The 72,089-nt window shown below is 41.6% G+C and overlaps 1 protein-coding gene across 1 annotated transcript; it reads right to left on the minus strand.

Moving 5' to 3' along the window:
- Nucleotides 1-12,333: 12,333 nt before the first annotated feature.
- LOC147619440 (uncharacterized) lies at nt 12,334-53,819 on the minus strand. Its single transcript, XM_086773528.1, has 3 exons — nt 53,585-53,819; nt 27,122-27,970; nt 12,334-13,245 (listed from the first exon to the last, which is right to left on the minus strand). Exons 1-3 carry the CDS (start codon nt 53,806-53,808, stop codon nt 13,143-13,145), a joined length of 1,176 nt encoding a protein of 391 aa, XP_086629654.1. The 5' UTR covers nt 53,809-53,819; the 3' UTR covers nt 12,334-13,142.
- Nucleotides 53,820-72,089: the final 18,270 nt, after the last annotated feature.

The raw sequence follows: 72,089 nt of genomic DNA on the forward strand, positions 1-72,089 counted from the left end.
AACAAGTGCAAGCATATCCATATTGATTGATGAGAGGCCACCTAGAGATCGCACAAGTAATATTGGTGTTGAATTCTATACATTATTAGTATTGAATCCACTGAATAGACTTATGTCACTCTCATGGTTTTTAATTTTATAGTGTTATTTGACTTTGGAAGAATAAAAATGGTGCTTGGAAATCCTATTGAGATGGCAAGGGCATTTAGAAATAATACAGTCCTTGACGAAATTGGGCGCCTTCGTGATGCACTGCAAGCTATGTGTGCCACAAATGACACATTCACAATTCAAGGCATTCCTTCTAACATAGGGTGGCATGCTATTATAACAAGGTTGCGCAGGTGGACCTATTTTTGGGTTAAGTGAAAATGAAGTCCCAGCATAGAATAACATAGCAGGTGAGCCTTGATGTTAGAGAATTCGTGAATTGCCTATTGAATCTCAATATGAAACAACACTTTTAAGTTAGTGTTCCCTCTCCCTCATCGTTTCTTTAGGTCTTTTTTATGCATTTCTTATTGCCATGTTTGTGAGGTAGATGGGGAGGACGAGCATCATATCTTCAACCTAGCTAGTATTGTTATTTACGATGATAATGGCACCTTGGTTGTCATTATAACAATGGTGCAAGTTGCAAATCTAGTGGCAAAAGCACAAGTACATGGCTACATAATGGGCAATCTCTTGAATGTTTGGCACAGGACCGAAGTAGGGCGAGTGTATGGAACTTTGGTGAGCTCAACTCTTGCAAAATTTTTGGTGTGCTTTAAGCATCTGCATTTGGTTTCCTATTTATTGACACTTGTGACCTACTTTAAAGGTCTATACTCTCATTTGTGCAACCTTCACAAACGTAGTGGAAAGTATTCATCCTCCACCACCCATGATTGATTTTTTTTTTGTTGATAATAGTGTTCAAGCTAGTTGGGTAAGGTCAAGAGATGGACACCCTTGGCGAGGTATGAATTAGCATGTTATACTTAATTTATGTTAGGAAAGGGCGACGACTGTAAAAGCCTGCATGGAATTTACGTGCAGAGGGACGTGGAGTGTAAATACCTGGAGCTTTCATCGTCGTAAAGTCATGCTCAAAAGAGGGAAATGTAGTTATTGAACTATATTTAGGAGCAGGAGATTTTGCTCTAGTGGCCTGTTATGAGGGCAGACATGTTATATGTGTAGAGCCTGATGAGGCTATTGTAAATGCCATTTTATATACATTGGCTTCTTAAAGATCACAATAAATTTATTTGCATATCTTGTGTTCCTTTTGATCTCATGTATTTGAAAAATATAAGGTGGATGAAATGTTCCATAGCATTGAGACATGTTCATTGCTATTTGAAAACATAGAGAGAGAGAGAGAGAGAGAGAGAGAGAGAGAGAGAGAGAGAGAGAGAGAGAGAGAGAGAGAGAGAGAGAATGAGAAGGGGATAAATAGAGTTGAAGGGGAGGGAGGGTATGGAGAGAGGGAGAGGAAGAGGGATAGATAGTAAAGGGAGAGCGTATGGTGGTAATGAGAGGGAGAAGGATATATAGAGGTGGAGAGAGTATACATGAGAGTGCATGTAGAAGGAGGTCGAGAGAGAGTGTGTGGAGAGGGAGAGGGAGAGGGAGAGGGAGAGAGTGTAAAGAGAGAGGAATAGGGAAGATAGAGGCATGAAAGTAGGCGAGAGAGGCATTATAGAGGAGAAGAGATATTAGAGTAGGGCAACAGAGAAATGAGCTTACGATAGGTGGAGAGAGGTGGAGAAAGAGAGAGGGAGAAGGATAGACAGAGGTGGAGATAGCATGCATGAGGGTGTGGATTGAAAGAGGTAGAGAGAGTTAGAGAGAGAGAGAGAGAGGGAGAGAGAGAGAGAGAGAGAGAGAGAGAGAGAGAGAGAGAGAGAGAGAGAGAGAGTAGTAGAGGGAGAGAGAGTGTTGAGAGAGAGAGAGTAGAGGGAGAGAGAGTGTTGAGGGAGAGGGTGAGGATGAGGGAGAGGGAGAGGGAGAGAGAGGGATAGAGACAAAGAGGGAGAGGGAGAGGGAGAAGGAGTTGGTTGTAGTGGGTTGTAAATGGGATTGAAAGAGGTAGAGAGAGTAGAGGGAGAGGGAGATGGAGAAGGAGTTGGTTGTATATGTGGATGATCTTCTAGAGTGTTTGGTAATAATGCATTTTAGTTTGAGATGGTTAAGAGGAAGGTATCCAATGAGTTTGAGATGAAATATTTGGATGAGTTAAAATATATGGGGTAATATATGTGGATGATCTTATAATCACCACTAATAATGAATTTGATGTTGAGATGGTTAAGGTTGTCTAAGGAGTTTGAGATGAAAGTTTTGGGAGAGTTGAATTTTTTCTTGGGAACCACAGGTAGTAAACACAAAGCGTGGCATATGTTTGAATCAAAGACAATATATATTAGACATATTAGAGCAGTTTGGAATGTTAGATAGTAAACACCTATATAAGCTAATCAGACAAAGATACATTCTTTGAAGATGTTTCTTTGAACAAGGCTCTTAGGGCAAGTTGGTTTATTTGATCGTCTCACTAGACTAGATTTTTACTTTCTCTTTGTACTTGTAGAGAGCCCCATCTATCTCCTTTGAGCTTGGTAATCTCCCTCATACTCTACAACCTTGTGTTCCATCTCTCTTCTTTAAGCTTACTAATCTCCCTCACACTCTACACCCTTGTATTCTTATCTTTGAGCATTGTGTGTGTGAGTTCGGGCTCCACACTCTACTCTTATGTTCTTATCCTTGAGAATTGTGTGTGTGTGTCTCCAGATCCACAGTCTATGTAATCCACCAACAGTGGTATTAGAGCAAAGATTTTCCATAGGTTCCTTTCTATTTTTCTCTACACTGCATTCAAGCTTTCCATAGCTTGTGTTCAAGCTTTCCACAGCTTGTTCTACTTGTTTTTTATTAGGTGGTTCTGCAGTTCTTTATCACTCCAAGTTGAGGTGTTTCTTGAAGATTTCTTTCTTTGAGAACAATAAAGGAAGATTCCTCCTCTTGAATCGACTCTTCTACTTCAAGTAACTGCTCTATTGTAGTTATTTCTAATTAGTGATTTAGCACCCCATAAGTGATTTAGCTACAATAGTAGTAGGCTTCATTTTTACAGGCCAATTGTTTTTTTCATAGTCAAATCATTTCAACAGCACAACTTTTGGCAAAACGATTTGACCCCACTTTTCCACCGCTTCACCAATAGGGCGAAAAGTAGAATTTCTTGTTTTTGTGATCGTTTTCATCTAAGATCGTATTCATCTACAATCACCCGATTCTGTGATTGTTTTTAGGTTTATAATTAACCGATTCCACTTTTTGCCAACTTGTCTTTTCAGTGATTTCAGTTTGATTGCTCGATTTCACTTTTCAATGATTCCAAAAGTCTGACCATCAACGATCCAACTCAAGCAATCCTACTTCAGTGATCCTACCTCCAACTCAAGCAATCCTACTTTAGTGGATGACGATTCACCTTCCCCAAGGGATTCCACTTTTTGGACCGATCCTACTATGATGATGACTACTTTTCATACCAATCCAACCTTAGTGATCCAACTTTAGCGACTCCACTTTTTATGATTGACCAATTTTAGTTTTAGGATCGTCCGATTCTACTTTCTTAGATCAACCGATTCTACTTTTTGGAATTGATTGATTCTAGTTTATGTGATCGCCTAACTCTACTTTCTTGAATCATTTGATTCTACTTTCAGGGATCGTTTCTACTCGACAATTCTATATTTTGTGATCAGCCGATTCCACTTCCTTGCGCTTGATTCTACCTTCAAGGATCATTCTACTACTAATTTCCAGTAGTTTGTAGATTTTTCAATAGCATCTGCTAACTTTAGTTTAAGCTTTCTTTTAGCATCTTTCCTTCTCAAATTCAACAGTATTTAAGTATAGCCAACAACAACTCTGCAAATTATTTGTTTGGTATTTTTTCCAAAGAGGATGAATTAGATGGATTAAAATACTCCCTATGGAGTTTTATGGCAGAAATATCCTTATTACAAAGGGCTTAAAGGGGTCTTGTGAGTGGTGATGAGCCTCGCCCTGGTGCAATTACTCCTGTTACACTGTGCAATTACTCCTGTTACACTCCTCAAAAGGGTCAAGGCTAATATACCATATATGAAGTTCAACAAATTACTGCTCATAAAAAAAGATGGGATTTGCATGATGCTCAATTTTTGGCATTGATTGCCTTGTCAATTAAGAGGTCTATTATTCTACACATTCGTTGTTGTAAAATATTTAAGCTTGCTTGGGGACACTCTAGAAACTTTATATCAAGCTAAAAATGTCGCTCGAGTTAATTTTCTCAAACCGTAACTTGATATTAAAAAATTGCAGGAGAAGGGATTTATGAATGAACACTTAACAAAGTTACAGGACTTAAGAGAGCAACTTTTCAACATTGATGAGATCATTTTTTATAAGGAAATTGTTAATATCACCCTGAACACTTTGCATGAATCTTATTTGGGTTTTAATAGTTCTCTCTAGCTTTCTTTGAGAGGCAATGTCACCCCTATCAAGAGCTTGTTAGCTTATTGTTTGTAAGAGGAACACTCCATATAGAATGCCTCCAAAAGTTCTAGCAATGATCAAGCTCTAGTATTGCAAGAAGCCCGGCCATGCAAAGCTTAAGCATAAAGTTGATGGTAGTATTGATCACTCACTACAAGAAGGCAAGGCTTCTTTGTAAAGGGTTATGCTCAACGAGAGGACATATATTATTAGATCTTTGCACCCATGTCTTGTATGACCATGATCAGGTGTATTATTGCATTGGCAATGCATCACGTTTGGAATGTACACATCATTTGGATATTAAGATTGCCTTCTTGAATGGTGATTTACATGAGGAGGTATATGTAAGCCTCGTGGTTTTGTTGAGAAGGGATAGGAGTCTAAAGTAAGCATATTAAGAAAGTATTTATATGGCCTTAAGCATGCTCCGAGAGCACGATATGAGGAGATAAATGCATACTTGGTTGTAAATGGCTTTTGCAACAGTCCAACTGAGAGTAACCTCCTATAAGAGGAGTAGAGGTTACTTTTTTGGTCATCATTTTTTATACGTTGACGTGTTGCTCTCATAAGCTCTAATGAGGAGAAGATTTCAGCCTTCAAGGTTGAATTACATGTATCATTTAAGATGACAGATTTGGACTTGTTGCATTATTATTTGGGCATACAACTATGAAGCGTGATGATAGTATTGTGATGTTACAATTAAAGTATATATAGAGGCTGCTTACACAGTTTAGTCTTGAAGATTGTAAGCATGTTACTATACTAGTACAAGCGTGTGATGGTATTGTGATGTTACAGTTAAAGTATATACAGAGAGTGCATTAGCCGTTTGCAAGGAACCCAGTGTTTCATGCTTGCACAGAACACATTGAGGTGCATTATCATTATGTCACGGAGAGGCTCATTAGCAAGAGATATTAGCTTGGATTCTGTCTCTACATATGACAATGTGGTAGATATGTTCACAAAGGCTCTCCCACGAGAGAAGTTTGAAGCTTTTTATAAATCTTTGGACTTACTGCCATTCGGGGATTGATCAACCACATGATCCATGTATATGTTCACATCATCACTACAGATTTGTAGTCATTTATATGATAGTGATGTGTGGACATAGGCTAATAATGGGTCAGGATACCTTTTTACTCTTTAGGAGTTTTTTTTCCCCCGAGCATATGTATACACTCTTATCATGTCACTTCACTTCACTTGTAATTCACTCATTCTCATCAATCTACATTAAATATTATGCTTCCATCTATCTCTCCTTGCTTGTTGTATCCATGCGTGTATTGCTACCTTGAAGTCCACTTTAATAGTTTTTGGTTAAATTAAGTTGAAAATAATGACATTGGAGTGCTGCTAAGCAACCTTATCATGTCAAAAAATCCTAAAACCATTGAGAACAATCCTAAAAAATAAAAAATCAGCAAAAAAATCACGTTTTTTGCTCTCGAATTTTTGGATCATGGACCAGGATCTCAATCATCCTGATTGAGATCATCGCATTCACATCTAGATCATTGTGACCAGTGTCTAAAAGTGATTGATGAGGGACTCTCTATGGTAAATGATCATTTGCCATACACTTGATCGTTTTAATAATGGGGGGGTTGTCAAGGTACCAATCAAATATTCTCTTGTAAAAGGGTATAAAGTTGAGTAAAGACCCTTGCAATACCTAAAAAGTACATATAAATTGGTGCCAGCTACCACCATTAATGCATTGTTTAATCGTCGATCCTGTTTCGGATGGCCGACCCGACTCGCATTCAATCCTGATCAGCCAAAGTCTGGATCACTGATCATGCTCTTCAATCATCCAAGAAATCATATCGTTTAGTGTTTGGATCACAAATCATTACCTTTTTTGGATCATGCCATTCCCATTTTATATCGTGGACATTCCTTGATCGTCCCTCCAGATCGTTTATGATCCAGATTGTAGCCAAATTCAAATCATCGATCCTATCTCCAAATCGTTTTACGATCCATATTATAGCCAAATTTAGATCATCGATCCTATCCTTGGATCATCAAGATATTCAAATTACTGAATTTCTAAATTGTAGGTTGTTTAGATCATAACCTATTCGGATTGTTCAAGATCTAGATTGCCCATCTATAATCTAAATTTATGATATGAATCGATTCCAGAGAATGAAAAAAAACAAGAAAAGAACACTAAAAAACCCTCTCGGCTCGTAGCATGTCGGCCACCCCCCTTTAAACCACTATGGAGATCCAAAAGCTCACTGGCGAAGATGAAGACCACCCCCTCGACCTCAACCTCAACAACCCTTCAAGGAGGTTACCAAGAAGGAGTGGGTACCCAAGAGTACATTGGCTAGCCAGGAGAAGTGTGACACCCATGTGAAGACCTAGCAACAGCCAATCGTGAATGGAGATCTACGCTAAGTGGTGGGCACCCTATCGACTTTTACCCAAACCCCAAGCCTCACTAGATCCTTGTGAAAGCTGCTAGAAGCCTAGGGCTTCTATGAAGGAAACCCATCAGTCTAGGTCCCAAAAACCTCGTCATCCACACAATTTTGGAAGCTAAAAATATCCAAGCACTGGCTTCAGTATCCAGCACCACCTTAACACTTCGTTGCATCTTGATAAAACTCTTCAAAATACCTAGAAGAGCCCATGGACTTAGAGGAATAGAAGACAACACCTTGTCCATGTGTAGTGGCCTTAACTATCCTTATTCCCATCAAAGAAGAGCAACCCATAGTGCCAAACCCAAAGGAAAACTACGCACATTCTATGGCAATGCCTTGTGTGATGAGTAGCAACCCTAGGGCTCAAAAAGATCATCATGACCCCATAATACCTATGTGCATCGCACTACCACACTAACTCATAAGTTGGAAGTAAAAAGACACACCTCAATCAAGTGTTCCAGTAAAGCCGGCCCCGTGGTGGCATGAAGGCTTTCATTGTGTGGATGGGTAAGTGACTCTCCACCTTTGCTCAGTGAGACCACATGGTAAATTGAGACATTAAAACCTTGTTGTATATATGTAACATAGGACTCCCTATTAATTGTACATACACACATACCCTAGGGAATGATACAAAACATGAAACCCAAAACAAACATAAAAAACGACCAAAATTTCACATCGCCACCAATGTCATCAGGTAGGCTCACGTCACGATGACATCATTACATAGGCTCTTGTTGCCACATCATCACTCGCAAAAAAAACCTTGGGAAAAAAAAATTGGCTCACAGCATCTCGTAGGCTCATGATGCCACATCCTTACTAAAAAAAAGCTTTCTCAAAAAATATATAATACCATGCTCTGCATCTCCCTCCATCCATGCTACTCTTGAAGCAAGGTAGAGATGCCCAAAAGGTCACAAGAAAGCCACATGCCAAAGGTTGGAATTGTTCGGCACTCCAAATTTCACCCCCAAGCCGAGGAAGCTTGGTAATGCTTCCCTTAGTTCTGCTGACATTGCCATGCTTCAAGTAAGTGGACGGAATGGCCGCACCAACATTTCAAGAAGAAGCACTCGGATCCCTTTGGCCATGTCCGGCAAGCCACCCATAGTTTGTAGTTTACCCATGTACATACCTACTAGATTGGGTGTCCTAAATTCTTCCATTCTCATTATCATGGATAACCTAATCTCATTCCCATCCACCGTATCGACCAACCTGGTTACACATCAACCACCGATTCCCTATCTCAAACCATATATAAGAGTCGAAGAAAGCAAACAAAAAAGTGTCAAAGAAAGGAGTGTGTTGGAGTTACTAGAAGAAGCTTCTATGCGAGTCTACACGGGCCCAAATTTTGCCCAATGCGTATGCACGCCACTTGTAATATATACATGGGCTATGCATGTGACACAGGCATTGTTTATACACAAAGTTGCAGGTGAGCCTCATTGATAATCCTTCAGGTGATAGGGGGACCATGGTGGGTGCAAGCCTAGCCCATGGCATGACCCGTCGGCCGCCTGGACCTTTCTACAATTAACAGGAAGCTTCACTAGCTAGGTCTTTGACTACACCACCCCTTAATCCACATGCTTAACAATCCCAAATCCCTCAAGAAACAAAGGCTGCCTAGCTTCCTTGGAGCTGTGGGCACCACCATGCATAAATCTGCTCTGCCATGCCTCAAACACTCTATTGATCTTGACTCCCTAAGAAAAACACTACCAAGTAAATGTCAAAGATAGCAGGAAAAAGAGTCGAAGAAAGAAGTTGTGTTGTTAGAGAAGTCCTATTGAAGTAGTGCACCCACACAAGCACACCTTCGACCCATTTCCCATGCATGTCACCTGTATATTTCACTATGTGGGCATCATAATTTTTTCACATCTCACATCGCACATGGCACATGGCACACATAGGCACATGTGTGTGCAACTAACCTCGTCCTCGCCAACCCTCTAGGTACCATCTTTGGGATAGGGGACCATGGCTCCCCATGGTACAACCCATCACTTGGAGAACCCCCAACCTTGTAAGTATCTCTAATGAGCCCTCATGCATATATCCTCTACTTCGACTCCAATTCAACACCTACAAAACCTCACTGTATTGGTCAACGTTTATAGGTTTCTTGAGATTGATTGATCATCATGTAGTATTTGATATAGTATTTGCATTGAATCCATGATAATGCTCCTTCTAATGACTCTCACCTACACCCAAAAACTTGTGTGAATAAATTCTCTAGTCACATAAATGTGCTAGAGAGAGTGCATTCTCTTTAGAATTATAAAATTCAAGAATATGTAGCAAAGGTTGAGTTGCTTGTGACATTGCTCAAAGATTATAAATTTCTTGAGAGTGAATAGTGGTTATGTTACTTGAGATTGGTAAATGGTGATGGCTTGTTCAATGATTGTTGATGCTTGCACATTATGGTTTGGATTTGGCTTCATAATAGAGTTCCTAGAAGATTGCATGCCAAACTTGCTGGTTAAAAAATAACAATTTGGTCTCACAAATGTGGTGGGGACTTGAATCATTTCTAGATCAAGAATTTATAAACTCCAAGAGTGGATTCTTCCCTTTTGCAACAAAGGTTAAAGGCTATTCCCTTAAGTGCATTGTTGTGCTTCAGTTTGCCTCAATGATCATCAACAGGACTTAAGTGTCTTAGACCTTGATGTATGAGTCCTAATGATCAAGTATGACTTATAAATACACATAAAAAAGGTACAAAAATACATTTAAATAAATGGAATTCGTACACTCTATTGAGAATGGAAAGAATTTTGGCTTTGGACAAAAAAATTCATGAGCCATTTTAAAAGCGATCCAAGCACCATCACTAATGCTATAATAGTCATGTAACTTGATAACAGTGTAGGAGGGAAGAATGGGTAGATGGTTAAAGAGCACCTCAAAGTGTATCATCTATGGAACATTCCTCACCACCTCCAATAATCTCACCACCACCATGAATGTTCAATAATCATTCATCACACTTTCATAGTTTCATATATACTTTTAACCACATAAAGCACCTTTTGGCTAGCCAGTTTGTGACTCTACCGAGTCTAGTGTAGCTTGTGGTGCTAATACAACTCCATTCTTGATCTACACTTCTAACATGAGCAACTCTCTTTCAAGAAAATTCACTAATCTTGGATCTTTAGCTCTGACTAACTAGCCCACTACCATATGCAAGACTCAAAGCTTCTATTCTACTTGAGATCTATGAACTCTAAGATCAATTGTGGGGCATCACTCACCTTTGACCTTGGTTGATGTTTGTTTAAATAGACATTGCAAGCCTTGCTAGAAAATATTAAAATTTGGCTTTGCATTCTTTAGCTTCATTATTAGCACACTTGCTAGGTGCTTTGACAAGTATTCCTACATGAAGCATCTTTGAAAATGTGCATCCTGAATAGTAAACATGCAAGCTCATGGCTTATACCTAGTTCTCTTTTGTCAACACTCAACTTTATCATGTCATAGGCAGCATGTCTTCATAAATTTACATGAACATCTTTGCAATTTTTGCTACCTCAATAGACATTGATTACAACCAATAATCTTATGGTGTCCATACGAGTTGCTTGTCAAGCACATCCTCCCTTTTTGTAGATGCTATACATATAACATATACATACATCTCTCTCTCTCTCTCTCTATATATATATATATGTGTATGTGTGTGTGTATAATTCCACAAAAAAAAAAAGTGTGTGTGTGTGTGTGCATACATACATACATACATATATATATATATATATACATATATATATATATATATATATATATATATATATATATATATATATATTGAAGGCTAGTCATGGTGACATTAATTCAACATTTTGTGTAAAATTTAAGACTCTAGCCTAGGGCCCAATTTGTGTGGTAGAGATGGCTACTTTACCAAAGCATTAGATTTAGCTAAGTGACATCTACCTATCTAAGGAGAAAGTTTTTTGTGATACTATAAAAGAATGCATTTCTTTTGTGCATGTAGGAAATTTGGTTGATCTCTATTATGTTTGTGAATATGCTCTTACCAGCTTGACTTGGGTTCATCAAGCCTTGTGTGTTGGATTGAATCATCATTGCTTTGTGTTTACACCAAGTGTTGCTTTGTTCTTTTTGAGTTTTGGTTCATGATTTGGTTTTAAAATGAATCAAACTCATTTGAAAGAGCCCTTTCTTACCTCTTACATAGACAAGTATGAAATATTAGTACAATTGTTTAGCTAGTGAAGCATTTCCCATGCCTTGACACCAGTCTATGTCGGTTTTAGTTGAAACAAGAAACTACACGAGACTTACTTCTATTGTATTTTGAGTTCTAAGGAAAACAAGAAACTACAGGAGACTTAAATCTCATTTTTCTTGCTACTTTGAAACAAAAAGTTATCACCAATACAGCATGTTTCCAATTCCTGGAATTCAATCATACACCCCTTGCAAATCTTGCTATGAACTTCACCTTGTTCTAGGGAGATATAGGAAGATAGCATGCACACTAAGGAAGAGGTGCATGGAGCCACAGCTATGAACTTCGTGCTGTTCTAGGGAGGCAACACGAGAGGAGATACACATGCATCTTGAAGAGATGCATGTACTATTTTTGGGCATATAAAAATTGGCTCCTTAACTGTAAACTAGGGCTGAGGATATATCTACGTGAGGGCTCTTTTAAAAAAAAAGATATCATTACATGTGCACACAACAACATTAGATAAGTTGGTAGTGCATTCTGATGGAAACAGGGAGGCTGTGGGTTCCAAGTTTAGAGTTAGCTTGAGATAAGCGAGTGTGTGCGGATGAACAAAGATGTGCTCATTTTTGCACATCAGGTGCACTCACCAGAAACGTTCGGAGGAGATGGCCCAGGGTCCACCACCATATACAACAAGCTAACCCTGCGTAGATCTATCCTTGCCCGTAAACTAGTTTGCAACTACACTCATGGCTTTGAGAGGAGAGAAGAAAAATGAAACCCTGATATCCTGTCTCCCTATGGTGCAAAAAGCCCTGGTACACAACGAAGGTATCGTTGAATAGGTGTATTCCATAAAGAAAGATGCACAGAAATGGGTGTAAGACCTCATCCTTTTAACCAATGAACATCCACATGACCTCTTGTATCCAATCATCTAATCCTTTTAACCAATGAACATCCACATGACCTCTTGTATCCAATCATCTACATGTGCTAAGGTCCTAAACTTTCGATAACCCAAAACCAATTCAGAGTTTTAAAGATGTTGCCCAAGAATTGTGTGCAATTTTTATGTTGGACATATCAAAGTGAGGGCTTAAAAGTCAGTCACAGCCTATAATTGTTCATGCTGACACCATTCAACTTGAATCTAACCAGACAAACAAGACCCCTTAAGCTTCAAGTTGGGCTCATAGTCACCTCAATAGATTAAGTTTCTATACACTCAAAATTTTCTGCCCAAAAAATTAACTTAAGACTTACATACAAAACATTGAAAAGCCTATGTTGGCCTTTGCTAGAAGGGGCTTGCAACTCGCCCATGTATGGATTCCACTGCAGGCCTATTATGCCACTACTTGTTAAAAGCCTTGGGGAAAGGTTTTAACTAAAATATCAAAATCTGTACGTTGGTTCAAGCCTGCACCACGCTCGGAATGATGCTTGAAGCACCTACCAAAAACCTTCCATAAGGATTGTTAAATAATTTGTTGCTATAAGAGATAGGCTAAGCTAGCAAACTGCAGCTTGCTATAAGGTGAAAGATCAGAACCAAGGAGCCAACCTAGTTCTAATGCTACCTGGAACAACAGGCAGGAGAGGATAAGAGTATCCAATCTCTGAGGCTAAGTTGCATTCATCCCACTAAACAGAACACAAATGAGATGATTTTGATTGTATACCATATAGGAAAGGATACCTACCTATATATAGGCCTTGGGCCTCATCCTCTCAACTACAGCATCTATATGACCTCCTATATCCTATCATCTAGAGTATTGCTATGTGCTAAGCAAGACCACTTCTGCACAAATCCCACAATCCCCTTCCTCCTTTTGTAGAAACTACAAGCTTTGTCCCAGACGCAATGTAAGGCTCTTTGCTATCCTTCTTGATCTTCCATGTCATGAAAGAAGAGATAATTCCTTTCTCTTTAGCAGTGCTTTTCTTTTCTGTATTTCTTCATCCTTCTGTATCTCCGACTTCACAAATGGAGTGTCGACCCACCTGGAAAATTGTTACTTGCTTGTGAAAAGGAAGCTTAGGAGGAAATGGAAAAATAAACAGAAACTTGTAACCTAGATAAAAACTCTAAGCTTCCTAGACCCAGAAATACCACAAAGCAAAATGATATTTGACAAGACCATAGATCAGAGCAGATCAGCTGAAATAAAAAGAGGAAACAGGAAGTGAAAATCATTAAGTCATTATGCACCAAAAAGGAGCTAAGAAAGTGCCTTTACATAAGTATATGGAAGAGATAAAGCCCTAATGAGGAGTCTGAGGAATCTTGTTGATCCTAGTAAAAGGCCTCTTAGCAAAAGTGCAGTGGTCTTCAATTCAGTGCATTAAAATCTTGATTGTTCTCTAACTTTTCGCCCCAAGCACCTACATTGATATCACACCAAGGCTTCGTAACTTTCAGGATGATTTTTTTGATCTCCTAAGTTGTGTTTGTTGTGCTTGGATTGCACTACAAGTTACAACATGGCATACAATGACCAAGACGTTCAAACTCTTCATCCTGAGGAGGACAAACCCAGAACCTTGGAGGCAATGGAGTGATCGCTAAAGTTCTCTCAATAACAATACCAATCCCAGTACCTTCAACCCAGACCCCATTCTTCTCAGACAGCACCTTCAAGACAAATCCCATCCTTGTCTGAGCAGAAGCATCCCAATTTGGGGTTGTGGGAAGCCCAAGACTGCTTTACTTGATATGAGAATGAGAAGTACAAGGCTGAAATCTTCAAACTACTGCTACCTCTCCATGATCTTATGCATTTCTTACCAAACCCAGAGCCTATGCATTATTTGTCACCCTAGGGCTGCATTTTCACTTGCCAGGAGCTGGTGGTCGTTGTGATGGAGAATATGAGGAGTGCAGGGGCTTTATATAGCCTTTCCACCCTGGTTAGACCAGGCCAACTGCTGATAAGCATGGTAAAGGGATTTGATTCCCCCTTTTGTACCTCTTTGAGGTACCTTAGGCCCAAAGCTTGCCCACCCATATTGGGTCAGTTTTAGGCTGCTTCAGCTTGACCACCCTGCCCTCGTCAGTGTATGAGGTCAGTTGTTCTTTGTGCAGTCCTGGGCCTATTCATTCTCATAGGCATGTGCCTCCATGCATCTATAGCCCCTCGTAACCATGCACCTACATCTACCTTGTGTGTTAATCTACACTCACTCTCATCGGCCACATCCTTTCTGTGAGGTCTGCTGAGCCGTAAAGCTGTCCTATAGTACCTTATATATGTCCTCAATTTGCCATGACACATACATCTTAGGATGGATGCATGTGATGTCCCTTTCTCCCGTTTCCAGGAAAGTTATTTGGTACACATGGTGTGTAGAGTCTAGACCAAGAAGTGTGAAGGCATCCTTGTCCTTGTGTGAGATCGGGCTTGGCCTGAGAGATCCACACAAGGCGAGGACTTGGGCGGTGTTCTGGATTGGAGATCAATGTAGCGGCACACATAGATGCAACAAGCAACAAGAGATAGATGGAAGCACAACACTCAAAGTAGACTGATGCAAATGAGTGAAGTACAAGTGAAGTGACATGATAAGGTCACTTAACACTCATAAGAGTGCGTACATACGCTTGGGGAAAAAAAACTCCTAAAGAGGCAAAAAAGTACCCTGGCCCATTATTAGCCTACGTCCACACATCACTACTATATAAATGGCTACAAATCCCCCCTCTAGTGATGATGTGAACATGTACAGGGATCATATGGCTAATCAATCCCCAAATGGTAATAAGCCCAAAGCTTTGCAAAAAGTGATGGGGAGAAACCTGTCAATTAGGGTTTGGTTAGAGTTCATTCATGGGAGACATATACAGAGAAGCAAGGGAGAGAGAGAGAGAGAGAGTTGTGGGGATAAGTCAACTCATGAAAGCATGAGAGTGTGACTCCCCTATCACACATGTATATTGCACTAGTACACATAGTGCACTTAGTACATTAAAAGTACTAAGTGTACTATGTACTATAACTTATGGGCTTGTACACACTATAAGGGTGGGCATAACGCCTTTACCCCAACAACCTCCCACTTAAAGGCAAAGTGCCCTTAAGTAAAGGAAAAGAAAAAATCAGCATGTACATGATAATATACAAGGCCATATCAAGGCTGAAAATGGCCTCATCCAATGCCCATCAAGTGTCTGCAATGAGCAAACCGCTCCGGAGGCAAACTCTTCGTCAACAGATCAGCCGGGTTGTCATCCGTGTGAATCTTAACAAGCTGAATTTGCTTGTTCTCTATCACCTCTCTGATGAAGTGATACTTCACATCCACATGCTTCGTCTTTGCATGAAAGACAGGGTTCTTTGCCAACTGGATGGCACTCTGACTGTCACAATGCAACAATGGAATATCCCCTGTATAACCCAAATCAACCACTAACCGAGATAGCCATAATGCCTCCTTGCAAGCCTCTGTGGCTGCAATATACTCGGCCTCTGTAGTAGATAAGGCTGTGCACTTCTGCATCCTGGATATCCATGACACAGCACCTCCTGTGAATGTAAAGACATAACCGGTAGTAGACTTCCGGTTATCTGGATGACCGGCATAATCCGAATCCGTGTAACCATGCACTAATGCATCCTGTTTGCCAAAGCAAATGCACAAATCCTGTGTGCCCTTCAGGTATCTCATGACACCTTTCACTGCTTCCCAATGCTTCTTGCCAGGGTTGGCCATGTATCTAGAAACCACTCCCACTGCAAATGCAATGTCCGGCCTAGTAGCAACCATGGCATACATGAGACTGCCACAAGCTGAAGCATACGGAATCTTGGCCATATCAGCCCTGTCTCTATCTGACTGTGGGCTGTCCATAGCACTGAGTTTCACATATGGAGGCAAAGGAGTACTAGCTTTCTTCCCCCCGTCCATATTGAACCTCTGCAAGACTTTGCCAATGTATTCCTTCTGAGACAAATACAACACATGCTGATTTCTGTCCCGAAGTATCCGCATACCCAAGATGTGATTAGCATCACCCAAATCCTTCATATCAAAGGTTTCATGCAGCCTCTTCTTCAAAGCATCCATCTCTTTACGAGATTTCCCGGCAATCAACATATCATCAACATACAAAATGAGAATCAATAGACTGCCATCCAAAGCTTTCTTGGTGTACAAGCAGTGATCTATGTCACTTCTCCTGAATTTCTGTGATTTCATGAATGTATCAAATTTATGATACCATTCTCTTGGTGCCTGTTTGAGCCCATAAAGACTCTTTTTCAGCTTGCATACAAGCTTCTCCTTTCCACTCACTGCATAACCCTCTGGCTGCTGCATATATATCTCCTCATGGAGATCACCGTGAAGAAAAGCAGTCTTCACATCCATCTGAATCAAGTCCAGATCATCATGTGCAACCAAAGCCAACACAGCTCTAAGTGTGGTCATTTTGACCACTGGAGAGAAGATCTCATCAAAGTCCACACCATATTCCTGCTTGAAGCCCTTAGCCACTAACCTGGCTTTGTATCTTGGCTTAGCATCTGATGCAACTTTGAGCCTGTATACCCACTTGCATGGCAAAACCTTCTTGCCTGCAGGCAAAGACACCAATTTCCATGTTCCATTTTTATGCAGAGAATCCATCTCTGACTTCATGGCACGCTCCCATAGAGCTTTGTCTGCCCTCTGTAAAGCCTCTTTGTAACATGAGGGCTCCCCACAGTCAGTGAGCATCAAGTAGTCAACCCCTGGAACAAACCTGTCAGGGGCTCTGGAGGGTCTAGTGGACCTCCGTACCCAATGACCATCATTTGCAGGTTGCTGTCCAGCCTGCATATCACCCATTGGTGGCTCCTGTTCCATGCCATAAGGCTGAAAAATCATGCCCGGTATATCCTCTAACTGTGGTATATCCATAGGGATATCTTCTGCCATCTCTGGCTGTCCATTTGGACCATTTTCAGCACCATTTAAGGGCTGGTTTTCCTGCTGTAATGGCTGATTTACAGCCCTTTGTTGTTGTCCATGATGTCCATCATCATCAAAGATGACTCTGCCAGGCTCCTGTTGCCTTGCAGGCTCCTTATACATGCATGTTTCATCAAAAATGACATCATTGCTGCGTATGATCTTTCTATTCATGGGATCCCAAAGTCTATACCCCATTTCACCTCTGTCACCATATCCTAGGAATATGCATTTATGAGACTTAGGATCAAGTTTGGTGCGCATTTCCCTGCGTATGTGCACGTACGCAACGCAACCAAACACTCTCAAGTGCTTGTATGACGGAGGCTTCCCTGTCCATACTTCTTCTGGCACTTTCCCACCAAGCCTCGTGTTAGGTGACCTGTTTATAAGGTGAACGGCTGTCATAACAGCTTCAGCCCAAAAACCATGAGGTAATGCAGCATGTGACAACATAGAACGGACCTTCTCCTGTATGGTCCTGTTCATCCTCTCTGCTGTCCCGTTTTGTGGAGGATCATAAGGAGTAGAGAGCTCCCTCTTGATGCCTTTAGCATCACAAAAGTCCTGGAACTGTTTGGACGTATACTCTCCACCATTGTCGGAACGCAAAGCCTTCAGTGTTTTGCCAGTTTGATTCTCAACAAGAGCAACAAACTTCTCAAACACTGAGAATGTATCACTCTTCAAGCGAAGAGGATAGACCCACACCTTGCGTGTGGCATCATCAATAAAAGACACAAAATATTTTGCCCCTCCCAAAGAAAGCTGAGGCATCTCACATACATCTGTATGCACAAGCTCTAACTGAGCATCTTTCTGTCCAAGAGCTTTCTTGTGGGGGCACTGTAGTTGCCTACCATATATACAATGCTCACAAAACTGAAAACTTGAAAACTTTAGAGAAGGCAAGTAACCCAAACGAGACAATTGCTCCATTCCTTTGACACTCATGTGTCCCAACCGGCTATGCCACATAGAAATTTCCGGCAGCTCGGTTGCATTTACATTAGCATGGTGACAAACACCTGCATGCATGAAATAAAGAGTGTCCACCTTAGAGCCTCTGGCAACAACCAGTGAGCCCTTACTAATCTTCCACTTTCCACTACCAAATGTGGTAACATAATCAGCATCATCAAGCTGTCCAGTAGAAAGCAGATTCTTCTTGATCTCAGGCACATGCCTGACATCATGGAGCATAAGCTGTGAGCCATCTGAAAACACAAGTCTCACATCACCTCTGCCAAGTATCTTGCATGCATGGTTATCACCCAAATAAACCACTCCTTCATTGCCAGCAGTGTACCTGACAAACAAGTCTCTGCAACCTGTGACATGAAAGGAGGCACCTGAATCAATGATCCATGAGTGCATACCATGACCACCTGTAAGAAGTGAATGGGCATCAAGTGAAGAAGTAAATAGGACCTCATCCTCACTGCCACCTGCATGTGACACATTGATTTCTTCGATCTTGACTCCACTTTTGCCCTTTGGCTTTACATCTTTGGCTTCGTCTTTCTCTTTGTCTTTGCCTTTTCCCTTTTCTTTCTGATCATTTTTCCATTTGTAGCATTGCTTTTTGATGTGTCCCTTCTTGCCACAATAATGGCATTCCAAATCCTTTTTGGAGCGAGACTTGCTCCTTCCCCTTTCTTGGCTTTTCCCCCTTTGCTGGGATCTCCCACGTGCATTCATTGCATTGGACTTTCCCACAGAGTTGTTTTTCCTGTTCATCTCTTCTTGAAGAAGAGCACCCTCAACATCTGCATATGACAGCATAGCATGCGAATTGCTAGTGGCTGTCCTGAATGTGTCCCAACTCTCTGGCAAAGTGCATAACAAAAAAGTGGCTTTGAACTCATCGTCCATTGCCAACTTTTGATTTATAACCTGGCTGACAATACCATTAAACTCATTGAGATGGGCTGTCATAGAAGCCCCTTCCTTCATCTGAAGGCCTATGAGTTTCTTCAACCAATACACTTTGCTTGAGGCACTTTGTTGGGCATACAAGTCCTGCAATCTCTGCCACATTCCCCAAGCTGTCTTCTCTTCACGAATGCTGAAAAGTAATGAGTCTGACACAGACAACATGATAGTAGATCTTGCCAGCTCATCCATATCTTCCCACTCTTCAGCTGTAAGAGAAGCGGGCATCACACCCCTTTCTTTGATAGGCTTATGTTGCTTTTTCTGAAGCAACACATTGTAGCACTGGGTTTGCCAAATATCATAATTATGCGAGCCTTCAAGCTTCTTGATGTGAAGCAATGAAGAGCTCTCACCTGTGGTTGCCATAGCAAAATGCAACCTGTTATGCCTGACTCCCTGCAAATGTGCAAACACTGCACCCTAAGCACACAAAGTGCTTACAAATGTTCTCCCAAGCTTTATCTCCCACTGCGGAAGCAAGAATGCAACTTTTCTCCCACTTTTTGTGATGAAAACACCAAAATCTGGTTGCTGCAGATTTTGGACAGCACCTTAAATGTCCTCTTTTGCCCTTCCAAAGTACTGTACAGCAGTACTAAGCGCTCTCCAATGATGTACCAAACCTGTACCGGCAATTTCAGCAGCTGAATTTGAACCTTTTGATCACTCAAAACAGTGTACAGCCATGCCCAAACATGCACAAAGCTGTGCCAAATCTGTACCAGCAGGTACAATAGCAATAAATGCTCTCCTGGCTGTCCAAATGAGTGAAAATCAGATTTTTTACAGTCACGAACACTGCATAAAACAGTCCCGAACAGAAATTGGGCAAAAGCCCCTTGACTGCAAGCTGATTTTTGAGGATTCAAGGCATAAAAGTCTCGCCTGCTGCTTTGCCAAGCTCAACAAGCATACAAACTTGAAAAGCCCCTTGATTTAAGATCAATTTCTGATCATACATGGTACATTGACGCACATGAAGGCATCCAGAGTGTTCACGATGCTTCCCCCTGGCCACATATACATCAAATACATGAAAGCCCCTTGATTTACAGGCACATTGAGTGCTTGTAAGGCATCAGCACATTAACCACAGCATCAAATGCGATTGCCTGCATGCAAATCGACCAAATCGGCACGTGAACATTAACCACAGCATCAAATGCGATTGCCTGCATGCAAATCGACCAAATCGGCACAAAAGCCCCTTGATTTGCACTGCAATTTGCTGCAATTTTGCCCAAATGTGCGATTTTTCACATCATACAGCATGTATGAGTGCTTAATTGCACAATTACATCAAAAGCCCCAAATTTCGACATCCAATTTCCTGCAAATTGATCCTGATTTGACCAATTTCCTGCAAATTGATCCTGATTGTGACCAATGTCACCCAATTTTGCCAATTTTGCTCAAAAAATTGAGCAATTGGGCACCTGTACCTGCTCAATTGATTGATTTGACAAGGAAAATCCAAAATTGAAGCAAAATACCTTTGATTTCAATCCAATTTGGAGGCTGAATTTTTGTTGCAGGTGAGAAGGGGGGCACTTTTGCTGCAGATTTGATGGCTGCTCTTTTGGTTTTGCAGGTTGCAGGCAGGCGCACGAAAAGCAACGGGCTGAAGAAGCCACGCTCACCGCACCAGGAGTTTGCTCTCACTGAAGCTGGCGGCTATAGAGGCTGGCTCGTAGGCGTTAGTCTTCGCTCCACGCTGAAGGACCTTCGCCTATCCGCATGCGTGGTGGCCAGCGCTACACGCTCAGTTGCCTTCGCTTGATGGTTCGCAGCCAGTTACGCCTGGTACGCCTGCGTAGCTTAGCTTCGAGCTACAGCAGTACCTCCTGTTTCGGCTCACCTGCCTGCGCTTCACACCTGCCCGTGGTGTCTTTTACACACCCGCTTACGAGCTCGTCGCCTCCAGCTTACTTGTATACGCCGTGTAGTGCTACACACTTTGTGGCTGCTGTAGGCGCCTGGCTACGCCTGAGTATGGAAAAAGGCCTACGACTGTCTAGCAATCGCCTTCTTCTCCACCTGCGCCTGGGAGAGCAGCACTGCTTAAGACAAGTGATGGGGTACGACAGCAGAGAGATTCAAATGGGCACCAGCTCTGATACCAGTTGATGGGGAGAAACCTGTCAATTAGGGTTTGGTTAGAGTTCATTCATGGGAGACATATACAGAGAAGCAAGGGAGAGAGAGAGAGAGAGAGTTGTGGGGATAAGTCAACTCATGAAAGCATGAGAGTGTGACTCCCCTATCACACATGTATATTGCACTAGTACACATAGTGCACTTAGTACATTAAAAGTACTAAGTGTACTATGTACTATAACTTATGGGCTTGTACACACTATAAGGGTGGGCATAACGCCTTTACCCCAACAACAAGCTTTGAACTTCTCTCGTGAGAGAGACTTTGTGAACATATCTACCACATTGTCGTATGTAGAGACATAAGCTAGGCTAATCTCACCTGCAATGAGCCTCTCCCTAACATAATCCTCAATGTACTTTGTACAAGCATGAAACATTGGGTTCCTCACAATGGCTAATGCACTTTGGCTGTTAGCGAAGATGGAGGTGGGGGATTGTTGTCCAACAACAAGGTTTGCCAAAAGGTGTCTCAACTATACACACTTCACAGTTGTTGTAAAAGCTCCCTTGTACTCGGCTTCACAGCTCAAAGTGGCCACTGTTGGCTGCTTCTTGTTGAGCCATGATATATGTGAATCACTAAGGTGAAAGAAAAAGCCACTAGTGGACACTTGCGTGTCATTATATCCAGCCGAATCGGAATCGCTAAAAGCACCTTGGCATAGAATAAGCCAAGAGACTTAGTGCCCTGAAAGTTTCTGAATACTTGCTTGGCAGCCTACCAATGCTAATTTCCAAGATTATGCATAAACCTCCTCAATTGGGAGACCCTAAAGTGAATGTCTAGCCTCGTATTACATAGATAGATGAGGCATCCAATAGCTTGCTGATAAAGTGATGCATCATGTAGCAATAGGTTTACAGTCTTTAAGACCAAACCGTGTAATCAGCCTCTATATGTACATAGACTGCAACATTACAATACTATCATCATGCAACATAAACTGTATGCCCAAATAATAATGCAATGAGTCCAAATCTATCATCTCAAATGACACGTAACTCTGCCTTGAAGGCAACAGCATGTCATCAACATATAAAACGACGACCAAAAAACAATCTTTACTCCTCTTTACATAGAGGGTACTCTCAGTTGGACTGTTGCCCCTTGCCACAAGATTGTCAGCTCAATAGTCAACCAAGAGTAATTCGTTGACGTCGCCATAGCTAACCAAAATCCTTGCACTATTGCATTCTCGCATGAGCGTCTCCCCAGAGGTCCCTAGTCCTGCATACCTCCGCTAGCCCTTTGCAATGGATCCTCATCGTTGTTAGCAACCGCCTCTCACTATCGCCTTGAGGAAGATCTCACGCAGCAGAAGTTCTGCCAGGATCCAGTGCCTAGCACTCTGATACCATGATCGAATCCCACGTGTCACCACCAAACCACAATGATCACAAGAAGGCAGCAATCCCAATCGCTTGTTGCCGCCCTCACGTCCACACAAAACCCGAGTGGGGAAGATACCTATGAACCATGCCCACTATGCTACATATAGAGCTCCATCCAAGCCCCCCGATTCGCATGTGGGATTAAATACTCCACGAGTTTCTTGGCTTCTCACGCATTCCACCGCAATGCATTGGTGGCAACTAAATTTTAACATCACTATGTATAAGCTGTAATTTCTAAACAGCCCTAACTGATCCATCTTTTGGAAATGATGCCCGTTGCATCTTGCCCAAAATGCACCCCTCACACACATGTTTGACAGGGGCCTCAAGCTTTGGCAACTCTAACACCATCTCTTGCCTTTGAAGGCAAGACAAACTACCAAAATTCAAGTGACCAAGGCGGGCATGCCTTAGCTCCGCATCACTCATAGCACGTGTGGCACTAATTGAACAAGCATTATGTGCCAATCCAACCTGTAAAGCCCATTGCTTAGAGTACCGGATACTGGATATACCATAGTGATGTCTCCATCACTTTGGTCATGAACTGTACACCTGTCATCAACAAATCTAACCACTAGGCTGCCCTAGCAATGGCACGGAGGGATTGTCCCACCATTTGTAACAATAAGAACAACCTTACCAACTCCTCCTTTCACTGGATACAAGGAGTTGTTTGCACATGTGATTGTGCCTCCTTGAGGAGAAGACTCAAGTGAGGTAAAATAAATCATGCTGAGAAGTAATGTGCTTGCTAGCACCACTATCAAAGTACTAGACATGCTGATCTGTCATTGCCATGCATACATCATGGAAAGCAAGATCATAACTGCAGTGCACAATGAATGCCTAATCATCCTGTGCATGGTTTGTTGACTCCTTTTCAGCAATTGATACTCATGCATCAGCCACAGTCATGTCTGACTCTATGTTCTTCTCCTTCTGTAACCTTTTTCTGCATTCATTGATATAATGGTTCCAATAATAGTTGCATTTGCCTTTCTTCTTAGGCTTATCACCTCCCTTCTCGACAGCCTTTCCAGAAGACTAAGCTGATTTTGCCTTTGGCTTATAGCCACCTAAGAAAAGGCTTTGTCTTTACCTTTTTGATTGGCAGCAAATGCCTGATCTCTCACATGCAAACTCGTTCAGTTTTGCTGAGATTGCTCTTCTTGCAAGAGCACTGCAACCAACTCATCAAAAGTAAGGGCCTTGGGGTTACCCTTCATAATGAGCCGAACTGTAGATACAAAATCCTGGTATGAGTCCAGTAGAGTTGTGAGAACAATAAACACCAAATAACTGTCTCGATAGGCCTCATCAATACATGCCAGCTACTCCCTAAGATTTGTAATCCTTGTGAGGAACTCATCCATTAAATCTCCCTCATTCATATGTTCGGACTCTAATTGCTTGCGTAAGTAGACCACTCGTACCTGGTAAAGCGCAATAACAACAAGCGCATCCCAAGCACGCTTCATAGTTTTGCATGAGTGAATATGAGGAATAATACTCTTTTTCACTGAAAGTGCCACTAATGCATGTGCATGTGCATCCCTGCCATCCCACCTGGCTTGTTCCATTGTGGGAGGTACGAAGGCGGATGCCACACCATCCAAAGTACCGATACTATGCTGTTATGCTAGTGAGACATGGCGTGCCTCAATGCCAATAACAACATTCCATAGCCCTTCAGCGACTAATACATGGCGCATCATATAGGACCACAACATGTAGTTGGTCCCGTCAAGCTTATCCTCAACAGAAAGCATACCAAACACATCACTGCATGTCATTCTGCGTGCAAATAACTAATCTTTGACACAAAATGCAAATATCCCAACTACCTGCAAGTACTGTCAATGCCCATTAAATGCAACCGAATTGGCTGTCAGTAGATCACTGATGATGATGGAAGCCTGCAAAGTGTATGAAAAATTACAAAGTGTAGATTAGCAGGGATGTAGAAATCGATGATAATGTTGATGATGCAGTTGAAGTTTTTGAAGATGAGCTCAAAGATGCGATGTCGAAGATGACGATAGCCCTATCTGCACACCAAATGCTACTGCTACTGAGCAAAAAACCCACAATTGAATAAAAAAAGTTAGCAACACACTATATGGTATACCTTTCCACCTAAGAGGATAGCTCAATCTGAGACACTCAAAAGAGTAGCTCAAGGAGAAGATGACAAGGGGCGAAAACCAAGAGAACCTCCTCTGATACCAATTGTTGGATTGGAGATCAATATAGCAACACACATAAATGCAGCAACAAGTAGATGGAAGCACAACACTCAAAGTAGATTGATGAGGATGAGAGAAGTACAAGTGAAGAGACATGATAAGGTCACTCGTCACACTCATAAGAGTGCGTATATATGCTCTTGGGAGAAAAAAAACTCCTAAAGAGGGAAAAAGTGCCCTGGCCCATTATTAGCCTATGTCCACACATCACTACTATATAAATGGCTACACTGTGGCTGTCCATATCCCTGTCGAGTGGCTTGGGTAGTGGATATTACTCCCCTTGCTGAGCGGCTTGGGTGGAGGACACTTCACCCCTCTTTAGTGGCTTGGGCTGAAGTTTTTGTTTGTTTTGTATACATACTTGGAAATCTGGTGTAGGGCACCCTCAAGCTTGTAACTTCAATACTCTATTGGATAAATCAGAATCCTTAGGGGGCTCGGCCCTTTCGGCCCTAGTGTATGTGTCCTCTTTTCATTTGTGTTGTTGTTGAATCGGTTAAGTGTTCATCTAGCGTTATTCTCATTAAAAAAAAATTATTTTTGAGATTAGAGCTCTAGTCCGCCGCATTACAGCTCTCTCCTCCCCATCCACTATGGTTCCTCTGGAGCCTCGATCACGTTGAAGTCCACCCTTGGTTAGGAACAGGATAAGATGAATGAGTTCATGGAGCTTCGTCGAGAGGGAAACTTGATTGAAGCATACCACTAGATATACACCAAGTTATGAAGAGGGTAAGCCGCTCGGGTGGGTTTGGATGGAGAATAGTTACAATCTGCTCGAGGCTGCAAATTGCAATCACTCAAGGTGAACGCCAATGCTTACTGACAAGTAGGTCCACTAGGGGCTCACGTGGGACTAAGCCTCACTCAAGTGAACCGAGTTGTGATGTACCTGTGAATCCCGTGATCGGCAGCGAAGCTGAGATGGAAGACCTCCCGGACCTTCGCCTCAAGGGCCTCAAGCTCCATCCGTGCAATCGCCTCAAGGGCCTCTGTATTCTAAGATCACCAATAGACTGGATCCCAGAGGGTATGGTGCTGCCCCATTCCCACTCAGGAAGAAAACTGCCACTTAAAAATCTGTGCGAAAAGGGCGGGAGTGGTGGGAAATGACGCACACGCGGAGAGGTGCCACCACATGCACTAGGGGGTTGGAATCAAGCAAGAGGCACATGAAGAATGTGTGATCCACCGGTTTCCTAAGATTCTAGAGGACTTAGAAGAGAGTGGTAAGACAAGGGAGGAACAGATGATTGTCTCCACTGGGTTCCAGGAGCAAGAAATTTTCTAACATCATTTTGAACACGCACAGAAGATCATGTAGACCTGTCAAAATGTGTCTTAACCTTCCTAGGTAAAAGGCACAGGGCAGGCAGGACAGGTTCCAGACAGAGGGACTTAAATAGCAGCAGGGGCATTTGATGTTGGAAAGACTGCATTGAATGCAGAAGTATGCCTTTAAAAATGATTCTCTTCTAGCCCCTCTCTCATGAAGAGGATCCCATCCGTTCAGCAGTTGTTGGCAACCCTAAATCGATCCTCTGCAGCACCAACAGTTCCTTGAGGCAGCCCATGAACTGCAGCACTACCGAGCTGTCATTCAAAGGTGATTCAAGTCTTAGGTGAGTTTACACTGAGGTTATTGGTTCAGCCAAAAGAGCCAGAACAGAGGATTTTGTTCTTCCTTATACTCGTAACAGTAAAGCAAATTTTCTGAGATGGAAGAAAGAGGGGTAGGGTGGGGGTTGGCGTTGGGGGCACAGGCATTCGAGACCCAATATGGGTGTCCTTTCTCTAGATCCTCACACTCTGTAGTTAGCTGTCATTTCTTTGTTCACTTTCTAGCAGCAGTCCTCTAATAGTTGCAGGCCTCAAACCCTGCAGATCTGAGCAGTGTTACAGCAGGTGCCAGGAAGCCACCCTAAAGATTGCCTTCCGATCATTGAATTAGTGCTTCTCAGAAGCCTGCTTCCTTTCCTCAAGACAGCACATAAGAAAACAGATCAAATCACATTCACAGCCTTCTTAATGTCAGCAATTGACTCCAGACAAGAAAAGCAAACACCCTTGTAGGCTGTTGGTGTCATGGTTATGCTTTGCACACATTGACACTGGGCTCAACATATAAACAATAATAGGCTTCAGTTAACAAATTAAGATATGGGTCGCATGTCAAGGCCACGGACCTGAAAAATTTGCAGCTCTTCTCACCGCCATTTGCCTTGCTTTTCTTCTGTTTTACATAAAAAGGCCTTGATTTGGAGCAAACCCAGAAGCGTAGGCCTTTGTTTGGGCCCTTAGACTTGACTGTCTTCAGAACTGCTTCTCGCAAACACAGGCAAGTTGGGACTGTGGATGTCTCCTGGACGCCCCCCACACATGAGTCGTATTCACCATCTTGGTCCACCCCGGAGGCTCTGTCTTTCAACACTTCATTGATATCGGTGCTAGGAGGTGACTGTATGATTCTTGGGTCATCCCTTGTAATGGCATGCTCAATCATTTTAGTGCCAAGCTGCAAGTCTTGCACATCTTGAACAGTAGCTTTTGTCTGTCTAACTTTATCTATAAGCTTGCTTCTACGTGTTTCAGGTTTAACTGCACTCATAGTTGAAGTTTCTCTATGTTCTGCATTTACACAATCCTCATTGCTCGTAGTCATATCAATCGGTGCCACAGTTGGAATCTGTGTAGCTGCCACCATGTTACCAATGGAGACATCTACTGTTGGTGCTGAAGTCAGAATCTGTTTAGTAGTCATCATCGTGTTATCCACAAAGGCATCCACCACAACTTTACATGTTTCAGAGATGATTGTTTGTGGATGAGCACCACTAACTCTTATCTCGAGATCTTTGTTAAGCTGCAAGCCCTCAATGGTTCGGCACTGATTTCCTAGCAGTCTTATGGCACCACGTGTTCTAACCGCAGGCTGAAGGAGGGCAGTATTGAGAGGATTAATTTCCTTTCTTTGCCTCTTCATAGCCTGTGCCTCTTTTTTCTGTTCTTTTGTGACACGAGGATGATCAACCCATCTGCAACCAAATAGGCAAATTTACATTGTTCATTAAGGGAAAAAAAACGAAGGCACATGGAAATATTGCATGAAGAAGGAATTATAAAGTTAGGCACAGAAGGGAACTGTCACCTAGCCTATTACCTTCTTTTTTTCCCCAACAAAGAGATCCTTCATGAGTGAAAAGAAAATGTCCATGTGATGCAAAGTACAACCCTCCAAAGACTCTAAACAAGTACAATGTTACATAGGGCTTAGCGGAAGTCTTCTTAAACGTGGTTAGGTGATCCCTAATTACTGATCATGGAAAAGCAGAAAGGAAAGAGAGATAGGGAGAGAAGAGTAGAGTATGCAATACACCAGATAGGCTCCAAACTACCCACTTAAGGTCAGCTTCAGAAGATTTGGAGATTCCCACACATATGGTAAAATCAAAGCTCTCGTTCATCAAGTTTGCAGAACTTTTTTGATTTTTCAGTAAATAGAACTTGGGGATTTCACATAAATCAAAATCAAAGGCAATGCCTCAACAAAAATGTGGGGCTTTCCCCAAATATGGAAAAAATCAATAAATTGAAGCTCCTAGAGCCACAAGAAATTGGGGCTTGAAAGTTGGCCTAATTACAGCTTCTACCCCATAGAGAATTTGGAGCTTTTCTCAAATGTTGAAAAAATCATCAAATTGAAGACACTGCACTAACAACTTTTTGGGGCTTTTCCACAAGAAAGCCTTTTGCATCAAATTGACCAGTGTCTCTAGCACACCTTGCAAATCAACACATGGGTGCACTGATCCATCTTTCTTCTTGATGAATAAGATGGAAGCTGTGAACCGAGAAACATTGGGTCAAATGAACCCAAACCGTAGCTACTCATCCAGTTGGCTACCTCCATTGACTTTTTGAGGTAAGAAGGAAAATTCCTCTTGATCTCTGAGCTTGGGAGAAAATTAATCTAACAATCCTCCGATCTCTTCGTTGGTAGGTAAGTTGTGTCTGAGAAACAACTTCTCAAATTCAACAAAGAGTGCTTCATATTTCTCTGGGGTACATACCCTATCCGCATTAAACTAATTATAGATAACAACACACTTAGCACTTTGTTTTTGCCTAGATGTGAGAGATGAGAGAAAAATTGGGGATGTCGGGTTTCCCTCGAATGAGAACTGGATTGGTAACATGGGCATTGGGAAGTGATTGTGACAAGTTGCTTCTCCCCCTATCCAGAATTGGTTTGAACTTGTGGAACCATTTTATGACAAGAATCACATCGATGCCTGTCAAAGAAGCCACGACAAAGTCTCGGATGAATTCCACTTACTGTATCACAATCTTAGCACTATGGACTTCGTTTAGAATATGAGTACTCATACCTTCACCAAAACCCGCTCGTCGTGCCTACATTCACCGAAGTCAATGCGAAGTAGGCACGACGAGCGGCCTGCTCTGTGTAATGACATCCTTGGTGCTACCATTGTCAAACAAGACAACAACCCTCTCTCGGCTGACATAATCAAAACATTTGAAAAATTTGTTCAGGTCAAAGTCAAAGGACGACATCACACCCTGCTTAGTTTCCACCTCCCAACTGATGATATCCCTAATAGTGGGAGCTAGAGGTGTCTGAGGATTCGGGGATGACTCGATTATGCCACAAGCTCGAACAAAGGAAGCTTCCAGCTAGGTCTATGAGAGAGAGTCTTCATAGTTGCCATCTGCACTAGATGGAGAATCTTTGGCTCAGTGGCGGTTGCTTCCATTTCAGGGCTAGTACAGGGTGACTCTTCTCACCTATGGTGGAGTTTCCTCAGTGTCTAGCATCATGGAGACACCACAAGAGGACATATCACCAGATTTGTCTCCACCTTGGGAGGATATACCAATGGGTGTGCCTTCACAAGGCACAGATTTCTTGGAGATTGTACCGACAACAGCCAGAGTTTTTGCTTTGGTGTATCACTGGATGTATTACTTGGAGTAAGGAGATGGTGTAGACATACAAGTGCCGAGCAATACTGATGCATACAGATTTACTGCAGTTTTCTAGGAAGTTTTGTTCTTGGTTTTGCTTTCTCTCTTCACGGTGTGTTGCATGCGTGGAAGCCTTGCTGACAGGTACTGATCCACAGCCCTAAGCCTGATTAAGAACATTGATGCTAATTAACTTGATTCAGATAGAGGAGAGAGAAGAAGGGAGACATTGGGTGTCAAGGTTTTCCTTTATTCATATGGTACAAAAAGGTTGCATGAAATGCTTATACATGGGTTAGGCCAATGGTCAGCCCATAGGGGTGACCCTGGCCCCTTCTACATGACTTAGACGGATGCTAATGATGAATGAGTGAATGAACACTTGATGCTAGGACTGAATTATGACTTATGCTTATATATATGTGGGAGGACCAGGTCGGTCAGTACCAACAGCCGTCGGCCTGCTTGGTGGACAAATAATATGCTGAAAAACCCCTTTTAATGCTGCACTTTCACTGATGCTGTCCACACCTTATGCCATGCTGTTAGACCCTTGTTGCCTGTAGCCTGGACAACTGTGCTGGCTGCCAACAGGGTGCTAGACTCCTTCATGCTCATGATGATGCTGCGCTGAGGATGATGATGATGATGCCTCTGATGCTACTGCTATATGATGTCCTAACTGCTGCACTAATCAGGGATTAAGACTCTTCATGCCGAAGATTAGCCATGGCACTAGGCCATTCTTTGGAGTATTCTTCTCGTGGGTTACCGGAGAATACTTAGCGGCCTACAGTGTTTCTTCATGGACGGTTGGACAAATAGAAAGTGCTGGATTAGGCAAAAGCTGGTCATCCACAAGTTTCTTTGCATGTCTTTATGTTGATGTGGCGAGGACAAAATGTGAGCCTTCACAGTGGACACAAAGTGGTCACACAGTGTTTGAAATCTAGGGTACCTTGGATGAGCTTTGCTTGGATCTTCTCCTTCCATGAAAGGGCACTTTATATGAACAATGTGCAGACGAGGACAATTGCAATGCAAGTGGGGGAGAATGTGACACACCTCACACGTGGCCAAGCCTGGGTAGTCGGGCAGTAGACGAGACAAACCTTGGAGCCATGCATGGGTAGCCCACGTGCAGTCAAGAAGTTTTGCGCATAGAAAATTGAAGGCGTCTTCCAGATCTTACAAATTAGTAGTGCTATGTGTGAACATGGGCTTACTAGGGGCACTTTTTCCCATTGGGTTTTCCCCCCTGGACATCTAGTGTGAAAGGACACTACACTTTATATCTTGTACTTGTACTTCATTTTTCTTATCATTCAATATACGTCAATCATGTTGCTTCCTATGACTCTGTGTGTGCTTCATTGCTATCCATACCCTAACTCTAGCATCCAAGAGGGCCAACATGTGGTATTAGAGATTCTAATCTGTTCATTTTAGGATTTCAGCAGTTTAGGGTTTTTCAGCCATTTTAGGGTTTTTTTTCTGAATCTGACCAAACCCTTCATACATGGGACTCATCAGACCATTTTGAATCTGATTCTATAGGCATTTTCAAAAAACCCTAATTTTTCAGCTGTATGACCACTCCGTACAGTTGTACGACCAAACCTAAAATCAGATCTGACTTCACATGTGTGTTCGCCTCACTCAAACGCATCTGTCCGTACAACTTTGAACTGATTTGGACCAGTCCGTACACTACATGGTGTACCTGCTGTGCATAGGTAATTTGTAAAATTTGGGGCTTTTTGACAATTTCTACTTAATTGCAAAATTGAAGTTGTAGGATACACAAAAATTTGGGGGGTTTTTGGATTTTTGTGCAATTAGTGCACATCACAGCCCAATTACATACAGAAATTTGGGGCTTTTTTGCTTATGAGCACCATTGCTGCCCCTTTACAGGTTTTTGGCACAGATTTGTTGTATGTAGTCAATTTGCAAGCATTTTGTGGGTAGTTCATTTGCACAAGATCGGCTAAGTTGCCTGGCACAGCACATTGGTGCTTTTGGAATTCGCCTACAGAAGTGTTTGCTCTTTCAGGAGAAGTATTTTGCAGGTTCTCGGTTGGTGCATTCAGTCATTATGGCACAAAATGCAATTGATGAATTTGGTGTACTCACTTAGGAGGATAAGTTGGATGGCACCAACTATTAACTTTGGAGCTTTATGGTCAAAAATCTGCTTGTGGCTAAAAGCCTGTGGGGTTATGTGAGAGGGGATGAACCTCGTCCTGCAGACATTGCACCTGCCACTCCAGGGCGAGGTGCTCAGTAGGCTGCACAGCCTATAGTTGCCACTCCGGAGCAGAAAAGGTGGGATGCACGTGATGCCCATGCTAGCAATCATCTCCTATCTTTATATTACACCAGGGCCTCTGTTGTGGGTGTGCCCACCCAGTTTTGGTGTTCCCCCATTTTTCCTCACTCTCCATGTATTTTTCCCATTTTTTAGGGTGTGGTTGGGCTGTCGGCTGATTCTTTTTTGCTGGCCGACTGTTTGTTTGCTACCCGACTTCTTTTGCAGACCTGGCCGACTGTTTGTTTGCTACCCGACTTCTTTTGCTGGCCGACTGTTTGTTTGCTACCTGGCTTCTTTTGCAGACCTGGCCGACTGTTGGGACTTGGCCGACTAGGGTTTTGCTGGTCGTGAGCATATGGCTCCTGTCAGCCTGTTCTGGACTGGCCGACCAGCAACCTGTGGCCCTATAAAATGGCCCCTTGCCCCCCACACTCTCCGTTGTAGTATTCGGGATTGTCTTATGTGTATATAGCAGAGTTACACAGCTTCTCTCTCTCTCTCTCTCTCTCTCTCTCATCTGTGTTTTTCTCTTTACAACAGTTGTCTTCATTTCCGCTATGCATTCTGACATGGTATCAGAGCCCCAAGTGGCTTGAAGCTCGGAGATAGTGGGACGTCAAGGGTTTGCTGATTTGTGGTGCTGATTGGAGATTGCTTGGGCTGTTCGCGACTTGAAGCCCGATTCAGACCGTGAGAAACTGAAGGCTGAGCAGACCTGTAACGATTGTGGCGAGAAAGGCCACTGTTGGAGGAAGTGTCCCAAGCGGAATAACGGGAAGAGTGCTGATTCTCCAGCTTCAGCTGCAAAGACTCCAACTTTTGTGCACTCGGAGATTTTGGACACACATGCTTCTAATCTTCTTCGAGTGAGGAGGTAGTTGGCTTCACTGCCAGGGATACTCGGGAGTGGATTCTTGATAGTGGTGCTTCCAGGCACATGACTCCTTCCCGTGAGTTCTTACAGGACCTTGAACGGCAGTCAGGTCGCATTTTCATTGGCGACAATTCCACTATACCGATTCATAGTGAGGGCCGGATGGAGATCATTCTCGATAGCAAAGGGGGGAAGCATTCCTCTCATGTTCTTTACGTCCCTCCACTTGGTTTTCATCTATTGTTAGTGCATGAGATTTGCAAGGCTGGCTTCCATGTGGAGTTTGAGGAGCATTATGTTGCTCTATGGGACACAGAAACAGGCCAGGTTGGTTGGGAAGGCGGAGTGGAGAACCATATCTACAAACTCTCAGCACTCTCCTCTCTTATAGGCACTCAGATCAGTGACTTGTGGCACTTTTGGTTTGGCCACTTGAATGTGGATGCGATGCAGCGAGCTTTCCGGGACCATATGGTGGTTGGCTTGCCAGACGTTGGCAGCAGGCAGGGATGACGTAGTTCTTGCATTCGTGGTAAGCAGCATAGGGAATCTTTTTCGAAGCAGGCTTCTAGGCGGGCTTTGAAACCTTTGGAGTTGGTACACACTGACTTGTGTGGACCTATGCAGACCCCATCCTTGGGAGGTTCTTTGTATTTTATGCTACTTGTTGATGAGTGTAGCAGATTCACATGGGTATATTTCCTTTCCCAGAAGGACCAAGCTTTTGCTTGGTTCAAGGAGTGGCATGTGGTGGTGGAGAAAGAGTTTGGCTTGCAAATAAAGACTCTTCGGGTTGACAAAGAAGGAGAGTTTTCTTCCAATGCGTTTGTGCAGTTTTGTGTGGAACATGGCATCAAGCGGAAGCTGGCCAAAACAGGTTCGCCTTCAGAGAATGGAGTAGTTGAGCGTAAGAACCGGATTGTGGTGGAGATGGCGAGGACAATGTTAGAGCATCGTCGACTTTGGGGAGAGGCTGTGGCTACGGCTGTCCATATCCTCAACCGATCTCCGACGACTTCAGTACCGAACATGACTCCCTTTGAGGCTTATTTTGCCAGGAAACCAGATGTCTCCATTTTCGTATGTTTGGGAGTGATGCCTATGTTCACATTCCTAAGAAGTAGAGGAGGAAGCTTGACTCGAAGTCCCAGAAGCTTGTCTTTGTGGGATATAACTCTCTTTCCAAAGGATACAGGTGGTATGACCCGGAGCGGAACGTGGTTGTCGTCAGCAGAGATGTTGTTTTTGATGAGCATGTTCCAGCTTCCACTGTTGATGAGCCGCCACTTCTTAGAGACCCAGATGAGTCTGATGATGATTCCTAGTCGATTGTTCCAGCTGGACAGCCTCAGTCAGTTGAGGAGGTTGAGCCTACGGCTAGAGATGAGCCCTCGTAGCAACAACAGGCTCCACGTTCTGTTCGAGTACCTATGTGGTTGTTAGACACCCTTCGGGAGTCAGGTGTTACGGAGCTTCCCTCCGAGTGGACCACAGAGGACGGACCTCGAAGATCGCATAGAGTTCGTGACATAAGTCATTCAGCGGAGCTCTTATAGGTAAACTATGCTTTGATGTCTCGTATCATGTGGGACAAAGAGCCCACTTCCGTAAAGGAAGCCCTTTCACACGATACTTGGAGGAAAGCCATGAAGGTGGAACTGGATGCCATAGAGAAGAATAAAACTTGGGAGTTGGTTCCGAGGCCATCAATGTCAAAGTCATGCAGCAGCAGCACGCACACCACCCTAGGGCACTGAGCAACGTTGGTGGCTGGGCTCCCATCTCCTAGCCGTTTCTCCCCCCCAAAAACTTGGCCGTCTATGACAAGGTGCCACCACACCCTATATATGGCTCTTCGACTTCCCATGCTCTTGCATATGGGATAATCCACCACAACTTCTAGTCATGCAATAACCTGAGAGTAGCTACAAGAATTGCCACCTCTAACACCCTCCTTCAATTCGAGCACCTCGATCAAACAGAGGTTAGGACCGCCAAGGACCACACAGGGCGAGCTTTGATACAATGTCAGTCACGCAGTAGCAGCACGCACACCACCCTAGGGCACTGAGCAACGTCGGTGGCTATTGCTCGAAACCCGGTCTTCCATGCCCGCACCAAGCACATGGAGATACAATATCACTTTGTTCGTGAGAAGATCTTGGCTGGTGACATCTTGCTTCTTTATTGTTCGACAGAGGACAATGCGGCGGACCTCTTCACAAAGTCTCTACCTCAGGCTATGCTCCGGCGGCACTCCAGCTCATTGGGGTTGGTTCCACATCTAGGAGTTGAGAGGGGGTGTTAGCAGTCATCTCCTATCTATACACTATAAAAGGGCCTCTGTTGTGGGTGTGCCCACCCGTTTTTAGTGTTTTCCCATTTTTCCTCACTCTCCATGTATTTTCCCATTTTTTCCTGAGGTGGGGAGGGTTGTCGGCTGTCCTCAGATGCTGGCTGACAGTTGTTCTGGTACCCGACCTGGTCAGGTGTCCTGGCCGACTTCAGGCACCTAGCCGACTGGCTTATTTGCTGGTCGTGGGCAGTCCACGGCTGGTCGTGTTGTTGTCGGCCTATTCTAGGCTGGCCGACCAGCAGCCTGGGGCCATATAAAATGGCCCCTTGCCCCCCACACTTCCCACTTGTGATTCTGGGATTTTCTTTGGTGTATACAGCAGAGTTACATAGCTTCTCTCTCTCTCTCTTTCATTTGCGTTTTGCTCTCTACAGTAATTGTCTTCATTTCCGCTGTGCATTCTGACACCCTGTTCCCATGTGTCCACATCAACCTATCCATGTGTCCAGACATGAGTTCCATCATGTGAAAAGAGCTCGGAGGGCCAAATAGTTACATTCCCTCCCTCTTCTATTATAGTTGTACAAATATTCCATATGTTCGTGGTACTAGCCCATCTGGTGCTCTTGTGCATTTGGTCTTTCCTCATAAATGTGGTGCCTTCTGCTCATCTGGCAACATCTTTATGCCTTTTCTTTGACTGGTTTCCTTGTTCTTGATGGTTCATCTTCATAGCATATCGCATGTGTTAGATATAATAAATGCGTACTTACCTTCTGCAAAAACTAGACACAAGCTAGTCAACAAACAAGTATGCATCATTCGCGTCTACTGTGTATTCCAGGTACTGGCCAAGTAGTCTGGAGCCCAGTGGACTATCACATACCATAAATCCAAGCATTGTCCACACATCAAAAACAACACACAAAGTCAAAGAATTTCAAACATACATCAGTATGCAATGCACAAGTAATGATCCTCCTATTCATGGATTGTCCTGTCTGGTTTCATCGGAACCGTGTTGAGCCATTTGGTTCTCGACAAAAACCGCTTAGACTGTCACTCAAGGCCATCTGGTCAATACGACCGCCCGAGAATTCTTCCATAGTCATCTGGGCCATCTGGTCGCATTGCTCGACTATGAGATCCAATACAGTCATCTGGACCATTAGGTCGCATTGACCGCCCGACTCGGAAGTCCAATACAATCATCTGGGCCATCTGGTTGTAATGACCACCTCACTGCAAAATCCAATACAGTCATCTAGACCATTTGGTCGCAATGACCGCCTGACTGCAAAGTCCAAAAATATCTGGCATCGTTGCCGTCCAATGGGTCATCTGGCATCATTGCCAGATGACCCATATACAAATCTTGCTCTTTGGGCTTTCGGGCATCGTTGCCACCCAAACTAGAGCATATCCAATTAAACATTATAAAGCAAGATAATGATCAATTCCATTTCAGTATAAATATATACAATGAAGAGGGTTGGAGGTCCAATCCCTCCCTCTTAAATTTGTCTTGATCACAAGACGTTTCAAGCATGTACTTCAAATACATCAGGACCAACTACTTCCTCATAAACTCGAATAATATCTGGGTAGTCCTTGAAGTACTCTTCTAGCATCCATTTCGCATCCATAGGCGAATAGTTCTTAAACTTCAAGAGGTATTTCCTGACCACTGTCTTTCCTCTTTTTCCCGTGGAATGGAATACAATTTGTTCCGGCGGCTGCAAGATTTCTTGTTGTTCTTCCACTTCTGGTGGATCCTCCAATACAGGCTCCTCCGAGGGTAGTCCTGTATATGGCTTCAATAAGCTGACAAGGAAGGCATTATGTATCCTCCAATGATCTGGAGGTCCAATCGATAGCATACATCGTTGATCTTCTTGGTAACCTGAAAAGGTCCATAGTATCTGGCGGCATAGTATCTGGAGGCTAGCTTGGGTTCCCTGTGCTCCTTAGCTTTAGACTTTCTAAGTCTTGCTTTTTCAAATCACAATAAGACCCAATCCCCTTCTTCAAAGGTGACCTTCCTTCTATGTTTATCTGCAACTTTCTTTTGCTTGGCTTGAGATGTCTCAATAGCCCTTCAAACCTGTGCAAAGGCTATATCTAAATCTTGAACAAATTCATCCGCATGGAAGATCTCTTCCTTGGTCTTTAGAATAGGCAACAACAATGATTTTCCATAAATAATCTCAAAAGGAGCTTTGCCTATCGAAGAGCGAATAGTGTTCTTGTAAGCAAACTCAACCAATAGCAAGTACTTCTCCCATTGATCCTTTGCTTCGAGAGCATAACATTTTAGTATATCCAAAATAGTGAGGTTTGCAATCTCACTTTGTCCATCTGTTTGAGGATGATAAGCTGAAGAGAGATTCAGCTTTGTTCCCATGTTGTCAAAAAGAGCTCTCCAAAAGAAACTAGTAGTCCGAGGATCTCCATCCCCCACAATGGATTTAGGTAATCCATGATGTTTGAAAATCTGCTGAATAAACAATCTCGCCATATGCTTTGTGCGGATAGTCTTCTTTACGAGAATAAAGTAGGCTTGTTTACTCAATCTATCAATAATAGTCCATACTCCGTAATTCCCGAATCCTGACTTTGGCAATCCAAAGATGAAGTCCATAGCAATACTTTCCCACGGAATATTAGGGACTAGCAAAAGTTGTAATAATCCAGCAGGTTTTTGTCAATCAAACTTGACCTTTTAGCAAACCAAACATTTTCGAACATATTGGTCAATGTCCCTTCTCATGCTAGGCCAATGTCCCTTCTCATGCTAGGCCAACAGAAATAACTCTCCAAAGCATGAGTTGTTGTCAAGCTACCTCTATGTCCCATGTAAGGTGGGGCATGGCATTCTTTCATTACTTTTGGCCTCAAATCCTTAGTCACACATAAACGGGTTTGCATCATAAGGAACCCTTCCTTGATGACATAAGAGGTCACCAAGTCTCCATTCTGCAATTTGTTCCAAGTATATTTGAAATCCTTATCTGTAGCATAAAGATCTTTCATCGTAGTGAAGTCCAAATGATACCCCATAGATACTACATGGGTCATGGGTCTTCGAGATAGAGCATCTGCTACTTTGTTATCTTTACCATGGGTATGCATAATCTGAAAATGAAATTGGGCCAAGTAACTTATATGCTTTTCTGATATCTTAGGTTAAGTCATAAAATACCTAAGACTTTGATGATCCATCTTGATAACAAACTCAACACCCATAAGATAGTGCTAAGGCATGAATGATAGCCATCAATTCTTTCTTGTATGTGGGTGTGGTATTTTCGGCCCCTTGTAGTCTTTGACTCTCATAGGCTACAACATGGTCCTCTTGGTTCAAGACTACTCCAATGCAATCTCCTAAGGCATCACACTCTACCATAAAAGGCTTTGATAAGTCTGGAATAATCAACACTGGTCCTTTGCTAGTATAAAACTTTAATGCTTCAAAGGATTCTTTTTCAGCTTTGGCCCACTAAAATCCCACGGCTTTCTTTGTCAAATCATGCAATGGACTTGCTCTACCACGGCAAACCACTTGATGAACTTCCAGTAGTAAGAGCATAAGCCAACCAAGGAAACTTCGAACTGCATGCACACTAGTCAACTCTGGCCATTCCATAATAGCCTTGACCTTTTTTGAGTCCATTCTGACTCCTTCCTTGGACACTATATGGCCCAAATAGTGAATCTCTGACAAAAAGAACTCACTCTTCTTGCCATTCACATATAACTTGTGCTTCCGCAGTTCCTGAAATACCATATCCAAGTGCTTTCGATGCTCTTCTTCATTCTTTGAATGCACAATATTGTCATCAAAGAAAGTAGCTGCAAACTTTCTATGCTCAAAATATTATTTCCATCATTTGGTTGAAAGTAGCCATGGCATTGGTAAGACCAAAAGGCATCACCAAATACTCATAAAGTCCAAAAGTAGTCCTGAATGCAGTCTTGTGAATGTCCTCTGGAACAATCCTGCTAAAGATAGTAGCTCCATCCAATCTATCCAGGATATTGTCAATCCTGGGAATAGAAAACCCGTTCTTCACAATGATCTTGTTTAGAGCCCTATAATCAATGCACATATGCCAAGAACCATCCTTCTTCTGAACCAATAAGACTGGGGAGCAAAAAGGTGATAAGCTAGGTCTAATCAAACCCTTTTCCAATAGCTTGGTCACTTGCTTCATAATCTCCTCTTGTTGAGCTTGACTCACTCGATAAGGTTTGTTAGGTGAGCTTCCTAACATGATATCAATCTGATGATCTTCCAATCTCTTTGGAGGTAGCTCTCCTGGAAGAGTATCTGCAAAACAATCTTCATACTTCTTTAGGGAATCTTTCCTTTCATGATCAAGAGTTGGGAGTGACTCATCACTCTCAGATTCCTTTGGATCTCTTACATATATCAAGTACGAGGAACTAGATTGCTTTATCGCTTTAGAAACTTGTACATAAATGATGAGTGGAATGGAATTCCCCTCAACTCCTACATCAAAAGTTACATTCTTGCCCTTAAAAGGAAACCTAATCTTGTTTCCAGCCCAATCAATGGTCGGGTCTATCTTCTTATGCCAGGGCATACCCAAAATTACATCACAATGTCCAACTTTGTCGACAACAAAGTTCTCATGATCCACATAGTCTCCAATTTGTAAGCGAAGCTTTCCCAAAATAGGAGTCCCCTTGGCTGACATTCCCTCATAGTAGGCGGCACTCGCAGTAATAGGAGTTCCAAACCTATCCAGAGGGAGGTTCATGGCTTCAACCACTCGAGGATGAATGTAGTGGTGGGTAGCACCACTGTCGAAATGGATAAGCACAGGTTGGTTTGCCACTTTGCCCCAAGCTTTGAAAAGTTGCCTTTTCTTTGGCGGTGTATCATCCTGATGTTGGAATTCCTTTGGCAATGCATTATTTTGGGGTGGTTTGGCTTCTTGATTTGGTCTATCAAGACATTTTGCAGCCATATGTCCCTTCTTCCCACATTGGAAACATTTATCCTCTTTGACATACTCTTCAAGTTGCTTGCGAGATAGCTTCTTTTGGTAAAGTGGAGGCTTATCCTCACTCTTGTTCTTCTTTTCTTGTGGCTCGTTCCTTGCTTGAGATCCTCCTTTGAACCTCTTCTTTTGAGGCGAATCTTGATTCCCATTCTTTGCTTTGCCCACCATCGAAGGCATATGTAGTGCTTCGGCTTGCAAGGCTTTGTCTCGGGCTTCTTCCAAAGTTTTAGGTCCCACCATATAAACTCCTTGCTAAGTTTTGGCTGCAATCCATTGACGAACTTACGCATTTCCATCAGTGATGGGAAGGGGGTATGTCATGGCCCTGTGAAAATGGAGCAGGACAAGTGTGGGCATGGTGGTTGCAGGGTCAGAATATTTTATGATTCACATGGGGGGTGCCCGGACAGTGTTTAAAGATGTGTGGACAACCCTAGGTGTGAAGGGGGAACATTAAAACATTAACTTTTAATGTTTATAAAAGTTGCCCCTAGGCCTTAGTGGCCCTAGGGAACTTATTAAGTTGGGCCCTAGGGATTAACTTGGGAAGGAGGTTTTCTCTCTCTTCACTCTCTCTCCTCCCTTTTTGGGGAGTCGTGTAGCAAAAGGAGAGGCTTCCTTCATGCGCATGTTTCCAAGCGTGGAAAAGCACAGGAAGGGGAGGCGACTGCTGAAGAGAAGTGTGCTGCTGTTTTTCTGAGGCAAACCAGCCGTACAGCACTGTACGGCCAGTGCTAGACTCTCTCTCTCTCTCTCTCTTTCTCCTCTACTGCAGGCGGCGCACAGGACAGCTACTGTTGGGCTGCGCAGAAGGCCTGTGCAGGCTGCACAGTTGGTTTTTCAGCAGGTACACCTGGTACGGCTGCCGTACAGTATACGGGCAGCCTGGTACAGAAGGTACAAGTGCTGCAGGTGGTGTAGACAGGTGCTGGACAGGCCTGTATACGCTGATTCAAGCTGGTACAGAAGTGGACAGCAGGCTGTTTTTGCAAGTACAACGCCTGGCACGCATCCCGAGGCGGTACAATCAAGTACAGTGCTGATTTTCAGATCTGTACTTTCAAGGACAGCATAGGAGTGAGCATCAGGAGGAAGATACAGGCAAGTGCAAGCACATGTGTGAAGCAGGATTGTGGGTTCAAGTGCCTGCAGGCACAGATTGGTGCTGTTGCTTCCTCCAGAGTTGTTTCACGAGCTGAACTTGGTAAGCCTTGACTCTGTTCATCCATCTCTCTTTCTATTGCTTGATGTCTGCTACAGGTATGTGTTATCTGGCTCCTTGTGAGAGGAGGAGTATAGCAGATTGACAAGGGATTAAGACAGGGATTGAACAGCACATGTATATGTTGAGCTGAGAAGATGTATCATGCTTATGAGTTATGCCAGATGTATGCCCATGGCTGGCCTGCTTTGTGAACTTGGCTGATCAGAGGGAGGCACAGTGTGTTGTTTGAAGACACAGATCTGTGTGCATAGATCCTCTGTGCTGAGAAGGATTTGTGGGCAGTCAGATTGGACTACAGGTGTAAACTCTTGGCTGGTTTTTATGTTGTACTCAGCCATACATATTATTTTAATGGAATAAAGAAATACCGCAAGGGGCGCCAAGCTTTGGGGCCAACAGGTGTCGTTGTGTTTTCAGATTTGGGCACTCTAGCCTCAATCTGTGTTTTGTTTATCATCTAGACTACAAGTGGACGGGAGTTAGCTCTTACCGCACTCTGGTTTTCTATCAGAGGCCGGTTTCAAGGTTCCGTCCCCGGGACCAATCATCAACTTTCTGAAGGGGGTGAGCTCGTGGTTGTTTTGAAGAAAGCCATCGCTGAAAATTCAGCAATCATGTCTGATACAGAGGAAGAGTACTTCTATCATGAAGAAGAAGAGCAAGAGACTTCTCCTGAAAGAGATGTATCTGAGGATATTTTTGCAGGAGAACAGGCTGCAGATGTTGAGCCTTATGAGGATGTAACACAGCCAGAAGATGTGCATGGTAAAGAGGATGATGATGCTAAGTTCAAATATCGCTTGGCTAGTGTTATGGATACTTTTATGCAGCTCACACAGAGTGAGAGATTTGCTGAATTTTTGAGGTCTCGCTCAGAGCCCCGCACAGAGCCCCAGAAAAAAGAAGAAGAAGGTTCGTTCGAAGAATCTTTCTCATGGTCATAGTGGTACCACTCCACAGGATCCATCTCCTGCACAGTTTCCGAACATGCAGCATGCTTTTGGTGCAAACCCACAGAGTTCCTTCTATGGACAGCCACCTATTCCTCAGCAGAACATGCATCCAGGGTACTTTGGTGGTGGCTCAGTGTTTCAATCCATGACTGGGGGTTATCCTCAGGGAGGCATGGGTATGTATGGGCCTTTTGGAGCCAATTTTCAGCCTGGCATGCAAGGGAATATGTATGGTGGTATGCAGTCCGGTATGCAAGGAAATGTGTTTGGAAGCATGCAACCTGGAATGCAAGGCAATATGTTTGGTGGCATGCAGCCAGGTATGCAGCATGGAATGTATGGAAACATGGCTGGGATGTATGGTATGCCTGGTGTTGGAATGGGAAATGTTGACCCAATGATGGGTATGAATGTTGGGGGCAGCAATCTTACGAAACCACTTCCATATGATAATCTAACGCCTATGGGCAAGGCGAAGGATTACAAGGAAGGGGGAGCTGCAGTGAAGTTTGACACTTTTAGTGGGGCCAAGGATAAATTGAAGGCACTTACCTTTTTACAGCAGTTTGATGCTGCTTTTTCTGGTGGGAATTACACAGAGTCCTCAAAGGTGAGGAAAGCTGCCACTTTTCTCAAGGGTAATGCTTTGCAGTGGTGGTCTACTCTTCTTTTGCAGGGCATAGCACCCACCACATGGGTTCAATTCAAACAGGTTTTCTCTTCCGTATGGCTCACATCTACATTTGAGGTGGATGTTATGACAGCATGGCACAAGCTGGATGCTTCAAAGTGTGATAGTTTGGAAGACTATAACAAGAAGTTTTGGGAAGCTCTACTCCCAGTGACTTCTTATCGTGCCGTGCCATTATCTGAGCAGGTAGAGAAGTATTGTTGTGGGCTGCCCAAGGAGGTACGCGATTACTGTATAAAGACAAGAGTAACGAACATGTCACAGATGATTGAAAATGCTATGACAGCCAATGCGTTACTCACAGGTGGTTCATCTGGATTTAAAGGCAGTAAGAAGTTGAGCAAGAAAGCTGAAAAATTTGGGCATGCTTCTCGTGATGCTAAAGGGTCTACAGAGACAAAGTATAAGAAGTTGCCAATGCCCAAAAGGACTTCTGAGGAAAGACAGGCTTTGAGAGATGCTCAAAAGTGTTTTTACTGTACTGAAGAGGGGCATATGTCATTCAATTGTCCCAAAAGAACGTCCAAAAAGGATCCTGACAATAAAGGAGAGCCCAAGCCAAAGAAACAAAAGCCTTCTGCAGGCTTAGTTCCTGATCTTGTGGGGGAGCAGCTAAGTGGTGAAGCTACAGAGTTGTGCAGGGCATGGGGCAAAGTGAGAGATCAGAATGCTTTGATCTTCTTTGACACAGGTGCTAGAGCCAACTTCATTTCACCAGATTTGGCTGGCCGATTGGGGATTCGCGCAGAGGAGATGGGGCCGTTACATGAGGCAAATATGGCTTGTCCAGGGTATGCAGAACCCGTTACTCCTATCATTGGGAAGCTTCGGCTTCATTTGCAGGGTTATGTGGACAGCGAAGAGTTCTTCATCATGCCTTTGGATGGCTGTGATGTTTTGTTGGGGATGCCATGGTGCCACAGGGTACATGCGGTGGTGGATACTTACAATAGGAAAATTACTCTGACTCATAGAGGGAAAGAGCATGTATTGGATGTAAAACTCAAAGGGGAATCTGTTCCTATTGTATCCGCTTCGGCGATTTCATCAGTAATGAAAAAGCATCTTTCCGCGTACTTGATTTATGTAAAGGATGCACAGGATGATGAGTCTAAGTCTAATTTGTCAATGTTAGATAAAGACAGGGCTGATTTCTTAAGTGAGTTTCAAGACTGTTTTTCCGAGTCATTGCCAGGAGAATTACCTCCTGAGAGGCCAGAAGATCATGCCATAGATCTGATTCCTGGTAGTACTCCACCGAATAGACCGCCGTATCGTGTTAGTGCAGCCCAACAAGAAGAGATTATGAGTCAGGTGCAGGAGCTATTGAATAAGGGATTGATTCAGCCTAGCTCATCACCCTTTTGCTCACCTGTGCTCTTAGTGCAGAAGAAGGATGGTTCTTGGCGCATGTGTATAGATTACAGGGCGCTGAATAAGAATACCATCAAGAATCGATTCCCCATACCGAGGATCGATGACATCTTGGACCGCTTACAGGGCTCCACAGTTTTTAGTCGTATTGACTTGAAAAGCGGGTATCATCAGATACGCATTAGACCCGAGGATGTGCATAAGACAGCATTCCGAACCACGTTTGGGTTGTATGAGTTCTTGGTTATGCCCTTTGGTTTAACGAATGCGCCTGCCACATTTAACAGAATGATGGACAGGATTTTCCGACCTCATAGAGAGTTTGTGGGCACATTCTTTGATGATATGATTGTGCATTCACAAACTGAGGAAGAGCATAGAAGGCATTTGGCCATTGTGTTTGCAGAACTCAGAAACCATAGGTTGGTGGTTAATGGCAAGAAGAGTGAGTTTTTCTTGCAGGACATACATTTCTTGGGGCATATTGTGTCTGGTCATGGAGTCCGTATGGATCCAGCAAAGGTGGAAGCAATACTTAATTGGCCAGCTTTGAGGACCGTGCATGATGTACGCAGCTTTCTAGGATTGTGTTCCTATTACAGGCGTTACATACGGCACTTTGCTGAAATTGCTTCGCCTCTTCATGCTTTGACGAAGAAAGCAACTCCGTTTAGATGGGCTGATCGGGAAATTACAGCATTCAAAAAGCTCAAAGAAAAGCTTACTTCGGACCCAGTATTGGTGTTACCAGACCTCCGAAAGGCTTTTGTTGTCCAGTGTGATGCATGTGGAAGTAGCATTGGTGCAGTTCTCATGCAAGAGGGACATGTGATAGCCTATGAGAGTAGAGTTTTGCAAGATGCCGAGAAGCATTTACAGGTGTATGAGAAAGAGATGTTGGCTGTAATTCACGCTCTTTCTACATGGAAACACTACTTGCTTGGCGCTGATTTCACTGTGCAGACAGATCATCAGACCTTGCGTTACTTCCTTACGCAGACTAAGCTTTCAGAGAAGCATATGCGTTGGGCAAACTTTTTGTCAATGTTTCACTTCCAGATTGTGCATGTGGAAGGCAAAAAGAATGTAGTGGCAGATGCTTTGTCACGCAAGCCACAGGTCTCTGCAGTTTCACTTGCTTATCACCATGAGCTTGATGAAATGAAAGAGCAGTATGCCCATGATGAGGACTTTGAAAGGTTGTATGATCAGATGTCTGAGGGTCAGCGGCATGAGCATTACACTCTTAGAGATGGGTTTTTATTGATGCATGGCAGACTGTGTGTTACCAGGCCATTGCGACTCAAGGTTATGATTGAAAGTCATGCTCCACCGTATGCAGGTCATAGAGGTATTGACGCCACGGTCAAAGCAGTGGAGACTTTCTTTTATTGGCCAACCTTGAGGAGAGATGTTGACGCCTTTGTGAGGCAATGCATCGTATGTCAGAAGGTAAAGTTTGACCGTCAGAAGACACCAGGGTTATTACAGCCTTTACCTATTCCGGATAGACCTTGGGAGAGCATTGCCATGGATTTTGTATTTGATCTTCCACGGACACAAACGGGAAATGATGGCATCTGGACTATCATATGCAGGTTCAGTAAGCAGGCTCATTTCATTCCCGTGCGGAAGACAATTAAAGTGGATCATATGGTGAAGTTGTTCATGGCGAACATCTTCAAGTATCATGGCTTGCCTACGTCTATCATTAGTGACCGTGATCCACGGATGACGAGTTTGTTTTGGAGAGGGTTGTTTGACAACATGGGTACAACTCTCAAGTTTTCATCGTCATTTCATCCACAGACAGATGGTCAGTCAGAAGAGGCTAACTCTACAGTGTTGGATCTTCTAAAGTGTTATGTGTCAGAGCACAAGCAACAATGGGAAAAGTATCTTCCTTTGGTGGAGTTTGCATATAACAACACTGTACATAGCTCGACAGGCAAGGCGCCTTTTGAGATTGTAGAAGGAGGGAAGAAGGTTCCACCCATTTTGCATACAAAGGATAAGATCTTTGAGGCTGATCAGTATGTGGAGAGCTTGGATGAAGCTTATCGGAGAGTTAAGTTGGCCCTCCAGAAAACTCAGCAGAAGCAAAAGAAAGCCGCAGACCGTCACAGACGTGATTTGCAGTTTGCATTGGGTGATTGGGTTCTTTTGCGCTTTGAAAAGGCTAGACTCAAGAAGATGAAGGGTAAAGAGCGCTTATTCCCTAAGTTGAGTATGCGATATTATGGGCCTTTTCAGGTTTTGGAAAAGATTGGTGAGGTAACCTATCGTTTGAAGTTACCAGATCACTGGAGGATTCACAATGCTTTTCACGTGAGTCTTCTTAGACCTTTCCGTGGGGATGTGCCTGAGGATGTATCAGATGAGGCTCAGCCGGAAGTTGAGGAACTTGATGAGGTTCTGATTCCAGAGCAGATACTGGCACATAAAGAAAGGAAGGTACGAGGTAAAGTTTCCCGTCGCTATCTTGTGAAGTTCAAGAACTATTCACCGATGGATGCGAAGTGGATGGAGGAAGGTGACTTAACAGATTCACCTCAGGTTTTGCAGCTTTATCTCGATGCCTTTGAGTTAGAGCCGACTCTTATTGTGGCTCATTCAGGTTCAGCAGAGCATGGGTCTGGAGCATTACCTGATGCTCAAGAGGGGGGTAGCACCTCCACTCCCTTGATACAGACAGGCTCAGATGACATCTAGAGGTCGCTTGGTGCAGATTTTATCTCATCCGAAGGTACTGAGGCTGACAGTACATCTGTTTATGGGACTTCTATGATATATGTGTACTAGTCACATGGAGATTTTTGTGGATATGTATGGTTCACAGTGGTATACAACTTGGACTATTACTATGCCATTGGTTTGCAGTGAATGATGATACATGTGTATGGCTCAGAGAGATTGGGACGCTGATCTTGCCATATTGTATATTTCACTTTGGATATTTTGATGCATCACCAGAATGCAATCGAGGACGCTTGCCATCTTTCAAGAGGGGGGTATGTCATGGCCCTGTGAAAATGGAGCAGGACAAGTGTGGGCATGGTGGTTGCAGGGTCAGAATATTTTATGATTCACATGGGGGGTGCCCGGACAGTGTTTAAAGATGTGTGGACAACCCTAGGTGTGAAGGGGGAACATTAAAACATTAACTTTTAATGTTTATAAAAGTTGCCCCTAGGCCTTAGTGGCCCTAGGGAACTTATTAAGTTGGGCCCTAGGGATTAACTTGGGAAGGAGGTTTTCTCTCTCTTCACTCTCTCTCCTCCCTTTTTGGGGAGTCGTGTAGCAAAAGGAGAGGCTTCCTTCATGCGCATGTTTCCAAGCGTGGAAAAGCACAGGAAGGGGAGGCGACTGCTGAAGAGAAGTGTGCTGCTGTTTTTCTGAGGCAAACCAGCCGTACAGCACTGTACGGCCAGTGCTAGACTCTCTCTCTCTCTCTCTCTCTTTCTCCTCTACTGCAGGCGGCGCACAGGACAGCTACTGTTGGGCTGCGCAGAAGGCCTGTGCAGGCTGCACAGTTGGTTTTTCAGCAGGTACACCTGGTACGGCTGCCGTACAATGTACGGGCAGCCTGGTACAGAAGGTACAAGTGCTGCAGGTGGTGTAGACAGGTGCTGGACAGGCCTGTATACGCTGATTCAAGCTGGTACAGAAGTGGACAGCAGGCTGTTTTTGCAAGTACAACGCCTGGCACGCATCCCGAGGCGGTACAATCAAGTACAGTGCTGATTTTCAGATCTGTACTTTCAAGGACAGCATAGGAGTGAGCATCAGGAGGAAGATACAGGCAAGTGCAAGCACATGTGTGAAGCAGGATTGTGGGTTCAAGTGCCTGCAGGCACAGATTGGTGCTGTTGCTTCCTCCAGAGTTGTTTCACGAGCTGAACTTGGTAAGCCTTGACTCTGTTCATCCATCTCTCTTTCTATTGCTTGATGTCTGCTACAGGTATGTGTTATCTGGCTCCTTGTGAGAGGAGGAGTATAGCAGATTGACAAGGGATTAAGACAGGGATTGAACAGCACATGTATATGTTGAGCTGAGAAGATGTATCATGCTTATGAGTTATGCCAAATGTATGCCCATGGCTGGCCTGCTTTGTGAACTTGGCTGATCAGAGGGAGGCACAGTGTGTTGTTTGAAGACACAGATCTGTGTGCATAGATCCTCTGTGCTGAGAAGGATTTGTGGGCAGTCAGATTGGACTACAGGTGTAAACTCTTGGCTGGTTTTTATGTTGTACTCAGCCATACATATTATTTTAATGGAATAAAGAAATACCGCAAGGGGCGCCAAGCTTTGGGGCCAACAGGTGTCGTTGTGTTTTCAGATTTGGGCACTCTAGCCTCAATCTGTGTTTTGTTTATCATCTAGACTACAAGTGGACGGGTGTTAGCTCTTACCGCACTCTGGTTTTCTATCAGAGGCCGGTTTCAGGGTATAAGAGGTAAACTTCAATGAGATGGCTGAAAATTTATTAAGGTATGTTGACACACTCTAGCCGGCCTTTTGCTTTACCTCGTTCCACTCCTTCTGCACATCTGCCTCGGAGGTTGCGGTAAGGAACTTCTTGTTGAACATGGTTTTGAATTCGGTCCATGATGTAGGCTTGGTCCCATCTTGTACCACTTTTAGCCACCAATTCAAGGTGGCACCCACAAGAATTTCTCATCGGGCTAGTACCAATGACCAAGATCAGAATCACGTCCCGAATCTCAAAAATGTCCAAAAGAACTCAGTACCCAATTTGGGAAAAAGAATCTCGAAAAATAGGGCTAACACCAAGGTGGTGGCTATGTAGCGCCGAATAGTAATCCCTTATGCTGAATTTTTTGGAGAAGTTGCTCCTCAAGGCGACGGCAATGCTATATCACAAACGGCGACACAAGGAGAGACGGCAGGTGGCTCTAGGCGGAGGTGGATTTTTTAGGCGGCGGCAGGCGGCAGCGCCGCTGGTGGCTCAGGCGGTGGAGGCGGCGGTTCAGCTGGCAGAGGCAACTCCGAGGCGGCGGCGGCAACGGAGCCAATGGCTGCAAGGGCGGCTCTGAGGCGGCGGATGAATAGTGGAGGAGGAAGATGATGATTGCAATGAAACTCTTGCTCTTCACAAGGTGAATCTTCCAAGATGGCTCTCCACAAGTGATGATAATCTCTTCAAGAGGGTACAAGTTTCTTATATACTTGAAGGGGGGTCCCTGCTTTTTGCCATGCCTTGCTTTTGCTTTGCTTTTTGCTTCTCTTTTAAATATTTTAATAATAGTCAAAAATAGTTGAAGTTCTTGATTTGTGCTTTTGTAGCTTCAGGGCCCTACTTTTTGGCCCTAAAGCTGCTTTTTGGAAAAGCAGCTTTTAGCTTTTTGATCCAGTTCGATGTCCTCTTTCCAATGGTGCCCTCAGCTCTTGGTCAACACAGTTTGACTTTTTGTTTTTTCTTGCTTTTTGACCAAGACTAGTGCTTTTTCCTGTGCTAGCTTTAGGAACCAACCCTATTCCCATGTGTCCATCAACCTATCCATGTGTCTGGGCATGAGTTCCATCATGTGAAAAGAGCTCATAGGACCAAATAGTTACACAAAGTATAAACCCTCCGCTCAAATCGAGGGGGGGAATACATGTCAAATGCATTTAAGGCATATTTGGCAGAAAGAGGCAGAAAGCATCAATGAACTTTGCCTTACACACCATAGCAAAATGGTGTGGCAGAAAGGAAGAACAGGTCATTGATGGAGACGGCAAGATGTATGGTTAAGGGCAAGAATCTGCCTCACAAATTCTGGATGGAGGCAATTATGTGTGCTAGACATGTTTTGAACAAGTGCCCTACGAAGGCTTTGAAGACCGTCACTCCTTTTGAGGCCTGGTATGATAGGAAACCCACGGATGACTATCTCAAAATTTTTGGTTGCCTTGCATATGTTCATGTGCCTTCACAGCTTAGAGGCAAGTTAGATGACAAGGCAGTCAAATGCATATTTGTGGGCTATAGCAGTGGTAACAAGGGATACCGTCTCTACAATCCATGCAATGAAGCTGAGTACAAGGCAGCCTTCACTACTACGGTAGATTGTGTATGGCTAAGAAGGTTACTTGTAGATCTTCGTGAGTTGTCAGCAGACACCTACCCCCATACTCACTGACAGTTAGAGTGCTATGGCCGTGGCACGGAATCCAGTTTTCCATGCTCGTACCAAGCACATAGAGATACATTATCACTATGTCAGGGAGAGGCTTCATGCAGGGGAGATCACTTTGACCTATTGCCCTACACAGGACAATGTTGCAGATCTATTTACCAAGATGTTGCCTCGAGAGAAGTTTGAAGCTTTCCGCAAAGCTTTAGGCTTACTCTTCTACATGGAGTGATATGCTACCTTGTACAGATTCACAACATCACTACAAGGGGGATTTGAAGGCACCTTACAAATCTTACAGATTAGTAGTGCTATGTGTGAACATGAGCTTACCAGGGGCACTTTTTCCCATTGGGTTTTTCCCCCTATACACCTAGTGTGTGAAAGGATACTACACTTTATATCCTATACTTGTACTTCATTTTGCTTATCATTCAATATACGTGCAAGTACTTCTGCCACTCCTGCTCCCAATCGTGTTGCTTCATGTGAGTGTGTGTGTGCTTCATTGCTATCCATACCCTAACTCTAGCATCCAAGAGGCCCAACAAAAATGGCTAGTCGTGCTGATGGCCGCGCTAACAAGTAAAAATAATAAATTATTAAGTTGTGGCCTAATGTAAATGGACAAAAGTGGACTTTAATATTTTGAGCACATTTTATAGTCGTGAAGGTGACCAACACAAGGAAAACGCCGATCAACATAGGGATACATATATATACGTGCTCAGCGAAATCGTTATAATCATGTGCAAACTCTTAGAGCTAGTCTTCCACAAGAGGGTTTCTCTATATGTGCGTTGACCAGGAGAACTTCACACTCTTTGCTTGGGCTATGATTGATGTCTTCATCCACAATCATCTTTTGTACCATAAATTTAGTTGTATTACTTTCTTCTCATACATAATATAGGCAGAAGTTTAGGATTCTTGTGCGTGTCGTATGTGTTTGATTCCGCTACTCTTCTTTCTATCTTTGAAAACCCTAGCACATGGGCACAAGTGTTCTACACAAAGGATTCGAATCTTCCCCAATCCTCAATATTTTCTTGGCTTGCACATTCTCATAAGCCTTTGCTTGAGGGCATTGTAATCTCCCATCACAAGTGTGCACTTATTGCTACCCTAGTTCATTAACCTTGTCAATTTATCAAATAGGACTCACAATACTCATAACTCTCCCAAGCTATCCTACAATAGGTATGGCACAAGGCAAACGACATCGGTAGGGCGGTGAGCACAACAGTAGGAATCTACGGGGCCTCTTTCCACATGTCACCCTGAAAAGGGAGGAAAGATGGCATGAGTTGGGGGTACAATGTGAAGAAAGGTTTGCAACCCCACATTCTAACCATAAAGCAAGTTCCATTGGCATTGTTTGAATTTAAAAAACCACACTCCCACCCATTCCACCATGCCATGTGCTGCTTGACAAAATCATGGAGTTAAAAACCTCAAAAGCATCTGAAAATGTGCAGAGAGAGTTTAGGGTTTAGGGCTTAATGGCATGGCATTTTGCATGGTTAACGCAATTAGTTTTCTTTTGGAAGAAGAGAGAGAGAGAAAGAAAGAATGAAAGAAGATTGTATTAAACATCTACGAGAGCCCCAAAGGGTCTATGAGATTGAAAATGAGCACATATGATCCATGAGAGAGAGAGAGAGAAAGAGAGAGAGAGAGATTTTAAGCACAAACTAACCTAAAGCTTTGATATTGAAGGCCTCCAATTGTTGGTTTTTTTTTTGAGGCTCCGAAAATATTTACTTATTTTCTTTGGTCTACTTGTGCTATCTAATGATGAGAGAGAGAGAGAGAGAGAGTATACATTTATAGATGCATACATACATGAGTGCATGCAGGTAGGTGGATATTATATATATATATATATATATATATATATATATATATATATATATATACGTATATATACATATATATGTATATACATGTATACATACATATATACATATATACATGTATATATACATATATATATGTACATATATATACATATATACATATATACATGTATATATACATATATATATGTACATATATATATGTATATACATATATACATGTATATACATATATATATGTACATATATATATGTACATACATATATATATGTATATATATGTATATATACATGTATATATGTATATATACATATATACATATATGTATATATATGTATATACATGTATATATGTATATATACATATATACATATATGTATATATATGTATATATATGTATATATACATATATATACATATATATATGTATGTATATGTACATACATATATGTATATATACATACATGTATATATACATATATGTATATACATATATGTATATATGTATATGTATATACATATATATACATATATGTATGTATATATACATATACATACATATATATGTATGTATGTGTACACACACATCTCATAAATAGAAATAAATAAATAGATACAATATCTATATCTATCTACATACATATATACATGTATATATACATATATATACATATATATATGAACATATATATACATATATATATGTATATATGTATGTATATATATATATATATATATATATATATATATATATATATATATATATATATATACATATATGTACATATATGTATATACATATATGTACATATATGTATATATATGTATATATATATGTATATACATAATTCTGCAATTAGCAGTAATGTAGTTGATTAGAGTTCTGATTAAGACCAACTTACTCAAAGAACCTGCAGTAGTTTTTATTCTTTCCAAAGAAGACGAACTGGTCGCAGCAAAGATAACGGAGGCCTCGGTTCTCGCTTCGCGGGCCGGCAACCTTGAGCACGGCTGGCTTCCCACAATCACACAATCTATTGTTGCTCGGAACTCCCGCATGGGTCTCATCAACGTGCCTCTCACTCTCTTCAACGTGCCTCTCACTCTCTTCAATTTCGCCTCCCATCTCTTATGACTTTGTTTTACACACAGTAAGTAACACTAATAAACATTGAATATTTAAATATTAGGAAAATACTAAATAAACATTTAATATTTAAATATTTAAATAAACTTTGTTTTATAAGTTCTCTCTGAAACACTAATAAAACATTGAATATTTAAATATTAGGAAATTACTTAAAAACATTGAATATTTAAATATTTAAATAAACTTTGTTTTATAAGGTCTCTTGAAACACTAATAAACATTGAATATTTAAATATTAGGAAAGCACTTAATAAACATTGAATATTTAAATAAACTTTGTTTTATATGTTCTCTGTGAAATACTAATAAGCATTGAATATTTAAATATTAGGAAAATACTTAATTTGACCAACCTCCAATATGAGCCCCAATTTGTGAAGTTTACATGTAGCAAAGTTGGTATTAAGAAGTCTATCAAGTGTTGTTTTAAAAAAATATACATTTTCTCCAAGATTCAAGAGCTTCAAAATCAAGATTTTAAAATATGAGATCAAATTTAAGGGCAATTTTAAAATATGAGATTAACTTTAAAGGCCATTTTTTTCTATTTTAGTTTTCTCTTTTATCAACTCACACCATTGGCAGACTTTATTGCTTGTGTACTAAAAAATTGAACCACATGGTTTACAACATACTGAAAACCATGGCTTTGTGTGTTGTTGTTATTTAGTAATTAGGTCTAAAGTGCACACACCTGTCGATAAGGTCCACCATACCACAATTTCACTCGTGCTTTGTTAGAAAGAGAGTACACAAGAAATTTAAATATTTCTTAATATAACTTCAAAAGGTACGATGCGACCACTGCTCCACGCTCTCGCGTAGCCAGTCACGACCATGTGGCAAATGAGCGTACCATAAATATCACATAAAATATCAAATAATTTCATAATTCTCATTTCCATAACATACCACGAGGTTAAAAAGCAACTGTCCTCAAGTTGTGTGAAATAAACAAAAGCAAGGGTGGCCAACCTCATGCTAACGTGCTGCCTCAGTCGGCGAATCGGCACTAAATCAATGTACTGCCTCAGTCGGCGAATCGGCACTAAATGAATGTGCTGTCTCAGTTGGCAAATCGGCACTAAATGAATGTGCTACCTCAGTTGGCGAATCGGCACTAAATGAATGTGTTGCCTTAATTGGCGAATCGGCAGCACCAAAACATGTGGAGGGAATTATGACATTGCCTTAGTTGGCGAATCGATGTCTATAAAAGAATCAATGTGAATGTGAATGGTATGCCAGAACCAAGTGTCGATAGTGCGAGGTAAGCGATGTTTCTGTGATTCCTCAATAGAATGATTCTTATACTTCACCAAGTAACGATGATACACAGTGCCAACATGGGTGGTTGTTTGGTCATGTTCTATAATACTTTCAAGTACTAGAACTTCAGAGTCATCCTCGAGGAGAGGTGGATCATTCAATAACAGGGTTAACAGGAGTGGGACCTTTAAAGGGTCTCAATAAACTAATGTGGAACGAGTTATGTATCTTTTAGTGAGTGGGAATGCCCAAGCGGAATGCATTTTCATTGATTTGTTGGATAATTGTGAACGATCCATAAAATCTAGGAGCCAACTTGATCTTAGGATGATTGGCAATATTCTTTAAGCGTCTTTTCTCTATGCGAGGCCAAACTAGATCATTTTCTTTGAATTTCATTGGTTGTCGTTTCTTATTGGCTTGAGCAGTGTTTTTCATTTGTGCTTGTTTAATAGATTTAGTGACGTCACTGTAAAATAGTGGCATGGTCATGAGCTAAAGTGTCAGCAGCAGCTGGAACATATAGAGACAAGAATGGGAAGTTTCTTGTCATAGACAATTTTAAAGGGAGCTCGACCAGGAGCCAAATAGGGGGTATTGTTATAAGCAAATTGAAGTAAAGGCAAATGTTGATCCCAATTAGAGGGTCGGTCAATAGTGTACGATCTGAGAAGATCCATAATAGTTTTGTTGGTAGCTTCAATGTAAAGTCCATTTTAGAACCTAAGTTCTTGAATAAAGCAACCCAAAAATGATTGCAAAAGCGACCATCTCGGTTAGAGAGAATGGCTTTGGGAAAGCCATGGTGAGGAAAGATAGTCTTAATGAATAGCTAAGTTCTTGAATAAAGCAACCCAAAAATAATTGCAAAAGCGGCCATCTCGGTCAGAGAGAATGACTTTGGGAAAGCCATGGTGAGGAAAGATAGTCTTAATGAATAGCTTTGTAGCTTGAGGGGCAGACAAGGTCTTCTTGTAAGGTACAAAGTATGCTTGCTTGCTAAATCTATCAACTATGGCCCATATCATGTCATTATTATGAGAGGACATAGTCGGCAAACCAGTAATAAAGTCCATTGAAATCTCTTCCCATGGACCTTTGGGAATAGGTAGGGGTATTAAAAACCAAAATATTTACCATGATGGCGTTTAATTCTTTGACAAACAATACATTCATAAATAAATTTTGCTATGTCATGTTTCATGCAGGCCAAAAGAAATATTCTTTACATACAATTCAATTCATCTATGTCCCATATATGCAAGAGCATGCATCTCAGTTATTGCTAATTCTCTAAATGGTGTAGGGATGCAAAGTCTCTTTTGAAAGAATAAAAATCCATTTGCATAAGAATAATCATTTAGTTGCAAAGAATTGTTAGCATGTATGGCATTCTATGCAAGTAAAAAATCACGATCATCAGCATATGAGTCAATCATGGCATCAAAAGATTGCACTTGACTAGGAGACACATGATTCAAATAAGCATGTTTAAGTTCATCAAATGAATTAGAATTGCAAATAGAACTTTGGTTATCATCAAGAGGTCTACGACTAAGAGCATCTACAACTACATTAATGCGGCCTGGTTAATATTGGCTCATAGGGTGAAAATTTTGGATAAAAGAAGCCCATTGGATATGGCGATCCGATATTAAAGATTGGGTCAACAAGTGCTTGATAGCATGTTGATCCGTCTTTAGTACCTCAGATCCCATGAGATAATGCTTCCATATTTTGAGGGCATGGACAACAACCAAAAGTTCCTTATCATAGGTACTATACTTGGCTTCATTGGGTTTGAGCTTGTAGCTCTCATAAGCTATGGGATGGTTATCTTGCATCATGAGGATTTCGCCTATGCTAGATCCACTAGCATCTGTGATAACTAAAAACAAAGGACGATCAAAGTCGGGTAGTTGTAGGACAAGTGCATGGGTCAATAAGTACTTCAAAGTTTCAAAGGATTTCTATTGATTGTCACCCCATTGAAAAACTAGCTTTTTGCGAAGCAAGATAGTCAATGGGAGAGTAATGAGTGAGAAATTTTTTACGAACTTGCGGTAAAAACCTGCTAGACCTAGAAAAGATCTAACTTCATGGGCATTTTTAGGAGTAGGCCAGTCTTGAATGGTTTGGACTTTCTTTAAAGGGCCTACTCGAATTCCATCGGCCGATACAATATGGCCTAGATATTCCATCTTGGTTTGAAAGAAAGAACATTTGTTAGGGTTAGCATATAATTGATTTTCCCTTAACAAATCAAAGACAATGCTTAAGTGATCCTTGTATTCTTCTTTAGAGTGACTGTAAATAAGAATATCATCAAAGAAAATAATCACAAAGTTTTGATAATCTATAAAACATTTGTTCATCATGCATGTAAATGTGGTAGGAGCATTAGTGAGATCAAAGGGCATGACAACGAACTCATAATGTCTTGATTGTGTACGGAAAGTAGTCTTGAAGATATCAGCAGGATCCATACGGATTTGATGATACCCAGACTTTAAGTTAATTTTACTAAATACACATACACCTTTCAATTTATCTAATAGGTCATCAATTCTAGCGATTGGGTAGCCGTTCTTAACAGTCACTTTATTTAGTGCTCTATAGTTTATGCACATCCTAAAAGTTTTATTCTTTTTCTGCACAAGCAAGACAGGTGCACCAAATGGGAAACTACTAGGGCGATTGAGACCTTTGTCAAGCAATTCAACTACTTGACGTTGCACTTGTTGGTGCAAAGGGCCATGTCTATATGGTGCTTTGTGAGGCGGTTGAATGCTTGGAAGAAGTTCTACCTTATGGTGTAAGTCAACACGAGAAGGAGGTAGATGGGGAGGATAGTCATCCGTAAAACAATCATTAAATGAAGAAATAAAATTTTGTTATTGTTGTGAAAGAAAAGATTCTTTCATTTCCACTTCATTAACATAAATCATCTATGCTTTCTCATGTTTCCTTAATGCACGACGTGCTTGTGTGTGAGAGATAAGTGGAAACATTTCAAGAGAAGAGTGACTAGATAAAGAGAGAGATTGATTATTGAAATTAAAATACATCGTGTGTGTATGATAATCAATTTGTGGATTATGTTGGTGTCTAAATGACATACCAAGAATAACATCTCTGGAGTGCAGAGGTGCAATAAGAAAATTTCATTTTTCCTTGTAAGGACCAATAGAAATTTCAAGATCTTTTACTTCACGTGTGCCATTATACCTAGTTTCTTGAGAAAAGCAGATTTAACTTTATAAGCAGAAGGAGAAGTTTCAAGTTAGAGTTTCTTAACAAGTTTTTCAGAGATGAAGTCATGTGAACTACCATCATCATGTAAAACACATACTTCAAAACCATTTATATGACCTTTCATTCGCAATAAAGCATGTATCAAGAAAGGCATACCTGGATCAATAGATTTTGACATGTTGTTCACCTCTAATTGAAGAGCATATTCAGTCTAATCTAGAGCATCGATAGCGCTATCCTCTTCAATATAGTGGAGTTTTGCCGATGAAGGATTGTCCTTTGGAAGCTTAGCAGGGCACTAAGATTGCCAGCTTATGGCATTTATAACAAAAGATGGGATATTTGTGGTGCGAATTAGCACGTGATGTGTGCATGCTATTGTGGCTAAGCTGGGGCTTTGAATTTATATAATTTGGCTTGCAATTAACCACATTAGATACATTTTTATTTGGAAAAGTGGGTGCACGGGTGTTGTTAGTACGTGGAGTAACAAAAGGTTTATGAAAGTTACAATTGTTTGTTACCCAAGATGATTGTCAATTTTGAGTTACCGCTTGTGGTTGGTGAATTTGAGTAGCCTTTTGAGAGAAGAGCGAACCATTTGGGCAATAGATTGAAACTCTTTCTCTGTGTCGTGAGCAAAAGAAATTGCTTTGTAGAGTGAAGAGGGTTTCAAAGTATTAATTTTTGCTTGTATACCACGTTGAAGACCATCTTCGTATTTGTGTTGAAGTGAATCCTCAGGCACATCTTCAAGCATGCGAAGGAGTAAGAGGCATTGCCAAAAATGCTCAGTATATTGACTCACGTTTTCACCTTCAATCCATGAAAAATTAGACCATGCGCGATGCGCGTGAAGATGAAACTGAGGTGGTAATAATGATTCTTTGACCTTCTCTTGGAACGAGCCCGAAGTGGTAGGGCGATCAATGCTATTGCGTAGCACGTTCCACCATAAAGCAGCTTTATCATTCATGTCGTTGTGATGGCACACTTCATTTTGTCATGCTTGGAAAAATTTTCTTCGGCAAAGTAGTCATCAAATTGACTCAACCATGATAATAAAAAAAATCATCTTTGTTTGCGACCATCCAAAGCGAGAAAAAGTAAAGGAGCGACGAATTATCTTTTGTTCTTTGTCGGTTTGTTGAGCATCGAGCACGGCTTGCAAAATTTGAGCGATTTGGTCATCCTCAGCGTTCGAGTCCTGCAATCATTTATTATAGTCTGGCATTCAGCATCTTGAAGTTGTTGTTGCAACAAATAAATTTGTTATTCCGGAGTGGCCTTAGGCAAAGGGGTATCCATGTCGGAATTGTGTTGCAACGAATCATCAATTGATGACGGCATGTGAGTGGAGACGTGGGATGAGGTGCTCCTCGTTTGTCAATTTCCCTTCAAATAAAGAAGAGAGAGAGATTGAAAGATAACGTGCTTCTCCCCTCCACAAGTGTATAAAGAAAATATATCTCTAGTTTTTTTTAAAGAATACACACACGCACACACACACGTTTGGCTTAGTCGACGCTGCAAGGTCAACGCTTATTCTCCTTACGTGTGCCGTTTGTCGACGTTCGCACATTAATGTGGTGACCGATGTTGTCGTCTGTTTCATTGCTCATAGCGCGCCTGCTTGTCGTTTCCACTAGTTATAGTTAGTGGCTAGCATGGCTAATTGTGGCTCTCGGTGCACGCGACGCTTGATCGCTAATTGCCTCCTCTTTTGATGACGGGCCGCTACCTTGTGTTTGACGTGTGGAACTATAATGCTGCTCTTGTGGTTCGCGATGGGATCTCTCTCTGCCCCACTCCGGGCCTGTTGATAAGTGCCCCCCTTTTTTATGACAACAAATCGGGCTCTCATCTCTCATGTCGATGGGCTACTGTTAGAGTTAGTGATGGCCGTGCTGTTGCGAGTGGCACTACACCCAATTCTTTGGCCTGTAGATGAAATAAAAGGCTTCACAAATTTCAAGGAAGAGAAAGAGACCAGTGGTTAATAGCTTCTCTTGATTCTCTTGAGGTAAAGGAAGAGTACGATGTGCTCGTGCTCGGGGTTGCACTAATAAGAAACCCTAATATCACGTGCATTCAAGGGGTATTTAAAAAACTCCTTACTTTATGAACTTTTCATGCATAAAATGGCCCCTTTTTCTTTATGGACTTATGGGCTTTTTTTAAAATCGATTAAAAATCCCCTTCTGTAGTAGTAAATATATTTTTGTAAATTTACTTTAAAATTTTGAATTAAAAAACCCCTTCAGTTGAACTCATGTGCTATACTAACATATTTTTGGGTGAACCCCCGAGACGATGCGACAAACTAACCAATAGAGTATGAGCTCTGATACCAATGATGTTAATAGACCTCCATAACCATAGCTTCAAGATTTCCAAATAAACAAGAAAGAGATAAATATAACAACTATGCACGACAAAGAGAGTGGGTTCAATCTCTCCCCATGCATGAGTGAGCACGCTTCCTCATGCATGTATTTATGTATTAGCAAGAAGCAAGTGCTCACAAATTTAGCTTGATACGTTCCACTTTGGGCCATTAATATCAAAAAGTAACTTGGTCCCCAAGCTTGGCTATTTACATTAAAATTGTTGCAATTTAATTAAATGAAACTATGGGCGGGCGACCATCGTCGCACATCAAAATACAACGGCCGTGCAATGGCCAAAATCCATCGCACCCACGGTACTTCGTGCACTGATCTGCTCACCAAAAACACAAGACACATTAAATCTCGCTTATCCACCCAACATGATGCAACCATTGCTCCAAGCTCTCGCGTGTAGCCAGTCACAACCATGTGGCAAATGAGCGTACCATAAATATCACATAAAATATCAAATAATTCCATAATTAATCCCACAATTCTCATTTCCATAACATAAAGTAGAAAATAATTTGACAAAAAGAGGCTTGTTATTTATGAAAGCCAATGATTATAGCTACCATGATGGTCTTCCTTTATGAAAACACTAAATCTAAACAACCTTTGAAAGTAATTTGACAAAAAGGCTTGTTATTTATCAAAGCTAATGATGATCGCGCTACCTTCTTTTACAACTCCTCAATTATCATGCTCAACTACTTATACACTGAGCCATTTCATTTGTATATCCATGCAATAAGCTTGTACCATAAAACCTTCAAAAATAGCATGCAAAGATGTTATTTGAAATGTGTGTTTTATTTTACATCTAGATTTATCCAAGCTAAGGTTATGCTAAGATGAATTAATCTAACCTTAGTATTGGGATTAATAGTCTAAGTTTAAATAAAAAATTATAGAGAGAGAAAATTTTAATGCACATGCACATATTAATCATTAATACTTTAAGGGTTCAAGACATACTTTAAAGTGGCTTGAAATAGTTAAATTTTAATAATTAAATTAGATTAATAATTATGTAAGATCTTAGAGAGAGAAAGTCACTAATTATCTCACTAAAATCAAGGGCACGGATACACACAATATTATCTGAGGAGATCTACAAATCTTAATCTTAATTTTTGGAAAGATATGAGGAGTAAATGACCCATTGACACCAGTTTATTATTAGTAGACCTTGTTCAATTTCATATTTTATTGCCTTAAAAATTAGTGAAGAAAATAGTCAAACCCTAGGAAGAAAATGAGAAATAGCTAATTAGAGTTAGTGGGGTCATGTTGATCTTCTAGGATTGGGGCACAATTGTGGGGCATAGTGGAACACTTGGCACCCTGGGTGGCTTATAAAAAATTGTAACTATCTAGGATACAAAAATTGGAACTGTCTCGGATACAATCATTGTGCATGGAATTGATGATGGCACATTCACGGGTTCTTCCACCTACTTTATTGGCACATCCACCTACTTTATTGTTGGTAGGTTTGGCACGCACATAGAGGGTGATGTTACTACTCTCTATTCCTACTTCGACTTTGGGGGTGGTGTCAAAGGCAAGACCTTGGGTCTCCACACCCACTTGGATTTGACGTTTGAGGATGTAATTATGGGGATTTGGAGCATGGGTTTCTTTGATTTTAGCTTTTAGATGTGTCAATTTCCTTTGTAGAACCCAAACGGATGAGTTCCCTTCGTAGAAGCCTTGGGCTTCAAGCAGCTTACGAGGCTTAGGGTTTGGGTAGAACATTGTTGCAGATATTTGCTCACAGTGTTTGGGCATTGGGATAAATGGTGGTTGTTGCGACTGCTATGTCCTTACATGGGCGTCGTTCTTTCCTTGGCTAGCTAAGGTACGCTTGGCTATATCCATGAAGGATTGGGTACTGTTTCTTGGTGACCTCCCTAAAGGGTTGCTGAGGTTAAGGTTTGGGGGGTCTTCTTCTTCGTTAGAGCAAGAAGGCTTAGGATCTCCATAAGGGTTTAAGAGGGTGGCCGATATGGGAGGCAAGAGTTTTGTGTTAGAGATTTACTTAAGGTGGAAAGTGGAGGACGAGACTTGGGATGTTGATAAGTTTAGGGTGCCCTCATCCACCAAGGGTACGATAACCATTCCAAAGGAGAGCTAAAGCAGTTTTCAGTCCTTCTTCACCAATCGACAATGCAACCCGTGGCTATGATTCATCCCCTCTAGAGAATGATGCTCTTTTTCAATGTACTTGGGGGTCACATACACAGGTTTAGATCCAATAAGAAACTCCACTTCAAAACATCAAGAATTGTTTTCCATAGTTGCTGTGGCGAATGGTGCAAGGGGTGGGTGGTCTGATGAGGTCCATGTCTCACAAGACAACATGTTATGGCTAGCCCCGATGTCAACCAAGGCGGGCCATGCAGCTAGGTGGTCTTTCTAGGGGAACTCTAGCTTAAGGCGAGTGGGTTGTTCCACTGGTTCTGTTTTGAATGTGTTGAGTAAGAACAAGGATGCGATTTCGGCACCATCCAATCTTGCAAACCTTGTCCCAAGCTTCTTTGGAAGAGTGTCCATGGTGGTTTACGAGAATGTGATTCCAATCCTCAAAATTAGTAGGCTCCGAGAGCAGTTCATATTCTTAGTCCTCATCTGCACCATCCACCATCTTTGTATAAGCTCTACAAATATCAATTGACGTGGTGTGAGCTTCAGTGTTGCATGCTATGTCAGACTCATTGGTGAGCCTCGACCCATGGGATGAGCCTCCCCTATTTTTAAGTTTATTTTCAAGGACCAGTTACCCTTGCATATATAAATGAGATTGGTTTCGCAATCATAAACTAGCCTTACGTCTCTCATGTAGGGCCTTATGCGGATCATGATGTATTTTCAAGGGTTGTTTAACCTTGCATATATAAATGGGATTGGTTTCCCAATCATAAACTAGCCTTACGTCTCTCATGTAGGGCTTACGTTTCTATTATAGTTCTGATCAAAGTGATGAAAGCTCCTCCAGCTTTGCCCAGGTGTTAGAGGACAATATTGTCGAATTAAAGGCCGTTTCTTCCTCTTTAAAGGAAGGGCTCATCCAGGAGAAGCACGTTACGGAGTTAAAACGAGCCCTCTTCTCTAAAAATCCATCATCATCATCACGAATGTGTGGTGGAAACTTAGCCCGAAGCTCTTAATCGTTGTATCCTGAAGGACGCTCAAAGTTTTAGTTGTATTCCCAAAAAGCTTGACCATGAGGCTTGTGCCTATGAGTGGCAAGCTTCCCTAGGCCTCGTAAGAATCCTTGGTGATTATGACACCACCACCACCACAGAGACAGTCGTTTCTTTATAAAACAACTAGTAACAAAGCATTCATTTCATCACTTTCAGAGTAGTATTCTAGCTTATTCATGGGCTTTTAGATGTCTTTTTCCTTGGGTATGGAAGGAGAGCACTCACTATGGCACTGATATTCTCCTCCTTTTTAGGTTTAGGTTTAGTTGTGTGGGCTCTTAAATTCCCATTCATCCAATTGGATAAGTCTCTTCACAGTTGGGAATTTCTTTGTAAAAGAGAAGTTATTAGAGTTGGACTTCCAAGGATAAGAAGGTTGTGAGGCTTGTTATATCCCTCGTGTCATATTCTCACTCATTTAGCTACTCACTCGAAGGTGGGCTTGGACCTACCAATGTGTAGGTGACATACTTGCTAGCCCAAGCTTGTTAAATTTTAATGGATTGTTAAAATGGCCACACTTAACAAGACGTACTTTTGCTATCAACAATATTAAAGTAAATCACACATTCTGGACATCACACATATAAAGCACAAATGCACATATAGATTGAACCATTAAGTAAAGATAACAGTCCATTCTAGGATACATAATCAACCTCTGTTGAGAAATGTGATGCCATGGAGCACAAGGAAGGTAGGGAGTGAGTCACATAAGCAAGAGAATAAGCATGCACATAAGAAAAGGAATAGACTAAGGGTACATTGGCAAAGGTTGATTTGTGTGGTGAAGTCAGAGGTAAAAAAGATAGCACATGGAAAGTGCAAGGGAGGACAAGTATTGTGAGCATTTATGGCACAAGGGTGCACATACCTTGTGGGATGGAGCTCCATGAGAGCTATATAATGATGTATTTAGATCAAGCTAATTGAAGGAGATTGAGTAGTTGTTTGTGAGCATTATCATTGTGTTGTTAATATCTTGCTTATTTTCTTAATTATCTTATTAGTTACATTAGTCATGTCTATAATCATTTTCTATGAGCCGCCCTAGATCCATGATTTTTAACAACCTCCACCTCCTACATAGACAACATGAGACAATCATAGCATAAGTCATGACCAACATCATGGAAGTTCAATAGAAGAAAACGGCACTGAGTGGTTGTTCGTTTTCCCTCACGGCTTGCGCAATTTTGTCTTCTATTAGCAAGTTATTTCTAAGTTTAATCACCAAGATTAATGCTAATTAACCTTATGTGTGGGTCTTGTTACATAAGAATGCAAGGCTAAGAGACTCATTGATGCTATGTGAATGCATTTTGATGCATTGGTGCATCTTGGTGAAATTGGAATGCATTGATTGGTATTGAAGGCATGAATCAATACTTGTAATGGCACATGGTATGCCTAATACACATGTACATGGAGGTGTTGATTGCCCATGTTTTTGACATGCCTATGTAAGGGGCATACATGTGTCTTGACTGATACTTTTGGAACTATATGGTGTTGTGGAAGACATTGAACATGATGAGATTGACATTATGATATTGTGCATGAGTTCATGCAAAACATTGTAAGTCATCCTACCTACATCTTTGAAGTTCAAATCACACCTATCACATCACTTTGCACCCTACATTCTATTCCTAGAATCTTGATGTGTGAGAGGTTACCTTGGCATTTGGTTGGAGAGGCCAAGGGTAGCATGGTTTGAATCTTCCTTTCTGTGAGTGCCGTGGTAAAGCGATAAGGAAGAGGATTAGGTACATTGGATGTGAAGAAATGGCCCCTACTTGTGCCTAGTTTCAACCTAGGTACGAGGGCGGGAAGTGATTGGCCGGGAGATCGGCAAGCATTGACGCACTACATCAACAATAATTGAATTGATTCCGGCATCATCAACATCTTACATTTGGCATTGCATGGGCAAAAGCAATTATGTCACATGGTAAAGTGATGATGGACAATGGCAATGGCATTGCATATGAGCCTATGTTACATGCATGATTGTTTGGATGCAAAGTGAGGAAAATTTGTTGATGGGGTGTTGACAAGATTGATATGAGTGGTGGATATGAGATTGTGGTCATACTTTTATTGAGATTTTATCCAAGATACAAAGGAGATGTTGACTAAATTTTTTCCAGACAGCTAGTCAAGAAAATAACTAATCATTCATTGGTGATTAAGAGTCTCTATTGAGCAATTGCACATCTTGGAAGATCCATTTGGAAGCTACAAAAAGAGCTATTGATCTTTTGAATCGGACACCCGTAGGGCACCCAAATTAGGGTTTAGCAAAAAATGGAAAACCTTAATTCAGTCATAGACCCTTAGGGTTATCAAAAAGGTATTTATAGGTCTTCATAATACTCCCCTGCTAGGGCTATCCAATGAGCCAAGAACCACTTTATTCCGACATCGTTTGATAGGTCAAAACTAGCAAGTTGACTTTTTTCACAAAAAGTCAATTCAATCTCGAGACTGAAATTTGACTTGGTCAAACCACTTAGAGCATAGTTGGTATATCACTAGTGCTATCCAACAAGCCAAGAAGTACTTGATTTGGACCCATATTTTGTGTCTTAGGACCATTTTCCCATTCTCTACAGTGCGGTAAAAACCCTAAAACAGAGAATCTTATGGGCTATTCAAAAATCTTTTGTTCTTGCATATTTGCATTCTACGTCACAAGATCTTTCAATAGATCCCTAGATCATCAAATTTCAACACCATTTGGGCCTTCTACAAGCCATTTTCCATTTCACTCTCTCTGATTCCTCACAAAAGCATCTCTACTATCCTATGCACTACCTTCTTGTCCATCTCCACTCATCTAGGCACTACCCTAGAAAAGGTTGTTATAATAAAAGGCTACTGGCCCATGATGATTCCATTATGCATGAGGCTACTACAAATCCATTAGCTGTGAACTCTAGGGTTATTCACCAACACCTTACATGCCCGGTGGATAGTGCACTAGTAGTGAACCACTCACTTGACTTCAAAGACTTTAGAAAGGTTACGGATTTGGAGTGTTATTTGAAAATTCATGTCCAATCCCATCATTTCTTGCTTGGTTTAGCCAGTACATTGGTGTCACTAGATATAAAATTTATCTTTGTTCTTGAACTGTATATGGGCTCGTACTCTCTTTGGCATGCATTTCTTTGCTACCACTCCCACTGCCAGCCTTCTAGTCTAGCCTTGTTCCTTTCCTGGTCTACGGTAAAAAATTTTAAATTTTGGTCCTTTTCTAGTAATCCTCCCTTGTTCTTTCCCCCTGTCTGGATTCTTATCCTCTTTCCCAAGAGGGACTATTTGGTTGTAGGTGGGTGTGAGAGCCTCCATGACAGCTTTCATCTATAGACACTTCTCCCACACCCCCTTTAATCGCATGTTCCTCCCATACTTCCATCTTTTCAATATCATCCAACTCAAAGAGTTATGGGTGCTCTTCTTCATCTAGTACCTCCTAGACTTCACTAACTCCTCCTTGTCTCTGCTGTATAGTTTTTTATAATTTCTTGATGGTCCTTCAATATATTGTTTGTTTTGGCCTCTATGCTTTAAGTTAGAGAAGGGTAGTGTCGGGATCTTATTTTGTCTTTAGTCCTTCCTTCTCTTGTCTAGACACAATGCCTTTCAACTCTTGACTTCTCTTGCCATTACTTTGTTTTCCACTTATAGGCCTATCACCTGTAATTACAGTTCCTTGTGTTGGGTCACTTCTTCCTTTAGATTCTTTACCTCTTCTTACAAGGATACCTTCTATTTTTGGACATCTTGCATATGCTTTATTGTACTGGGAATAATTCATTTCCTTCTCTTTTAGGTTTTCTTGTACCCTTTGAATATCTCTTGGCCCCTCTGTCATGCATTTTTGTAAGTAGCTTTCTTTTCTAAGTAGCCTAACACCATTAAGTCACTTGTTGTCTATGTGCTATTAGGTGCTTTCGACTCTGGTTTCTTGTTTAGTTTGTTTTTTCTCCGTTTCTCCAAATTCAAATTCTATTTTCTTCCCTTATTGGGAGCTAGCAGTAGTTGATGCTTGTTCATGAATCTTCTTGGACTGAGGGGACATAGGTGTTACATCCACTACCTTGGATATCTGTAGCCCCTCTGGCTATTCTTTTGTTTAGGAGCCAAACACTAAAGCCTAAGGATAAAATCAAATTTAATAGGCTTAAGAATGTATTTATACCAAGGTTTACACAAATTGAGTCTAGTAGCACAAATCAATAACATCAAGGTGGTGATAATTGGAGTCTAGTAGCACAACTTGATAACATTAGGTGGTGATAAATGGAGTCCAGTAGCACAACTCAATAACATCAAGTGGTGATAAATGGATTAGTCAAGTTATAGCACAACTCGATAACATCAAGCAACATGAGCATGAGTCTACTATCAGATATTATGTCTCTCAATTAAAGCATCTAAACTCACAATGTAAAATTTGGGAGATTTTAACTGTGATGATCTCATCTATTTGCATGCTTTTACATGGGAGAGTGCATGACTATCTACTCCTATCATCTAGAGTTACTATGCTCTAGGGTGGATACACTTCAAAGATAGTATATTACCTTAACAGCTTGATGATATTGAATCTCCATATTTAGGGAGTGTGAATTCATAGGTTGGGGAAAAGAGGGGCTTAGGGTGTGAGTTGTATGGTCATAAGGTTAAAACTTAGGGTAACATGATTTGATGCTAGGTGGGGATGATGGAATGTTAAGGAAAGTTCACATGTAGTAGGTGGCTATGTGTTACAGGTATATATTTTATCATATTTTTTATGAATTAATAATCATAGAGAAAATATGCTTAATTTAATTTGTGCAGGATTCAGTTTAATGGAATGTGCAAATGTGCACAAGATTATCATATGTGAAAATGTGCACAAAGATATTTTATGTAACAAGGCCCATTAGCAATAACATTTGGGCAAAGGTTTTTATATGTACAAACCTTAAGAGATTTCATATGGTTAATAATATGTAAAGTAATATTCCTAAAGTGGGAAAAAGCAAGCCCAATTTGTACACACATCTATTCTTAGCTCCTTGGGCTATTTTTATGAATAAAATTCTCTAAATACTCAAGGTGTGGAAGTGGAGCTACACACTTGAGAGGGGAGATTGCACCCAATCTTGTCTTCTGTGTGGTACTCTCTACCCTTTACTCTTGATGGTGATGTTATTCTAATTCTCTTGCTTTGTGTTATGCTATGTTATTTATTTTTAATTTAATTCAAGTCTTTGTTTCAATTATGATGTAACTTGTGAGATTTTAAATTATTTTCTTTAAGAAGTACAAAAAGGTCCCGTGATAGTGGTATTAGAGCTTTGGTTTAATTTAATCTTCTCGAAGCCGGCCAAAGACTTGTGGACAAAGAGGTGAAAGAGACAAAGGCACACGTGATTTTGGTATTTTTTTAATTCAATTTGAAGAAGAATACGTTTATGTCTATGTATGGTTGAAAAAAGGCTCGTTTTTAACGATTGGATCACAAATCCCCATCAATCCATTGTCCAAAGGGTAAAGCAAAGTGGAAAACCATTAGTGGGTTTTTGAAAACCATAAAACTACCTTTAATCTCACTAATCCTTTTTATAATCCATCAGAACAGATTAAATCAGCAAGGGAAGGAGCTTGGAGAGCCATAGCCAGATTGCTAAACCGTTGCAACAATAGGAAATCCATCATGGAGGGATGAGAATTGTGCAAAGATTTTAAAATTACTTTTTGGCTTTTCTTTTCTCCTCCTCAGTTGAGCGATGAGCGCTAATTTCTTTACCAAAACTTATGGGCAAGCTTAATATATATATATATATATATATCCCTCCACCATTCCCTTGACACACAACAGTGGAATTGGGTGGCGGTTCCAATTCGGCGAAATATATATATCCCTCCACCATTCCCTTGACACACAACAGTGGAATTGGGTGGCGATTCCAATTCGGCGAAATTATTTTTCTCCTCCCACGGCCATCTACACTGCGTGGGTTTTTAGAGAAGAGAAGTGTATTGTTTATTTTTATTCTATTTTATTTTTCCTACCTCAAGGCCTTAACTTGAGACTTCATTAAAGCTTAATTATATGAATATATATATATATATATATATATATATATATATATATATATATATATATATTCACCTCCCTTTCTTCTCTCCATTTTGCGCAAGCGACTGATTCTAAGAGTTTTTAGCCTTGTTTAAAGGCTTAATAATCAAGCTATATAAGCCTTGTTTAAAGGCTAAATAATTAAGCCAGGCACATGGCCAAAATTTCTTTTTTTTAAAAAGCGCTGTGTTCAAGCCCTTAGAGACTTGTTTAAATTTTGGGTTAATAAAATTACAGTTATATATATATCCTCAATTATAGGCCGATGATCATGGATGCACGAATATGGAGATTCACAGTTCTTAAAATTAAAGGTAAATGTTTAGGAGGACTCTATGCTAGCTGCCTATAACCTTTAGTGGTTTTACCTCGAAACTAAAATTAAAGCTTTTAATAGCTTTAATCATCCTTATAAAAAGCTTAGAGAAAACTTAGGTAAAACCTAGGAAAGGCTTAAGCTCCAGAAATCTTAATACCAATGTAAATGTAAACCTAGGGTATTATAAAGTTTTAAATTTTCATAACACTAAAGATATTCATAGACCCAAAGAGAAAGGAAAAGAAAAGTCTTGCAAAATGACCATCGTAGGGTTAGACAAGTAATCTAGTGAAGCCTACATCAAACTATCGAGCTTATCACTCTCGTAAAGAACAACATTTATACACTTACCCTTAAGATCCCTCAACTCACCTCATCCCTAATTTAATTATACTGACTATTCATATGTTTTATTTTAATAATTTTTCAATGCCTTCTCACTATGTTTAACAGCAAAGCATAGCATATAAATAGGGGTAGATTAAAAACATGTTTTTTGTTTAAATCTTCTTTGAATGTTATGAAAGTATTAAGAGACGCTTACCTAAATTTTTTGATAAAATACATTTGCTTACAAGTTTGCTTTGTCTTGTAAAGTTCGACCACTTTGGTTTGAAATCAACATCGGTAAAATGGCTGGGCAACCCTCGATCCGCCGACCACTTTTATTGGCCCTCAGGAGAGACTTTCGGACCACATATTTATCTTCTAGTCGAGAAACGCATCGACCATGAGCCTTCCCCATGGCCCTTCTGTGAAGGATGGACTTCTATAACATTGTGGGAACGAGGAATTGTTTGGGACTCAACAACAAAAGTCATGGATTTCGACATCACGACAGTTACCCATAATACCTTTCCTGATGCCTTAGCTAAGCTGTACATTCTATACTTTTTCGACATGGTTTCTGAAATTCGTATCCACATACCCAACTATTTGGCAGCATTCCCCATAATAACTACCACAAACCTCATGAATGCTTTTCTCCGACATCTTTTTAGACTATTTGAGCAGGACTCCTGGCATCTTTTTAGACTATTTGAGCAGGACTCCTGGCATCCTTGGCCCTAGACTAAAGATGTATTTAAATTGATTTTGTCTTGAATTATAGACTTTGGCAATTGTGTTCCTTTCTTTCGTTTCTTTTACAATCTAGATTGTTAAAATTGCTATTAGTTTTTCATTGTAATATTGCATAACCTCAAGACTCTCTCATTAAAACCCAAATTAATTATATAATATCGAACTAACTACACTCAACAAGTCCTCATGTCAATTTTTTTTAAAATAGCATTATGACTCGATCATCACCTCATGATCCTCATACGCCTTCGGAGCTCATGCGACTTATGACACAATGCACCCGCTTAGCATATATATCTTAACGAAATCATGCTATTTTTGAACAACTACTATGGATATTCAATATACCAGCGACAAGATGAATGGTCAAAGATCTAGACACTCGGATCACGAACAATGTTTTGTTTTCATACCCATTGGAAACCCCACAATCTTTACTCCAAACATATACTTTTGCCACCTTCTGGAGCGGATTGACATCATACGTGGATATACTATAGAAGATGATTCGTCGAAATAGATGAAGAGTTTATGAATCGACTCTGTTACCTTAGAACTAGATTACCCCTTGAGAAAATGATAATACC

The sequence above is a fragment of the Cibotium barometz genome, chromosome 33 (assembly GCF_041138505.1).
Source record: "Cibotium barometz isolate CiBa-2024 chromosome 33, ASM4113850v1, whole genome shotgun sequence".
In the NCBI taxonomy this organism is placed as follows: domain Eukaryota; kingdom Viridiplantae; phylum Streptophyta; class Polypodiopsida; order Cyatheales; family Cibotiaceae; genus Cibotium; species Cibotium barometz.

Bases quoted from the DNA above. Each gene is read 5' to 3' on its own strand.
- LOC147619440 (XM_086773528.1), bottom strand. From the start codon at position 53,808: ATGGGAGGCGAAATTGAAGAGAGTGAGAGGCACGTTGAAGAGAGTGAG. The intron at 27,971-53,584 runs GTAAGTTGGTCT...ATTTGGTTGCAG, and splicing joins AACTACTGCAGGTTCTTTGA to ATGGGTTGATCATCCTCGTG. The intron at 13,246-27,121 runs GTCCGTGGCCTT...ACAATTTTCCAG, and splicing joins AAGAGCTGCAAATTTTTCAG to GTGGGTCGACACTCCATTTG.